The sequence below is a fragment of the Dipodomys merriami genome, unplaced genomic scaffold (genome assembly GCF_024711535.1).
Source record: "Dipodomys merriami isolate MVZ:Mamm:240054 unplaced genomic scaffold, mDipMer1.0.p SCAF_2, whole genome shotgun sequence".
NCBI lineage: Eukaryota > Metazoa > Chordata > Mammalia > Rodentia > Heteromyidae > Dipodomys > Dipodomys merriami.
The window spans coordinates 82,791,587-82,863,675 of NW_027203381.1; the positions used below are offsets into that span (position 1 = coordinate 82,791,587).

The window sequence follows — 72,089 nt, forward strand, 5'->3', positions numbered from 1 at the left end:
AAACTAAAATTGTGTTCCTAATTTTTCTCTATACCATTAAAGATCCACAAGGAAGCAGATGGCCTGATTCCCTGACCCAAAATATGAAGAAAGAAAGGAAGAGAGAAAGGACAGAGTAGAAGGCAGCAGGTCCAGGATGGAGACAGGTCAGAATCTGATTCTCTTCCTTCTTCAAGTCAGTGACCTATGACCTGCTCCTCTACAATTAAGCTTTGGTTCTTTCTGATCCCAGCTAAGAGCATTGTACCTAGAGCTGTGACTGTCATCAGGAGAGGAGTAGATGAGGATGGATTGAGAAAGTACTTCTTTTATTTTCTTCCCCCAAATGCACTGGCATAAAAATAACTGTAGGATAAAAAAGAGAAAATATGCACAGTGGTTTAAGGATAGATGAAAAGATTTTAAAGGAACAGTTAGTACACTCAAGAAACAATAGAGTAGAGAGACTATTCTTCTCTCCCTCTCTTCTTACTTATATTAGAATAACCTTTAAAAGTGAAAATGAAATATGGAAAAGTCCTGACATTTAAAACCAAGCTAGCATCTTATGCTTGCTAGAGAAATTGACATCATTAAAACTAAGTGGACAGGGAAGAGCTTTTCAATAGTCTGAATGTGTTTCTCAGGATAGCTGTGGGTAGACAAAGTGGGATATTCAGATTAAGCCCGGGAATATCAAGTTTCATCAGCAGACTGATTGGCAGCATGGAGAAAGGTCCTTATGGAGGAAGAACCAATGGGTGGAAGGAAAAGCAGGCTAGGCACCATGTGAGGACCCTTGTGACCTTGAATCCAGAGTCTTGGTCTCGTTAGCTCTGAAGTGAGAGGACCAACCTGTGAGGTCACCTCCACTTCTAATATTCTGACCCACGCAATGGGAAGAGGATGGTGTACTTCATTCACCAAGATTAGTCATGAAGAAAAAAAGAGAGATTACATAATTGATTCAAATTGCAAGCCAAAGATTTTATTTTTTACATTGGTATTGTAAAGGTGAGGTACAGAAGGATTACAGGTAGTGAGCATATTTCTTTTTCTATATCACCCCTTCCCTTACTCTCCCAGTCAAAGGCATTTTTTGAATGCTTAAAATATAACTATTTTGGGGCTGGGAAGGTGGCTCAGTGGTAAATTGCTTGCCTTGTACACACGAGGCCCTGGGTTTGATTCCTCAGTACCACATAGCAGAAAAAGCCAGAAGTGGTCCTGTGGCTCAGGTGGTAGAGTACTAGCCTTGAGCTGAAGAGCTGAGGGACAGCACCCAGGTCCAGAGTTCAGGCCCCACACTGATCAAAATAAAAAAAGAAGACAGTTTTATGTATAATATTATATATAGACATATACTGTCATTATTATATGATACAGAACATACAAAATGCTATTATACAATAGATAACTAAGTTCCTTATCGTTTTTCCATTTTTTTAAATTGTAAAGGTGATATACTGAGGGGTTACAGTGATGAGCACATTTCTTTTTGTACAGTGTCACTTCTTCCTTCATTTTCTCCCAGTTTTTTCCCTCCTGACCCAGGCCAGTGAGTCCTATGGCTCTGAGTATCCAGTTGCTAGTTTTTATCCATCCATCTAGCTCTGAGTTATTCTCCATTATGTATGATGGTGAATGATATGCTATCTACATCAAAGTCACCTAGAAATTTTCAACAGGATAAAAAAAGTATGTCCCTGAGATTCACCGTGCTTGCTATGCAGGGCCAGACATGGAAATCACAGCAGCTCACATGGCCAAAGCCTGTCCACTGTCTCCTAGCAGTGACATTCAAGTATGTTGGCTGATGGAGTTGTGAGAAAGTCCTTTGTAAGAGATGGCAAAGGTGTTACCTGTCCTAGATGAGTCATCTTACCTTAGTAGGTTCGAGTTTCCATTTGAAGAAATGAGATTAAGTACCCGATGGATTTATTATGAGGATGAGCAGCATCCAACCCAAACCGTGGCCATTATCACATGGTTTGTGCATACTTATCCCTACTGACTTTACAACCTTTTAAGGCTGCTTCTTAGAGAGTATATCATAATCTCACAGGAGGAGAATGGCTGCAGATGTCTCCCAGGTACTTTAATCCCTTGGTTCCTTTAAATGAGACCTTTTAATGAGGGCTGGGGTACAACCATCTATGAATGATTTCTTTCTTTAAAAAATATTTTTAAGCTGGGTGCCAGTAGCTCACACCTGTAATCCTAGCTACTCAGGAGGCTGAGATCTGAGGATCACAGTTCAAAGCCAGCCCAGGCAGGAAATTTGTGAGATTCTTGTCTCCAATAAACCACCAGACAACTGGAAGTGGCTCTGTGGCTCAAGTGGTAGAGCCCTAGCCTTGAGCTGAAGAGCTCAGGGACAGCTCCCAGGCCCAGAGTTCAAACTCCATGACCGAAGAAAAATTTTAATTGTTATTGTAAAAGTGATATCCACAGGGGCTACAAGTACATAAGTCAGGTAATGAGTATATTTCTTTTTGAACAGTGCCACCTATTTCCCTGTTTTCACCTAGTTTTTCCTTGTTCACCTTCCCCACAAGTTGTATAGTTTATTTTCAACATAGTGTCTAGTATCACTATTGTATTAGTTTACCCTTTGTCCCACAATTTCTGTGCTCCTCCTTACCCTCCCTAAAACAGATAAACTTACATATAAGACAAAAGGTACAGAAATCAAAAATGGGATAAAACAAACAAACAAACAAAAAACCTCAAAGCAAAGTAACAAAAAAAAGAACTTCTCTTGTTTCCATTGCTTAGTTTGACTATTTCTTTTTATTTATTTATGTATTTATTTATATTGTGAAAATACCATACAGAGGGGTTACAATTACATGGGCAAGGTAATGAGTACATTTCTTATCAAGCATTGTTGCCTCCTCCTTTGTTTCCCCTTCCCATGCCTTCCCATCCTCCCCCCCACCCAAAGGGGTAAAGTTCATTTTTCTTTTTCTTTTTTTTTTTGGGGGGGGGTCTGGTCGTGGGGCCTGAACTCTGGGCCTGGGCGCTGTCCCTCAGCTTGTCAGCTCAAGGCTAGCACTCTACTGCTTGAGCCACAGCGCCACCTCTGGCTTTTTTCTTTTTGCTTATGTGGTGCTGAGGAATCAAACCCAGGGCCTCATGCATGCAAGGCAAGCGCTCTACCACTGAGCTACCTTTCCAGCCCTAAAGTTTGTTTTTTGACATAACATCTTTGTACATCTCATTGTTGCAGTGGGTCCACCCGTATCCTATTTAAACAATTTCTTTTTTCCCTTCCTCTCCACAAATTATACCAACATCAAATACAGTGAAAACAGGGGTTATACTGTGGGGGAGGAACATACAAAGCAACAAAGAAATCATCTTATAAATATGTTAGAAACATTCGCAAGAAAGAAAAAACATATGAATCCTTATCTTGGGGTTCATTTCGCCTAACATCAACTTATCTGACTATTTCTTTTCTTTTCTTGTTTAGGGACTCGAACTTGGGACCTGATGCTTTTGCTCTGATGCTAGTTCTCAACCAACTGAGCCACACTGCTAACCTCACTCCATGAACTATTATCTCAGGGTAGACAATGCATTTAATATGCCAACATGACCTTTCAACTGGCTTTCAAACTACTACTTAAAACTATTTAAGATTCTTGCCAAAATGCCAATGATATACTTCACAGAAAAGACAAAAAGCACTTTAAAATTTGTAAGAAAACACAAAGCAAGTACACACACACACACACACACACACACACACACACACACCACACACACACACACACACACACACACACACACACACACACACACACACACACACACACACACACACACACACACACAAGAAGCCAAAATAGCCAAAGCTATTTTGGGCAAAAATAATACAGCAAATGGCCAGCTAAAGTGTCACATGCCTATGATCCTAGCTCTTCAGGAGATGGAAATCAGAAAGGTCGCTGTCAAGGCAAAAGTTTAGTAAGATCTCATCTCAATGTCATGCCTGTAATCTAAGTTATCTTGGAGGCCACAGGCAGGGTGACCAATCTGAGACCAGGCTATGGGAAAAACCACAAATCTTTATCTAAAAAATAATTAAAAGTTAAAAAAAATCAATTACACCAGGTGCCGGTGGCTCACACCTTTAATCCTAGCTACTAAGGAGGCTAAGATCTAAGGATTGTGGTTCAAAGCCAGCCCAGGCAGGAAACTCTGTGAGACTCTTATCTCCAATAAACCACTCAGAAAACCAGAAGTGATGCTGTGGCTCAAGTGGTAAAGCGCTGGCCTTCAGCTGAAGAGCTGAGGGATAGCACCCAGGCCCAGAGTTCAAGCCCCACAACTGACCAAAAAAAAAAAAAGTCAGCTAGGCTCTGGGCGTGGCTCAAGCACTGTTTAGTAAATGCAAGGTTCTGAATTCAAACCCAATAACCCATGATGACAGAAAGAAAAAAGAAAGGAGACACAGAAAGGAAAAATAAAGGCAGAAAGATAGAAAGGAAGGAAGGAAAAGAAAGAAGCACTATAGAGATTTACTCTAAACCTGCACTCATCAAAATATCCTAGTACTAGCCTAAATTCAGATGTATAGACAAGTGTAATGCAATAGGAGAGACTAGAATAAACCCAACATTTATAGTCAACTGAGGTGCTAAGACAGGAATTGAAGAAAAGGACAATCTTCAATAAATGTTGCTGGGAAAATTAGATGGCCACATATAAGAAACTAGTCTAGCTCCTACCTCTTATCAGTTAGAAAAATCAACTCAAATTGGATTAAAGATGTAGATGTAAAAGATCTGAGCGACAGATTTCATTATATTTTAGTATATGAACTTTAGTATTATTGTACAATTCAATGTATTATCATTTTCTTTTTTCTTTTTTTCTTTTTTTAAATGTTTTTTTATTGTGAAAATACTGTACAGAGGGGTTACAGTTACATGAGCAAGGTAATGAGTGCATTTCTTTTATTTTATTTTATTTTATTTTTTGTGAACACACTGTACAGAGGGGTTACAATTACATGGGCAGGATAATGCGTACATTTCTTATCAAGCATTGCAGCCTCCTCCTTTGTTTACCCTTCACATCCCTTCCCAGCCTCCCCCCCCCCAATCTCATTTTCTTTTTTCTTTTCTTTCTTTCTTTCTTCTTCTTCTTTTTTTTTTTTTTTGCCAGTCATGGGGCCTGAACTCTGGGCCTGGGCACTGTCCCTCAGCTCTTCAACTCAAGGCTAGCACTCTACCACTTGAGCCATAGCACCACATCTGGCTTTTTCTGCTTATGTGGTGCTGAAGAGTTGAACCCAGGGCCTCACGCATGCAAGGCAAGCACTCTACCACTGAGCCACCTTCCCGGCCCCTATCATTTTTTTCTTTTTTGTGTACTTTCTGACAAATAGATTTGTAAAATAAAATTCCATTGAGGAGTAAAACAAAAACCTGAATCTAATGAAAACAGGGAAATATTCAGGGTACTGGAATAAACAAGTGCTTTTTCTCTTTTTTTTTTCTCCCTTCTCCACACACACACATACACACACACACACACACACACACACACACACACACACACACACACACACACACACACACACACACACACACACACACAGATCCAGAATCACAGAAAACAAAAGTATACATAGCCTAATAGGCTCATACCAAACTAAAAGCTTCTGCACCGCAAAGGAAATAAATAATAAGACAAAAGCGACAACCTGCAGTAGAGGAAGAAATCCACAGAGCTCACAGAACTTGTCTCATTCTTTCTGCAGTCTTAAGGCCACACATATGTCCCTTCATAAAAGTCATAATGAAAGAAATAATTTTTCTCTTATACTTCAAATAGATTTCATAGCAGATCATATACTCACTTAAGAAATGCTTTTTAAATTGGCTTTTGAGTTTCTTGATCACCAAAAATATTACAGTGTTATCATATTAGCATCCCATCTGTTGGTAGTTTGGGGTTTGGGTTTATACATTTTCTTACAACAACAGTAGCACCTGCCACCCTGTCCTCTGGTTACCTAACTTGACTACCAACGTTTGCTGGCCCTGTTCAGAATTCACAAAATATTCCCAAAAGTTGGATAATTGACAGCAAAATATCTCTCAGCCTATCAATTCCTTCTTAAATACTTGGTGCAAACCTATTGTACCAAAGTCATGGTCATGAATTCGAATTTTCACAAGTGCAACAGATGAACATATTTAAATATAAAAGCTCAGATGGATCTACAAGAAAACACCAAGATTCTAACAAGGGGGAAATTACGAAGGAGAGAAACTTTGCAAAGCAGAGGAAAATACAACTAGTTAATAAACTCAGAGAAATGTCTGCAAGGTCACAGGTAACGGGAAAAAATATAAATTAAAACATAGCAATTCTTAATGTCAAATTCAAAGTTAAATTAATCATAAGATTTTTACACTAGTTTTTCAACTTTCTGTAAATCTAAAATTAGTTGCAAAAGCTAAATAAAAGAATGGATGCTATGTCCTGTTTCACTGATATGTTTATCAATCATCGTATGAATACCTCATAGAGACTTAATCTAAGGCCCCAACAATAGTCTCATGGATTTGTTTGTCTGAGCTGGCTCTAACAGGGAGTGTCATATCTCAGCCTCCTGGTTGGTAAGATTACAGACTTTAGCCATCTGGCTCTCATTATAGTAGTCTTGATGTCTGCTTTTTTTCTTCTTCATGATTTTCTTGGTTACTTCTGACATTTGGAATTTCCGTATGAATATGAAATTAGATTGTCAATTTACACAACATCACTGCTGAAATTTCCTAGTATTCTCAACAATGGGTCTATAGTTCATTGTGGAGAGAGTAATAACAAAAGAGAGGCACCGGCTGCCTTCCCAAACCTCTCAGATAATCCTCTGCTTGCCATCTTAAAGCAGAATTCCAGAGCAGTGCACTGAATGGATAGCAGACTTCGGAATTATAATATTTTTAATAGATTTTCTGCCATTCACATTGTAGATAACCAATTCTTTATTTTTATTTGGTTCTGAGGTTTGAACTCAGTTTCTCCAGCTTCTTCAGCTTGAGGCTTCAGGCTGGCACTATCTTTGACGTAAGCCATGCTTCCAGCAATGTGTTTTATTGGTTATTTTGGGGACAGAGTCTTTTTGGCTTTTCTGTCCAGGCTGGTCTTGATGATCCTCTGGATCCTGTCTCCCAAGTAACTCAGATCACAGGTGTGAGCTAGCAGCCCCTGGATGAGGGAAACCAACCTTGATTGGCAGGACATATCTCCCAAGGAAGGGATTCAAGACTAATGGCACATCAGAGGAGTGAACATGTTGATCCATGCAAATGAAAGCCCCACGTGAGTCATTAGTGTGGTATTCTACAGGCTCCCCTGGCCTGGCCCATCTCACCAGCCTCAGTTAGCTCTTCCCCTGCACCTTCTCCTCCCTGGACACTGTCCATTGTCCAGTTTTACTTTACCATGCATTGTTAATGTAGGATATTTACTCTGCTGTACCCCTCCTCAGGAAGTTTCTCCAAGTTCCCTTATAAGACATTTGTTCTTACTGATTCACATATTGTTAGATGATCTATTCTTCTCAATAGAATTTTATAGCTTCTCAGAAAGCCAGCACTTAGTAGGTACACGTGGTGTGTGTGTGTGTGTGTGTGTGTGTGTGTGTGTGTGTGTGTGTGTGTGTGTGTGTGTGTGTGTGTAGGTATGTGTGTGTAAAATAAGACCCAGTCCAATTTAGTCAACATGCCCTTCTCCATCCCCTTCAAGTTGCTTTCAATTGTTGTGTCTGCTTGCAGAAGCACAAGATTCCTATTGATGGATCATTATGGACAGTTTTCTTTCTTGTCCCTTAAAGCCAGTTACAGGCTGTGGTGATGATTATTGCATACACTCACCCAAACCTTGTCTAAAAGAATAACATGAATTTACAGAGAAATACTTACTCTTTCCCATGATTGGGGTCCAAGATTGCAAAGACAGGCTGCAAAGTAAAACAATAACAACCGCAAAAAAAAAGAAAAGCAAAAAAGAGAAAGAAAAAGACAAAACACAGTGACAGTGGGGCTGGGAAGGTGGCTCAGCGGTAGAGCGCTTGCCTTGCATGCCTGAGGCCCTGGGCTCGATTCCTCAGCACCACATTCCTCAGCGCTGTGGCTCAAGTGGTAGAGTGCCAGTCTTGAGTGAAGAGCTGAAGGACATCGCCCAAGCCCAGAGTTCAGGCCAGACTCAAAAACAAAACAAAACAAAACAAAACACAGTGACAGATCTTTTTAAACTTCTTGTTTATTCTACTTTGAGATGTTTATAATGTATCTTGTCAAAGTAATAGCACACCAATTAATGGGGAAAATGACAACTCATTTCCTATAAAATAATATAATACTTAGATACATCTTCTCAACAGTTTGTTCTTGTTTATATTTTGTCAAAAATATAGATTATCTGAAGTTCATATGTTATTATGTTATTATAAATTCTTTGGCATCCAAGTTCCCTTCAGATGCAACTTATTAGAAATATAAAGTATTATTGATATATATCTTTATTTTTCATGGAAATCAGATGCATTAATTGGGACACCACACATTCTGGCCTTAAAGCCAGACTTCAACAACTTCTAGATAAACTTTTATAACTGGTGGTATTTTCTCAAAGTAATTTAGTTTGAAAAGGTATTTAGAAACTTAATCAAGAGCCATATCCAGAGAATATTATTCTTTCTGACCAGTTGTATCTTCAGAAAGATATTATTAGACATTCTGGTAACATTTTTAAATTATACTATTAAAATTTTCATCACAAAAGAAACAAAGTTTATGGCAATTGGATATGAACAGATTTTGACCTAATCAGCCCAAAGTTCATTTCCCACAACTATAATTAAAGCTATGATACCTTACAGAGAGATTACTTCATGGTAAAAATTACAGTTTTATTTGGAATTGAACATCATCAGATAGATACTTCATTCAGTCATTTCATTTGTAACATAATCTATATGAGCAAGAATTTGTAGAGAAGTATAATTGTGAAATAATTAGATTACACAAAAATAGATTGAGAAAATATATGAAATTGACTTTTAAGGCATTGGTCTTTTTTTAATAACATTTTCTCAATCCTGTTAATTTGAAGTTATATTTTGAGTAAGGGTAAATATGGAACATGTAAAAATATGAAGATTTTGTTCAATGGTAAGCTAAAAAGCATACTAATGTAAACAAAGTAATTTGATTTTAAAATATGATTTTGTCATTTTGATTTAAATTTATGTATTTTTAAAGTTATTTTAAGTAGTTGTACAAAGGAATGCCATATAGCAAAGCAGTTTGTGAATGCAATGCATTCAACAGTTATTTATAAAGGCAGATGGTGATCTAACCATCACTGTTTTTGCAGACCAATTTAAAAATCATTTTTCTATCTTAATATGAGATGTATTAGATCAGGTAATCAAAGTTAGGTCCAGAAAGAGAAGAGTGAGGTTTTGGAAGTAAAACCAAGGTTAAAGAAAATGCAGAAAATCAAGGTAATTGCATGAGAAATGTAGTTCTTATTTAGAAACTCTATACTGTTGTTGTTTTTCCCTGTTATTTTCTCACAAATTCTCTGCTTGAAAAAATGTGAAATTTGTACATAATTAACATATTACAGATAGTTCAATGAACTCTGTATGAAATAATTTCTGGCTATACAAATGAAAAGAAATAGCTTTCTACTGCCCTTAGTCTGATTAAAGTCAAAATAATTACATTTTCAAATGAACAAGGTTGACCATTAAAACCTACTCTCTGATTTCTATCTCAAAAAGAGCTTGGTACTTTTTACTACATTCTTTTAAACAGAGTTACATTCCAACAAGCTAATGTGGTCACAGCACACCATGTATACTGACTAAATAGAAAATTTAAATACCCAAATCATATGAAATGAGAAAAATACAAGGTAGGAATTGTTCTGGACTGTGAAGCAGTAAAATGTAGGTACTCTGTATTAAATCCATTATTTTCTTTGTAATTATTAGGTTCACTTTTTGATTAAAGAGGTCATAAGAAAACTATCATAAGCTACGGTGGCTTGAAGAAGAGAAAGTCTTTAACCAAATCTGTTATATGAACTTAGGTATGAAGTTATTTAACACAATTCCATTGTTTACAACCAAGTTGACGTCATTTTCATTCTTTTTTTCTAGTCTTTTTTCACTTTCTTTTTTCTGTTTCTGTCTCTGTGTCTCTGTGTTTCTGTGTCTGTCTTTCTTGCCATCTCTCTCCCTCTTCCTCCTTCCCCCCTCACACACACATACTCCTCTATTTCTCCTTTTGCTTTATTTTGTTATTTTTTTTTAATGATTATTAGCTATTCCTGGTTGGAACAAGAGACAATAGCAACAGCCACTTACTCAAAGGTAAAGTTGGATTCCATTTAAGCTTAAAAACTGAAATTTATAGGGAGAGATGTGTCCATCATCCAACTATTGACCCATTGAGCCTGCTGCCAAGTGAATTTTCTAGGCTGAAAGGTAAGACAAAACAGCTTTGTCCTGCTAAGGTAGGAGGAGGGGACAGAGGAATAATTAATTAACTTATTATTTAATTCAGAAAGTATCCATCCTAAGTCCTCTACAGGACTGGCATTGGGGTAGACATGAAGGATATAAAGTTAACAAAACAACTCATAGACTATGTCCCCCCCCAAGGAAAAAGAGTTATTAACTAAATATATGGTATTATAAGTATGAAAGTATGGATGGTTATAAGCTCTATGAAAAGAGAGTGGTGCAGTCAGCTCTGGGCTTTCCAAATGGTGGTGGTTTAATGACTAATTTGCTTATTTAGTAGACATAATTGATATTTCCTGCTACCTTCAGAACACAGCTGCATTAATAATTCAGATATTCTGTAGTAAATCCATCATTGTCTTGTAATTGTTAGGCTCACTTTTTGATTGAAGAGGTCATAAGAACCCACCATAAGCAACAACAGCATTTAACGAGGATTCTATTGTCTGCTCCTTTATCATCCTCGTGTTCCTTTGTTTTATTTTCTTCATTAGCAATTTCCCCTTTTAATATATTCTACTACTACTATTATTATTACTAATTTATCCATTAAAATGTAAGCCCATATTTCATTAGGGCACGAATGTGTTATCTGTTATTTAGTTACTATTTGGCTACAACAAGAATTAACGTCAGTAAAAAAATGTCCATGTATCTACTGAAGGATAAATAATCTAGGCTTCAAGGAGACATCCAGCTATTTCAGAGCACAGTAATAGTCTACTGATCTGATTATATCAGCACTTATGACACAGACAAATTCCATTCTGCGTTTCTTTAGAAGCATTTATACATGGATCCTCATTCTACTATCATACCACTATATTTCTTAGATACTTTTTCTTCCTCTGTTCCCTTCTGCCTTTTCAATTCCAGACCCACTGCCACATTAGCAGTTTCCTCAGTAATCACAAGAGTTTTTAAAAAAATGGAATCTAACAGCTCCAGTGAGTTAGCATCAGACCGTGGATTGACAAAACTCTTAAGAGAAATTATATTATAGTTATAGGCCAGCAGTCATGGTCATTTCTGGTACAAAAATTGCCTGTCAATTCTCTCAGCAGCAGCAGGTGGACAAAATGGGGAACCAAAGAGGAAAAGAGTCTTCTACAATACACTAGACAACTCTGTGGACTAAAAAGGAAACCCTCAGATCTTTTAATTTACATCTGTGTGCAAGTTCTTAGCATATACCTTAAAAAATAGACTGCTGGCTAAACACTTGTCAAATGTAAGATCCTTGACCTTTAAATATCCTGGCCAGGAAACAAGAAATTAAGAATCTATACAATCTGCAACAAGTAGTTTGACTTCACTCAAGTTTTATTTTGGAAATGAAATTGAATTTCAATATAGAGCAAACAGAAGGGCTTTTCTTTCTCTCTTGTGTTTATCAGGTTGTCGGAAAGATGTCAAAGCTCTTTGCTTTGAATGAAGCATATCCTGGAGAGACCTCAGAAGACCCTTGAGAGTTCCTGGGGTGACAGGATTCAGTGTCTCAGGTCTGATGGCTGCACCACAGTGCCTTTCTAAATTCTCTTGGAGGTAAATAAAAATAAAAGGAAAATGTCAAACCAACAGCTGCCCGGCATGATGGGTCAGGGACAATAGTTCAGAACTGGTGCAAATATATATATTTTTGGCAGGTATTTTTTGCTGGCCCTACTCAGGGAAAAACTGTTTCTAATACACCAAAGTATAGTTAAATGCTTTGTACCATCTCTCACTTTCTTTTGGAACATGATAAATACATCATACACCAACTGTTCAGTGACAAGGCACATTCACAGCACAACAAAAAGGATAAAATAATATTAAGCACAATTTAGTCCCTAGGAATTTTCTATCACATCCAACAGATGTTTATATTGTTTGGTGTGCTTATTTTTTCCATATCTAGAGAGGAAAGCAAAAAGCTATTATAAACAAACCATAATCCAATTACTAAAGCCCAGATACCCACAGAAATGATTTAATGTGAATGTATTCAGTTTTTGAGAGATGAGACTCATCTCAAATTTCAGGAAATCCTTTTTTTTCACCTTTTAAAAAACATCTATTTTTTTCTGATGCAACAGGAGGTATTCTGCATTATTATTATTATTATTACTATTGCCAGTCATGGGTCTTCAACTCAGGGTATGAGCACAGACTGTGGGCTCTGAGTTATGTGCTCAAGGCTAGCACTCTACCACTTGAGCTACAATTCTACTTTGGGCTTCTTCTTGCTGGGTAATTAGAGATAACTGTCTCACAGACATTCCTGCTCTGGCTGTCTTCAAACCTTGGTCCTCAGATCTCAGCCTTCTGAGTGGCTGATTACAGGTGTGAGCTACCAGTGCCCATCATTGTCCTCGACCTCCTCGTCTTCTTCCTCATCATCCTCTTCCTCTTCCTCCTCCTCTTCCTCCTCCTCTTCCTCCTCCTCCCTTCATCAGGCTCACCAAGGCAAATTTTACTTCTGCACAGAAAGGTGTGCTATCAGCCAAAAATCTGGCAAGTAAGCACACAGAGCAGGCAGTCCAGTCCAATATTTATCTCTAAAGTATCAGGTTCTCTCCCCCTCTACTCAGATTGGTTGAACTCAGGTTCACATTCTTTAGCGATTGGCTGGTTTGAATAGAGTGAGGTATATTTACATAGGGTGATTCCAATCGATTGCTTTGCAGGGCAATACGCAATTGAATGTATTACTTAATACATTTAACCTGTTAAGAAAGACAATTACAGAGAATTCAATTTTAAATTAGGATGCTAAATTTAACATTTATCTCAATGGACTAACAGGTAAATGTCCAAAAGAGCCTTCTTAACCCTGTCTTTGTCTTTGAGTCCTAGAATTCTATTCCCATTTTCCTCCTGGTTTTCATGTCTAAGTTTTCTGGTGCACTGAATACCCTTCATTGGGATTTCTCAATCCCTCTTACCAGAGATTTTCTACACTAAATCCCCGGTACTGATGATTTCCTGTACAGCAAAATCTGGAGATGTCTTGCCAGCTAAGAAGATGTTTGGTGGAGGAACATGTCTCCCTTAGGCAAACAAGGCTCAGGAATAACTCTGCGACATGGAAAGATCCCGGATCAGCGCTCAAATTGTTATAAATAAGCTCTCCAAGAAACACTGGAGTTACAAAAATGAAGAAATGCCTCAGTAAGGCAACATTTATTTTTGAGCAGAAAGGTGCACCATCAGCCAAAGATCTGGCAAACAAGCACATCCGTATTATTTTTTAAGTAAAACTTTATTTTGTCAAAGTCCTTGCAAAGTACAGTCTAAGAGTAGGTCTTTGCTGGTGACATAGAAGCAAACAAGCATCATTAAGCGAAAAGCCTGTGCAAATTGCTTTTTCTGTCCTTCTATGTTATGAAACATTCTTTCATAATTAGGTAAGCTTTTAATTCTCCTGATTAGAGAACAACATTACACAAATTGAAAGGAAGTAGATGAGATAGTAACACGTGTGAATTGGATGAATTATCTGCTGATGATGAGCGATTACCAGTTTTTTTCATCTTTGTCGGACCAATTATCTTTATTTGTTTAATTATCCTGGATAGAAAATGAGGCCAATAAAATTTTCTAGACATAAAATTACATCAGTTCAGTGCCACCACTACTGAAAAACAGTAGCCAAGTAAAATACTCAGGACATGATGTCAACACTTAAAGTCAATTATATTATATTGTTCTGTGAATATTTAATGTGCTCCCTGTTAGAGCCATCTGAGCCTTGGTGAATCCAGGGCAATCATTAATCAAAAGTCCCGAGAGTGCTCATGTCCAATGTTTTTTACTTTGTCTCCTCAGGGCCATAAATTCCTAAGAAAAGAAACCAGCAATCATATCAGAGATAAATGCAACTGTCCTGACTGTCACTGATGAAGGACATTTTGTCTTTATGTCCCTTGACTTAATGGGGACATAATGGATGGGTCTGTACTGCATATGTAACTTCTTGAGGGCAAAGATTGTGAATACTGTGGCTAAGATAAAAGTGACCACAACTTCTGAGGAGAGAACAGGACAGGAGATGTGGTTCAGTGATAGAACTCTTATTTATCAAACACAAGATCTTGAGTTCAAACTTTAGTACTGCCCCTCCAAATATTATAATAATAAGAGGAAGAAGGAGGAGGAGGACCAGGAGGAAGAGGAGGAGGAGGAGAAGGAAGAGGAGAAGGAGAAGGAGGAGGAGGAAAAGGAGAAAGAGGAGGAGGAAGAGGAGAAGGAGGAGGAGGAGAAGAGAAGAAGAAGAAGAAGAAGAAGAAGAAGAAGAAGAAGAAGAAGAAGAAGAAGAAGAAGAAGAAGAAGAAGAAGAAGAAGAAGAAGAAGAAGAAGAAGAAGAAGAAGAAGAAGAAGAAGAAGAAGAAGAAGAAGAAGAAGAAGAAGAAGAAGAAGAAGAAGAAGAAGAAGAAGAAGAAGAAGAAGAAGAAGAAAGAAGAAGAAGAAGAAGAAGAAACAACAAAGGTGGATGGTGTGAAAATGAAAAGGAGAACAAACAAAAAGATTAGAAGTTACATGCAAGTAGAAAATTATAGATAGAAATGAAGTGAGGAATTACTACACATGATCTTACAAGATGGGCCAGATGATGTACGTTTTGCAATTTAACAGTGTTATTTGGTTTTCTTTTCTTTTTTCTTTGTCCCAGTCCTGGGGCTTGAATTCTTGGCCTGGATAATGTCACTGAGCTTCTATACCACTTGAGTTCTATACCACTTGAGCCACAGCTCCACTTCTGGCTTTAAAAAAAATAGTTTATTGGAGATAAGATCCTAAAGACTTTCCTATCCAAGCTGGCTTCGAATTGTGATCCTCAGATCTCAGCCTCCTAAGTAGCTAGGATTACTAGCTACTTAGCTAGTGAGGCACCCTTGCCTGACTAGCATTATGTTTTCTTAAGCCAAAATCTCAGCATGGGGGCTGGGATATCTGGCCTTTAGGGACTTGGGCTAGTTTTGTGAAAACCAGGCTAAAATATGATGGATGAGCCCAGTGTTGGGGTAAGTCCTCTGTGCTGCCTGGACTTGACAGTCTACTGTGCTAATTTTGGTACTGTAGGACAGCCAGGCTGTTTGCAGTGTCTGCTTTCTTGAACAATGATACATGAACATTCTCATAAAGTCTCCTTGTTACACAGAGTAGGAACTTAAAAAGCACTTTATAAAACTACTTCACAGGCGTCTTTAATTTTGAGTAGATGATATTTGTTGTGAGGACTGTCTTGTATAATGTGTGGTATTTAGCAACATTCTTAGATGCCCATGTTCCACCACATGTTTTATTTTTAGGCACAAAATGTCTCAGAATATGAACAAATATCTCTGGGGAAAGAGGGAGAAGGGATGCATAAGGGAAAGGGCAAAATTGCCCTCAGTTGTTAACCACTGATCTAGAAAATTGACAAGATGAAGAATTAAGTTTAACATTATTCATTTTTTCCTTTATCAAAACTTCATTAGTTGATCCCATTTGGTTTTTTTCATATTTATACATATTTTCTTTTTTATCTTTTTAATCTTTTTTACTGTAAAAATACTGTACAGAGAGATTACAATTACATGAACAAGGTAATGAGTATATTTCTTATCAAGCATTGTTGCCTCCTCCTTTGTTTCCCGTTACCATCCCTTCCCATTCTGCCCCTCATTTTATCATTAAGGAATGTGTCTACATAACTCTGACTCTGTGATGGTTGTTGAATCTTAGGTCATGGCTTAAAGCATGAACAACAATATTTATAAATATCTCATTGTTCTTATAAATAGTATCTTATAACAACCTTTTATCCAAATCCAAAATTTCAGTTCTTCTCAAGCCCCCCACCCAGTTTTTTTTTTTTTTAAATCATGTCATACTAAGGTAAATGGAGAAAGATGGCTTCAAGTCAGAAGGTACTGATGTGCAGGGCTGAATAAGATCTTGCATATTTATGCATGAGCTAGGCAGAACTATGTTCTTCTGATATACATGTCTGTAGTTTATTTTTTTTAATTACCAGAGATGGAGTCATGTGAATTTTTTATTGGTCTGGCCTCACACCATGATCCTCCCTCTAAATTGGATTATAACATGAGCCACCTGTCCTGGTATTATGTGCACTATTCTTGGTAAACTAGCTAGACTAATTCTCTGTTAAAAAAAGAAGAGCTTCAGTCATAGGAGTCAACTATTTTATCATGTCTATATATACAAAAACAATGGAAGGGCTGGGAAGGTGGCTCTGTGGTAAAGCACTTCTTGCCTTGCATGCATGAGGCCCTGGGTTCTATTCCTCAGCACCACATAAGCAGAAAAAAAAGCTGGAAGTGGTTCTGTGGCTCAAGTGGTAGAGTGCTAGCCTTGAGCTGAAGAGCTGAGGGACAGCACCCAGGCCCAGAGTTCAGGCCCACGACCAACCCTCCCCCCCCCCAAAAAAAAACCAACAAAGTGCCAGTAAATCTTTTCAGTCTAGCCTACTAATATTGTAAGCATTTACATTAAGTGAAAATACCGAAGTATCAATTATAGTACCAGATCAGAAAAGATAGCCTTGGGTTATTATCAGAAGGGATAGAAACAGTTTTTAACAATCTTCTTTTCCAATGACACATCCAAGGACAAATTTATATTAATGAAGAGAACTGAACAAGGTGGTGACAGTTATGAATATTCACACAGGTTTCCTCCTTGCATAAGAAACAAGATTGGTATTCTTGTTACTGTTCTCAATTTAACACCTCAAATCAGACGACTTGAATTGGCTTTATGGTGCAGAGAGTTCTCCCTATCCTGGAACTTCAGGACCATGTGAACATAGCTTCATCTCCATTAGAATCCTTTCGTTAATTGTGAAGACTCATTTTCCTTCAGGCCAGGCTTAGGCACTACAATACTAATAAAACATGAAAACAGGCCTAAGATTTCACTTTATTTGAAGAAATGGAATAAAATGTGAATAGAATTTTACTTCTTAGCATCTATGGCATTAATCTTCTGTACACTCATTTTGAAAATGAAGACTTTATTATTGTCACCAAAACTGACCCCCACAAGGAAGAATGTCAACAAGCACTGGTAAAACATTTCTTTGTTAAGGCAATGACAGGTCTAGAAACTTGTGGCACCAGTGGCAGAGGGTAATTTCCCTGGTTACTTACAGGAAGCTGTTTACCCTCCTCCCTTCCAGCTAAAATCTGACTCTTTCACTTTGCTCTTCTTTTTCTCAGACTTGAGCTGTGTAGGCCATGTTGTTTCCATCTATCCTGAACCCTTGTCTTCCATGGCCTGCTGAGGTTGGGTGAATTAGATTAGATTGATAGCAACTAGGTTAGTGACCATCAAGAAAATAGTATTGTCCTCTATAACTTGATAGTAATGTTAGAGAAAGCTTGAAGTATAAATTACCAAAAGGTTGTCTGAAAATACATACAGTTATCTTACCAAATATTTTCTTCGAAGTGCTTATTTTCTCCCTAAAACAGTCTTGCTATGTAGTTAGTCCAAGCTGGCCTTAAACATGAGATCCTACTGCCTCAGCCACCCAAGTGCTGAGATTACAGGCATGAACTACTGTAAATAAGAGGAGCCTCTAGTTGCTCTAACTTAATGCTTGGAGAAAATTTTCTGATGTGTCATAGATGAAGAGAGAAGAGAGCCTAGTTGTGGTATACTTGGCTCTTACATGGAGAAGATAGAGTTACATATCAAGAGAAATTGAAGGATGTCAGCAAACCAGTTAGGCCAGTTTGCCTTCTCCCAAACCCTAGGGAGGGTCTTGGGTTTGCCATAATCCAGGCCAGCCCTCTTATAAGCCATATAAGCCACCACCTAGGGGAGAGCCGTGGGCCCTGTCATGTCTCAGTCTAACTCTACCTTTCTGAGACTACCACCCAGGAGAGGGTATGACCTGTTTCAAACAAATCAATCATAAGCTCAGGTCAGTCTGCCATCCTGTGGCCACTGCCCTGGATAAGGTCTGGGCTGATTCAAACATACTGATCATAATCTGCCAGACTGCCTAAAGGGAAGAGAGAAAGGTGGTGGAGGAGAGGGTCAACATAAAGCAACAGCCCAAGACCACGTAGTGGGACAACTAGTTTCTGAGTTCCTCTGAGCATAATTCTGAGTGGCCTTTATATTCTTTTTATTTTTTATTTTTTATTGTGAAAATACTGTACAAAGGGGTTACAATTACATGAGCAAGGTAATGGGTACATTTCTTTTTTTTTATTGTGAAAATACTGTACAGAAGGGTTACAATTACATGGGCAAGATAATGAGTACATTTCTTATCAAGCATTGTTGCCTCCTTTATTTCCCCTTTCTATCCCTACCTATCTACACCTTCCCCTCCCCCGCCTCCCCCCCTGCCAAAGTTGTAAAGTTCATTTTTTTGACATAAAATCTTGTATATCTCATTGTTGCAATGGCTCCATCTGTATCCCTATTTAACAATTTCTTTTTTCCCTTCCCCTCCACAAATTATACCAACATCAAATACAGTGAAAACAGGGGTTATACCATGAGGGAGGGACATACAAAGCAACAAAGAAATCATCTTATAAATATGTTAGAAACAATAGCAGGAAAGGAAAACCATTTGAGTCCTTATCTTAGTCCCCGCCTAATATCAATCTGACTGTTTCTGCTTGTCTCAGACATATACTAGTTATTGCAAATAAGGGAAACCATGGGACCTATGTTTCTTTGGGCCTGGCTTACTTCACTTAATATAATTTTTTCCAAGTCTTTCCATTTCCTAACAAATGGGGCAATGTCATTCTTTCTGATGGAGGCATAAGGGAATCCTACTGCATTGTTGGTGGGAGTGTAAACTTGTTCAACCACTTTGGAAAGTAGTATAGAGGTTCCTCAAAAGACTCCACATAGAGCTCCTCTGTGACCCAGCAATCCCACTTTGGGGCATTTACCCAAACTAAAGCTACCGGCACAACTATGTTTATTGCAGCATTATTTACCATAGCTAATATATGGAACCAACCCAGATGCCCCTCAGTAGATGGATGGATCAAGAAAATGTGGTATACATATTTTCTTTTTATTAAGTAAATTCTTTAAAACTGTGCTAATCATTCCTGTTTTATTTCAACACTACCAAAGAACAGGAACCCACTAAGCTGTTTGTTCAGCATACAGAAGATCATAATCTTCTGGCTTTAGTGATGAGTGTTCCCAGCACAGGATCTGGGGCTTATATGTTGTCTTCACTTCCACAGGGTGATGAATTGATCTAGAATCTCGATCTATAGTCAAGGTGATCAGTTCCATTATTTTTCCACCACTAGCATAGATAGTAGTGCTCTGCTTGTTCTTCCTAGTATCAAGAGCTCTTTAAGGATTGAGCATGTGCTGCTACAAGATGAACAAATCAGGAGCTGTGAAGCAAGTGGGAATTCATCTGACCCATAGACTAAAAAGTTCTCTCTCAGGCAGTGGCTTTCAGTACACAAAGAAAGGAAGGTTCTGGAAGTAGCACAGAAGAAGAAAACTGAATTCTAAACAGTTCTGCTCTAAATATCAAAAACTCTAGCTATATCTCTTCTCTCTGATAAGGTCTAGTGCCCTGAGACATTGTGGGAAGAGTTTAGTTTATAAGCTAACCACCAGTACATGGGTGAGAATCTACATGGCAACTTTCCCACTACTCAGAACAACTAGAACATTTCACCAACAAGGTTACAAGTGGTTAATGCTTGCAACAAACAATTTGGCCTCAGGTGCATAAATCTCAATGGAGAAATATAGGAAATATGAAAATAAAATATGAAATAAAATAAAATATAAAATAAAAATTTCATTTCATATAAATGAAAACATTTTAATTCTTATATGAAAAATATTTCTTCTTTGATTTTTCATATATTTTTATAAAAATATTTCATATAGGTAATAAATGAAAAATCAAAACATTACATCATCTCCAAAGGTCAGCAACACCATAATAACAGATACGTAGGATAGAGAAGAGGAAGAAAGCCCAAAGAACTCAAAAGTATGTCTACAAGGGCATAATCAACAAAATGAAAGAGAATAGGTATGAAAGGATGCCTAAATTTAAACATGGTCTATATAAATAACTGAAGGAACTTAAAGAAAATACAAATAAATTGCTGATTAAACTTAGGGAAACAATGCTAATTAAGAAAGAGAAAAAAAATTCAACTGGAAAAGCTCAATCAATGGAAAAGCTCAGGAACTCAAATAAAAAATTCAGTGGTCGCTTCAGTCAAGTGAGCCAAATTTGGAGGAAAAAAAAACCCGAGCTTGTAGGCAAGGTAAGTATAATACAGCAATCAGATGAAGAAACAGAAAAAAAAAGTTCAAAAGTATGAATGTAACATGCAACTACTGATATGATATTAAAAGACAAAGCCCATGTGTCATGGGCATAGAAGAAGGAAAAGAGGTAAAAGTCAAAAGAGAAACATTACCAAATTTTGAGAGACAGACATTTAGATAGAGGAGGCACTTAGAACACTCAACAAACGAGATGAAAAAGATCTACCTCAAAATATAGTAAAGCTAAAACATTGAATGTATAGAACAGAAAGATATTGAAAACTACAATAGAGAAGTGATAAGTTAAATATTATGGCAAGCCACAGAATGACATCAAATTTCTCAACAGAACCTCAAAAGCTAGTCAGACATGAAGAATGTATTTTAAGTCTTAAAACTTCCAATCTAGATTACAGTAATCAGCAAAGCTATCAGAAATAAAAACCATCCACAGTAAATAAAAACTAAAGCAATTCACAATTACTAAGCCAGCACTACAGAAGATACTTAGAAGAATCCTAATATAACTCTTTAATATAACTTTTAAATATAATTTTAAGTGTTAATAGTTTCAATTCTCCAACTAAAAGAGATAGCTAAGAAGGTCAGATTGTAGACCATGATCCAATCATTTGTTGTCCATAGGAAATACATCTCATTGATGAGGACAAAAATAGCTTGCAGTGAAAGGACAGAAAATATTTTCCAAGCATGGAAACAAGAGAAGTAGGCATACTAGCAAGTATGTGATAACACAAACTTTTAAACAAAATTAGTCGGAAGGGACACAGAAGATCACATCATAATAATAAAGGGAACAATCCATCAAGAGGAGATATCAATTATAAATGTTTATACACAGAATGCTGGCAACAGTATCAGGACAAAAAAGCACAAGTATTATTTGGTGACTTCATTGTGCACTCATACATATAGCTTTCATCCAGAAAATATTAATGGGAAAATGTTATAACTAATGGCAATCCAGAGAGAGTGTAGCTAACAGTTATCCACAAAATAGTCCACCCAGCAGCAGCAGCAGCAGAATACATATTTTTATCAAAAACAATGGAATTTTCTCCCCAGTGGGTTATATTTGAAGATATAAAGTATGTCTCTCAACTACAATAACATAGAAATTACCACCTGTGTTTTATCAATGGAATAAAACTTGAAATCAACAGAAAAAAGAAAGTCACAGAAAAATTCAAATACATGGAAACTCAAGAATACACTGCTGAATGATGAGTGGATCATTAAAGAAATAAGTGGGGGAAGAATTTTAAAAATCCTAGAATAAAACGAAAATGAAAAAGACGCAGCAGAACCTTTGGGACCTACAATGTCAGTGCTAAAAGGAAAGCTTATTTGCTATATAAATCCCACATTATTAAGTCAGAGATATCTCAAGTAAATTATCAGTTATGTACCTTAAGCTCTTAGACAAGCAAGAACAAGCCAAATACCTTCATACTAGGTAGAAATAAATATTTATGATCGGGAAAACTAAATAACAAAAAAAAAGAAAATTATAGGACAATCTCCTGGATAAAGATGGATAAAATGTTTCTCAATAAAATATTTTCAGAAATAATTCAAAAGCACATTGAGCACATAGAGCATAGTCTAGTTGATTTTTTTCCCCAGAAATTTAAGGATGACTCAGCATATATAAATCAATAAATGTGATACAGTGTAAGCTCTGAAAAAATTAAAACGAGAATACCTCAACACAATAACTTCTTAGTACTACACTCTGATGCTTCCTAGACCTTTTGATAGGAGATTTCTTCTAATTATAAAGTGTTCACACAGGTGAAAGAGGAAAGGTGTTTTTTTCAATCACTAGCTTCTATTTTTGTTCACCATATTCCTGAACATGTTTACACTTTAAAAATTATTTATTTCCTTGCAGAGTATCAGTGGCTCATGCCTATAATCCTAGCTACTCAGGAGGCTGAGCCCTGAGGATCACTGTTCACAGACAGCCAGGGTAGGAAAGTCTATGAAACACTTATATCTAATAAACTATTAAAAAATCAGAAGTGGAACTTTGGCTCCAGTGGTAAGTGCTAACTTTGAGCTCTGAATTTAAGCTCCAGAATTAGAATCCCTCAAAAAATTTTATTTCCATATCAGGTATTCTTGTGAACATCTGAATTTGTTATTAAACAATCAGCAAATATAACTTTATTTAAATTACTTAGACATTTTAACTGAATTTCTATAACTTATTATAATGCTATAAGATTTAGTACACATGGACATAATCTATAGAGAGGCAAACCATCATTCTAGCAAGACGTGGTCAGATTATCATTCTGCTTTGCCATTCTGTATCATGTGAGGCTCTTTTTTCTTTTTTCTTTATTTTTGGTGGTACTAGGATCTCATACATCCTAGGCAGGCACTAACATGAGCTCTCGTCTTGACCAAAGCATTGCCATTGAACTAGATCACAGTCTAGTTAGTGTACAGGTTCTCTCTTAGCACGGATCAACCCAAATAGTCTGATGGGATCATCATGAATATTTTCTTCTATTGGCTGGCTTTCTGGTGAAAAAGCATCTACCAAGTCGGTTCTCAAAACACTGGCATCCCTCCCAGGTAATTGCTCATCTGTATCCGTGTCTGTTAAGTCGATGTTCTGTTTCCTGGGCTTCCTACGTTTCCCCCTGTAGCTGTGATTAAGTGAGGCGTAGCACATCTGTGATTCAGCAGCTACCTAAAGAAGAAAGATATGTTAATTTTCCATTGTTAGCCTGTAAGGTTTTATGGTTTCTGGAAAATTCCATGGTCTGTGAAAAACAAGTGGCTTATTTTTCATTTGTCAAAATGACAGAATGAAATTCAACAGTGAATTCTAGAATTTTGAGTTGAAAAAATGTTTAAGGGAAACTTTGATTGTTATTTCCTTCCCCCCAACCCCCTCCAGCTAGTCCTGAGGCTTAAACTTAGAGAACGACTTGGGTGCTGTCCCTGAACTTTTTTTTTCCCTCAAGGCTAGAACTCTACCACTTGAGTGACAGTTCTATTTTTGACTTTTTGGTGGTTAACTTGGAAATAAGAGTCTCATAGGCTTTCCTGCCCAGGCTGACTTCAAACCATCATCCTCAGATCTCAGCCTACTGAGTAGCTTGGATTAAAGGTGTGAACCATCAGTGCCCAGCTTTTCATTGCCTTTTTGTATTCAATATATACATAATTATTTTTTATTTGAGTCTGTATTTTCATCTCAGGTACTTCTTACTGTATACTCTTATCAATGACTGGAATAAAAAAGTCGAAGGACAACAAACATGAATAAAAGGAAGTTACAAATCACAGTTCTACTACCTAATAGTTGGTCGTTTTAGTCATAAATGGCTCCATTGTCCCCTACAGTTTTAAGCTTTAGAAGTATAACGATAACACTCGCCACTTACCTGACTGCCATTTAAAACTTCCATCATCATTACTACTATTCCTCCACATACAAACATATTCCTGAAAGCTGTGTAATTCACTGTTCACTGTACATATTTTGTGCTCTCATCAGCTATGGTTTAGCCAAAACAGGAAAGATGCCAGTGAAATTTGAAAAGCACTCATACCACTAACAAGTGGAAGCCTTTTGTCTGTCTAGTCCCTTGTTCTATAGTTCTTTTTTTTGATCACCTTCCATTCTTTCTTTAGTAAAGTTTTCCATAACTGATTCTGGAGAGTGTCAATTACCAGGCTGTACCATACGGGAAGCAAGACTAAGCAGGAGATCTATACTAGACCAAAGTCACCCTTACCCTGGTAACAAGAGTGGCTTGGGAAAGGGGATATAATTTCATCAGAGACAATTAGATGACATTTATGATTGATTCATACACTTAAAAAATATACTCCCCCTTAGGTTGAGTTTTACTGAAATGATCTGTTGATAATAGAGAAGGGACTCAGTACACCTGGTAAGGAGAAAAAAAGAGCTCATCCATATTCAATCATCTCAAAACCCAAATATATTTTCACATCTCTACATCACAGCAGGCAATATTTTCCCTTTTATGCCAAAGAAAGCATTCTGAATAATACATGGTTGGTCAACTTTATCAAATGCTGCAAAGTCCTGAGAAACCTAAGTCCTGAGAAAGACTGTTAAGTATACATTTAAGAGTCACTTAGACTTCCTTAGAGCTGTGGTTGTTGAGATATGGTGGAAGACATAAAGCTAGGGGTTAAGGAACAAATATCTATGGAAAGAAAAGGAAACAAAGAGGATAGTAAGAGCTAGTTTAGAAATAAGAGAGAAAAACGGGTTCAAATTGGTTTTTGTTAGTTGTTTTAAATATTGAGGACATTTGCACATATCATTAGCCAAATAGTGATAATTCACTAAAGGAAAAATGAAAATTAGAGGAAAAATACTATTTGCTTTTTACTATTCTTAAGTAGTTGTACAAAAGAGTTTCAATTCAACATGTCAGTTTATGAGTACATGCATTTTGAATGGAAAATTAAATAATTGATGTGGTAAGATACAGAGAGATGTGAAGATTCTAAGTAAACGTACTGGTTTAAAAAGAAGAGAGGATGCTTCTGATATAGGAATGAAGAGACTGACCAGAGATTTGGAAATAAAAATAAAATAAATTAACTCACACTTGTTACCTTCAAATCTTATAGGCTATGGTAACTCTTGTAGACTGATTTTAGTACTAGTTTTTCTTATTAACTCATTGTGATTTACTGAGTTGATTGTTAATAGTAACTGACAAAATGAAATTAGGGTTTTTGAACTACACACATCATTTTGAATTGATTTTGTTTTGCTAATACCAAATGTTTTGTTAATTCTTTATGTTAATAATCTCTTACGCTTTTTGTGATTGACCGGTGCAGCAAAGCATTATAGTAGCAAACTGTGTAGATCATGATTATTCTAATAAAATGAAATTGAACAAATATAAAGATATTACTTCTAATGTGCAAAACTAACTTCATAAAGAGAATGTAGTAGAATAAAGACTAATTTTTCTGGATACTGGCTTTGAATATATCACTTATAAAACAGAAGACTTAAGAGCATTATATAGATTTGCATAATTTCCACTTGAGTAAAAACCAGATGCACTTCAAACAATGCTGTCATATATAATTCTGTGTATTGAGTCATAATTTATACTCAGAATTCTTATGACTTCTATAGCTACGTAACTGGTATAAATCTCTGCATGTCATTCGGTGTGATTACATTTCAACCATTTTTTTAGAAATTTTCTTTTATTACCATGGATTTAGCAGATTCTATTATATCATGCCAGTTTTCATACTTTTAATCAAAAGCATATTTTACAATGAACCAAATATCAAAGACAACTTCATATTTTGCTCAGATCTCTCCACATCTTGCTATCTTAATAAAAAAATTTCAAGAAGTCCAATTTCTTATGGGATTCATATAAAGAAAAGGGGAGAAGTTCCACTCTAAGAACAATTTCATGATGGGAGCCATTGTAGGAGAGGGAATGCTGTCTATAAGACATGACTAAGTTGGGATTCTGATGCCTTACTTTGTACCTGATTGCTCCAAGTGACAATTTTACAAAAATAAAAACATTACAAACTTTTGTGAAACAGGAAGAATAATGTTGCCTCCCTGATAGGAATCTTAGAAGATCATATAGGTAAATAAACCATATAAGATCTGAAAGGCAACAATTGCTTAGGAGATGATGTCTTTGTTACTTTGTCAGTCATGAGAAGATACAAGAACAGACAAGATTTGGAAAGAATAGAATGACTTTTAAAATGTACAATTCTGTAGGAATTGTAAACTAAAGTGTGTGTGTGTATGTGTGTGTGTGTGTGTGTGTGTGTGTGTGTGTGTGAGAGAGAGAGAGAGAGAGAGAGAGAGAGAGAGAGAGAGAGAGAGAGAGAGAGAGAGTGACAGAGACAGAAACTTGGTTCTTACAGATGAGAGAGTTTTGCTATGTAGCCTATGCTGTCCTTGAATTCCTAATCCTGCTGGTTTACAATCCCAAGTGCTGGGATTTCAGGTATGTGCCATCATACCAGACTAGGCTAAGAACTCTGAATGGTCTTTAATAAGGTTATTGTTATAGCTAATGTAGTTGAAATGATTGTGGTAGTAATGGAGAAATTAAATTACCCATTCTTGAGTTTTTTACACTTCTGGTTAATCTTTTATACTGTCTATCCTTATACAAGCTGTGTATATATTTTACAATTTCATACCATAATAAGACTTGTATTAAAATTTGTATTCATTTGCCTTTTAAAATAGAGGTATGGGGCTGGGAAGGTGGCTCAGTGCTAGAGTGCTTGCCTTGCATGCCTGAGGCCCTGGGTTCAATTCCTCAGCACCACATAAGAAAAAAGCCTGAAGTGGCGCTGTGGCTCAAGTGGTAGAGCACTAGCCTTGAGCTGAAGAGCTGAGGAACAGTGCCCAGGCCCAGAGTTCAGAACCCACAACCGGACCCCCCAAAAAATAAAATAAAATAAAATAGAGGTATGATGTTGTATATACACCTATGTTATCTTCAGTTAAAACTCTCTCCCCTCCCCCTCTTTCTCTCTCCTTCCTTTCCTTTCTATCATTCACAATGTGAATATGAGCATTATACAAGTGTCAGCATAACTCTTCCTTCCTTCCTTCCTTCCTTCCTTCCTTCCTTCCTTCCTTCCTTCCTTCCTTCCTTTCTTTCTTTCTTTCTTTCTTTCTTTCTTTCTTTCTTTCTTTCTTTCTTTCTTTCCTTTCTTTGTTTCACAAACAAAAGTATTGATCTGAAAGAAAAAAAGCTTAATTATGTAGGAATAATTAAACTCTCCCTTCAAATTTATTGTTTTTCTACCTATACATAACTTTGACTGAGTGTGGATTGAGTATGTTTCACATGTCTCTGAGTTACCCCATACTTCAGGTCCAGAACTTGACATTTCATTCAGGCTATAAATTTCTCATGCCCATGTACTTTGCCATAGGCCAAACTTCAGTTTTGATACAGAAACATGCACTTACCTGTGCAGGTGGGGTGGCTTCTTTCATGTCATTTACAGATCTTTGTGGTCGGGCTTTCATTTGTTCATAACAATTTTCATCCATTGGTTCTTGGAAGTGGAAAAGTTGGTGATTTACAAAGGAAAAGTTAAAGAGACTGGCATGAATAAAAAGACATGATCCAAACAACACTAAGCTGTAAATATGAAGCCCTCAAGAACTTAACCTGTGATTGGTGGAGATGCATGGACGTTCAAGAAGTACAAAGTCTGGGAAGGGAGGTGAAGGGTAAACAAAGGAGGAGGTTGCAATGCTTGGTAAGAAATGTATGCATTATCCTGCCCATGTAATTGTAGCCCCTCTGTACAGTATGTTCTCAAATAAAATAAAATAAAATTAAAAAAAAAAGAAGTACAAAGTGTTACCTGCAGATCAGTGAAAATTTTGCTACGTAGTTTTAATGATATGACAAAAAGAAATTCTTAGGGTAAAGTTAATTATGATAATTTTATAGAGTTATGGAATAGTTTCAGCTCTTTTTTTGGAATTTAAATCTACAAAAGTTTATTTTGAGGATATAGACAACTTTTAAGACATAACTAGAAAAAATACCAAGATAAATCTCATTAAAAGATTAGTAGGCACCAGGTGCCCGTGGCTCATGCCTGTAATCCTAGCTACTGGGGGTGGGGGAGAGGGGAGGGCTGAAATCTGAGGATCACAGTTCTAAGCCAGCCCAGGCAGGAAAGTCTATGAGGGATGGTGCCCAAGCCCAGAGTTCAAGCCCCACGACTGACCCCCCCCCAAAATAGTAGGCAATCTTTTAAGTAATCGGACAGTCTCATGTTAAACTACTACTTAGAGTTTAAAGAAGGCCTATAAGTTAAGGAATTGCAGAATATGCATGGCATCAATTTGACAGAAAAGATATTTTTATCATACCAAAAGTACCTAATGATATTTCAACCCTTTCTGAAAAAGCAATACTGAGAAATGGATGATAGAGTGATATCATGCAAATCATGGTCCTGGAAAATCCACATTAGAAACACCTGTTAGTCAAGTAGCTAAATAAGAATCTAGAAAGTGACACCTGGCTTATTTATGTGGGAAAAACACACATATGGTAGACTTTCAGCCACCAGAATACTTAAGAATTAAACTTCGCAAATATTGTAGGTGGCCACCACAATTCTACAAAGGAAAGAGGAAAATGATTTTAATAATATATTCCTGATAAAAGTTTCTGACTCATTACACTACAGATAGAAGAAGATATTTTGTGATGGAAGGAAAGACAAAATGAAATAAAACTTGGAGCCCAAGAAAATTCCCAATTTTCTAAGTTTAGAAGGAGTCTATTCTGTCCTGATAGGCAGTCAGATGTACTTAGCACAGTCCAGAAAGCCTCTATGTTTGAGATGCAGATCAACAGGGACCCCACAGTGCCTGTCATGAGTGGAGGGAAGACTTTCAGTGAAAAGGTGACCACTTCTCTCATTGGATAAGATTAAGGTTGTTTCATTGGAGGAATTTGGAGTGTTTTGTTTTTAGGTTGAAAAGGTTCAAGGTATAAGGGATGTTGGAAATTAAAGAGCACTTGTTATATAAGGACGACAAAATAATTTTAAAACATACAATGATAATTTGCTGTTTACTCCTCACCTGCCATTAGTCTAGTCCCAGCTTCTCTACTTAAAGAGAATGATTTAAAACATAGAAAATTAAAGTGTATTGTTAGACTATTCGCTGTAGATTTGCTTTTATATACAGAGCACAAAGCAATGTTGCTGTGGGTCATTTTCTGTTCTAGAATAGCTTTATTTTGTAGAATTCTTTGTGTGTTAGAATTCATGGTGATAGAATCTTCCTGCATTCCTAATGTAATTAAATTGAAATAAAATGAATATGAAAAGACACGAGGTTGATTTACACAATATCACAATGCAGTTTACCATGCATGCCTTTAGAAACATATTCTATCTACTATATTGAACACATTTGAATTTATTATTTCCACTGTGAGTTTTAAATATGATTATGTTACAAAAAGAGTCACCTCAAATTCTTTGTGTAACTAAGTGGGATTTACTTAATTTATTGTCGATTCATTTAACATTTGGAAAAATAAACTTACCTGCAATGATACTATCCAAGTTACCATAAATTGGAGTGTCTTCGATATCATGTTCATCACTCCTATAACAAAGAGAAATAATTTTCTTTATTAGAGTTTATACATAATAAAGTTTCTTACTAATCACTGTTAGTCAACTAGTAAGTAGAAATTAAAGATTAGCTTCCCAGTTGAACTGAGTATTGAGTGAACTATTGATTATACTTATTTAGCCAAGTTAGGGTTAATTCATGCATGTGCTCAGGTGTGTGTGTGTGTGTACCTGTGTGTGTGTGTGTGTGTGTGTGTGTGTGTGTGTGTGTGTGAGTGTGAACTGAAAAAGTTGGAACATTCATTTTAAGGAATAATGATATTAGATCATTATTCAACATCATCATATCAGGTTCTATTAAAGTGCATTTTATATATTTGTTCATTTAGGCAGGCACGCCATCATTCCTGATTTACAGACAATTAATATGAGGCATATAGAGCTCACATAACTTGCTCAGGGTCACAAGATTACTAATAGGTAATTAGGATTTTAATCTATGTTGTCTATACTCTTACCCATGTATTTGTACTGACTCTTATACTGATGCCTAATATCACTTTAAATGACTTGTGAAACTGTTTTTCTCTAAGTAAGTTTCTATAAGTATCACACTTTTCTACTCTATCACATTCAGTGATAAGAAGGAAGCACAAGAGATTTTTCAGTAGAATAGAATTTTTATTTTGTAAACTCTAAAGTATTAAACTTGCTAAATAGTAAAACAAATGCAATATCTTTTATTTGAATTGTATATATGAGTTAAGTGTTTTAACTAATGATTTATTTCATTGTGTTAGACATTTTCACCAAATAATGTCAATTGATTTCTTCAGTATTACAGCTAATATAGTCCAAGGGACATTTCCCCATTATGCTTGTTTTATCTTATTGTGTGACATTTGCATGTTTATGATCTGTAAAGCTGTTGGTGAAATGGTCATGAGTGCATTTGCTTTCTGTGGCAATAAAGATTTCTGTGCCTCAAAAACAACAATAACAACAACAACAACAACTCCATAGGTGTTTCCTATGGAGACCCAGGCTGTGAGAAGCAGTACTATGATTGATTGCTTATTGCATCAGATTCTGGATTAGTGTTTTACATACCTAATATGGAAAGTTAATGGAAATTCTGGAAAAATGGTGTTATCACTCTCCACTTAATGGAGGGGAAGACTGGTATTCAAATAAATTGTTTGTTTCTTAGTTGCATGTGTAATATGAACACTAATTATATGTGAAAACTTTCTTCATACCAGGGCTCATACACCTCTCGGGATGATCTTATGACATGCACATGGTTACTCCTACAGTACTTATACAGAATTTACAAACTCAAATGTTAAATTGTCCAAAGACAACCAAGTGCTGGGATTGAGATGCAAATTTGGTCTTACGGTTCTGTTTGTCCACATCATGAGAAAGTAACGAACAGGTAATATAATTCAAAGGCTGGAGGGAAACAGCTTAGAATGTTATGGTAGGACCATAGCTTTGTGTATCTGTAGTCAAGAGAACTGGCAAAGAATACGTAGCTATTTGTTCCTGCTATTTTATTGGATTTCCTTCCAGCTTTATATGTATAAAGTTACTATTACAATAGGCACCCCTCCATTGTCACTAAACTGTCATCCTATCAGGCTGGGAACAGAGAAAGTAATAAGTAGTGAGAATGCATTTTATAAAGTAGTATCAGCTGCTTTGACTTGCAGATTATATGTCACTGACAGCTGGAAGGAACTGCATCAAAAGAAAAAGAAACTCATGGCACAACACCGACATTACGCTGCTGCTTCTTAAAGAAAATAGAATCCACATAGTAAGTAGTATCCTTAAAAAATAACAGTTCAAATGCCACCTACATGAAATGGTTTGAAAGTCCAGATGCTGGCTCATATGTCATTTATATGATGATCAAGAAACTCATCTGTAATCTTTCTTTCCATCCAGTGAGTCAGTGCAGCTCAGTATTGGGATATGGTACCATCCCAGCTCACGGTTCTCTCCCTCCTCCACCCCCAGCCCCGCCCCGATAGGCACAGAATACGCTAGCAAAAGGTGAAGACTTTTTAATAATACAGCCCATCCATTTTCCAAGCCCACATAGATAGCAGACACAACCTACAAATGATAAATCATGTCTAAAAAATGAATATTGTTTCATTCGCTATGAACGAAAATAAGATGTGATTTATAATGCAGTGCCCTGTGTCCACAGGCAAGTCTCAAATGATTAATCATCCCAAATAAACTGTGATTCAGGAGCAGTTGCCTAACCAAAAAAAAATTAATATTTTTACTTAGCAATGCCAAATAGCTTCAGCTTATTTCAGATTTGTAATAAACTGCAACCACAAATGTTTGACAGTGTTTTACCTGGAAGAGGACAGTAGTTATTCTTTAAAATAACTTAATTACCTGAAAGCTAGAGGCTAGTGTTCCTCTGAATTTTGAGGCCATATCAGATTTTCATTCTCTAAGTAGGTTGGAAGTGGTCCTTGAACTAATAATTATTGATATTCCAACATTTAAAAATACATTAATATTTCTTACTATTGTCCAAATTCTTTGTGCTTTCATTGAGATTTTTATCTAGCTCCCATTTAAATTTTTTTGGGGGAGGGTCTGGTCATGGGGCCTGAACTCTGGGCCTGGGCGCTGTCCCTCATCTCTTCAGTTCAAGGCTAGTGCTCCACCACTTGAGCCACAGCGCCACTTCCAGCTTTTTTCTTTTTGCTTATGTGGTGCTGAGGAATCGAACCCAGGGCCTCATGGATGCAAGGCAAGCGCTTTACCACTGAGCCACCTTCCCAGCCCCAATTTAAATTTTTTCCTAACTTCCATTTTATTGTTGTGAAATACTTTTTAGTTACTTAGCTTCTGTGCAAGTGGGACACAAGCAGGTGAGCCTTGATGAATCCTCGTATACGGTATTTGAGGATTTTGTGTAAGTGACAGACTCACTCCATGCAGCTCATTTTATGTCTTCCTCTTCTCTTTTAGTAAGCTCAGGCAAGTTTTAAATGTGCAGCCCAAGATACAGCAGCATAAGGGTTCAAACTTCTATGTCTAGTCATTAATATAGTGGTGATCTTTGCTAGGTTCCATGGAGAGGGAGTTTGCCCTTTGTTAACTAGTGAACTTGTTACACAATGGTCTTGAAAAATACCACTTTGGTACTTTCTACTATTTCTACTATTAAAAGTATTAATTCATTTTAATTAATCAATTAATGGTTATTTATTGTTATTTAGCTATTAGTTTTAACTAATTTCTAGTAGTAAAAGTATTAATACTTTTTAGCAAATTTTTAGAACTTTTAGTATTTTAGTACTGTGAGTGATTTGTTGTTGATTAAATGTTACATAAGAAGCCAGGCTCTTTTCTACATTTGGCATGCAGTTAGGAGTCTTTTTGCATTGAAATGAGAATTTGGCCAATTTTCTTGTTCAATATCTTTCATCCTAATACACAAATCATCAACCAGATATTTACTAAATGATGAAATTATAAGACTTCTATTATAAATCTTTTTTTCTTTTTCTTTTTTCAGATAGGTTCTCACTCTCTCAGGCTTGCCTTCACCTTATGATCTTCCTGCTTCAGCCTTCTGGGTGTTGCTATTACAGGTTTATGCCACCATACAGAGGGTGATTTACATCTTAATTGCCCTTCAAATGACAAGTATCAAATCAATCATTGAATATATTACCTTCTGTTGTGTAGCTATACAGGTTTTTCTTTGTCCCATTTCTTGGAACAAACAAGAGATTATAATATGAACAAAAGGATGTTCATGTCAAAAAGGATATGTCAGGCTAAAGAATTTAAGTGATTTGAATTGTAACAAGCTAATGAGTTCAAAGTTAAGAATAGCCACACAATCAATAATCTTGTGTGTGAAGGCATCTATCTGCAGCCTAGATCCTGAATCTGCTAGAGGTTCTGTAATATAGAAGCCTTTTTTGTGTATGCCAGTCCTGGAGCTTGAACTCAAGGCATGGATACTGTCTCTGAGCTTTTTTGCTCAAAGCTAGCTCTCAGCCACTTGAGCCACAGCTCCACTTCAAGGTTTTGATGTTTAATCAATACCAGCTCCTGTTGGTATTGAACCTTAGTCCTCGGTTCTCAGCCTCCTGAGTATCTAGGATTACAGCTGTGAGCCACCAGCACCTGGCATAGAAAATAATTTTTAAAAGATCATTTAGAGGCGAGATAGGCTTACCTTATCCAATTAGAAACAACCTTTGCTTTGCAAAGATCTTTCAGCCTTACCATCCTGAAGAGGTCTCTAGGAAACTCCTTTTATTTTTATTTCTTTTTTTTTTTCTAAAATAGAATCCCCAGTAGAATGTACACATCTGGGTCAGAATATACCATCCTAAACTAATACTACTTTCCTATGATGCATGACAAAAAAACCCAAAAATTATTTTAAACTTCTCGTAGTAAATTATCATAAGGCTAAAGATTAGTTCAGTGGCAAAGCACTTGACTAGTATGTTTGAGACCCTGGGTTAAATCTCTAGCACCACAAAAATAGAAAAGAACAAAGGAATCAAAGTATCATGTAGATTGATTGTATTAAAGAGAATCTATAACCAAAATGTTATTTTAGAGTATTGATTCATCACATTTCCCTACTGAATGGCAATCACAAAAAAAATTGTTATGTGTGTGTGTATACACAATGTGTACATTGTTTTCTGAGTCAGTTTCCCTGTGTAGCCAAAGCTGGACTCATTATGGAACTCAATCTGGTCTTAAATTTGTGATATGCATGGCTCATTCTGCCCAGATTACAGGTATTTACCACTATGCATGGCAATGTATCTCAAATTTTGTGAGGTGCTAGTAGATTTTATTTTCTCCTGTAGATTCTGATGTACAGTCCAATTTTATATAAAAACAGATTATTTTTGTAGGTCGTGAACTCTGGAATTGAATGCTGTCCCTCAGCTCTTCAGCTCAAGGCTAGCACTCTACCACTTGAGCCACTGCACCACTTCTGGTTTTCTGAGTGGTTTATTGGAGATAAGAGTCTCACGGACTTTCTTGCCCTGGCTGGCTTAGGACCGGGATCTTCAGATCTCAGCCTCTTGAGTAGCTAGGATTACAGGTGTGAGCATCCAGTTTTACATTTCATTTTTAAACTTCCAATCTGAATCATAATCTGGGATACCTACTTCTGAAATGAGAATTCTACGTTAATTCTACATGCCTGGTTAATATCTCATTTTATCTTCACGTAATCCTTTCTTTGACTTGGGATATATTAATAAGAAAGGTGAATAATAATATTATAGTTTTTTTCTTCAGATGAGAGTAAAAGTTTATTTGATTTGAACAAAAATGCAACATCCCTGAGCCAATGCTATAAGCAATATAGCATTTGTTGTTCTCCATTACTTGTTGGATTTTCTAAGATCTGATTTGATTTTAACATACCTTGGAATGAAGTCATCAGAGTAGCCATAACTTTTATCTGAAAGATATATAAATATACAAATTAAGGGAAGCTTTGGCATACATTGTTGAGAATTCTACAGAATGTAGTAATGGGAGAGAGGTGGGCAAATGGAGAAGAGGAAGAAGGGGAAATATAGTTATAATAATCAATTGTACATGTGTGAAAATTCAACAGGGAAACGAGACTAGTTGAGGAAGGGGGTAGAGAGGGAGAAGAATGGAGGGAGTGACTGATCCATAAATCATATGATGAAACAACCTTGTAAAAGAAATTGATGCTAATTGAAAGAAGACTGCAAATAAGAACAAAGAATGACATTGCTTCAAAATAGAAGACAATAGATATGGAATAAAAACATTTTCCCAACCTGACTGATATTTTGAAAAGATAATATGGACATTACAAGTAAAAGTGCTTGAAACATTGAAGGTTTGTGCCTAGAAAGAGTGTTCATAAAAATATATATTAAAAAATATATATTAAAAAAGAGTGTTCATATAACATAAAAGAATAACTCTGAAAAGGGAAATAGAGAATAGCTGGATACAAGAACAACAAACAAGAGGAGGGAAAGACCACAAAGCTTTGTGCACAAAATGCAATAAAAACAGCAGTATAAAGGATACAGTGTAATATAACAACACTATGCTCAGATGGAAAGAAGGGGCCTAAAATATAGTGGGAAAAAGGTAAGTAATGAGCAAAGGACATTATTCCATTAAGACTAACTATATTGAAAGGGGACTTAAAAAGTTCAAGGGCACCATATTCCATGCTATTCTTAGAATTTTAAAATGTGTAATCTGGAGCTGGGCCATCAGTGCTTGGGTGATTTCAGTTTTACAGTTCTTGTATGAAGGTTAATAGACTGATCTCTTTAGATGGGGAGTAGTAATGAAAAGTTCAGAGGTTAGAGCTAAGAATGAAGGGCAACAATCTCAGGCTCCTGAAAAAAGCTTGCTCTGTCATGAGGATTTGGACGTTTATATAAAAATAAGTGGCATATTTCAATACTGCCTAGTTATCTCAATGATACTAACAAAATTTAAAAGCCTGTGCTGTATAACTAGTACATATATCTAGGACAAACAGAAAAGGTCAAACGCTATGTACATATGACCATATAAGATGATGCTAAGAGAAATGAACCCCAAGATAGGGACAAAAGAGGTTTTATCTTTCTTGCTGTTGTTTCTAATGTATTTATAATGTACTATGTGATTTTTTTTGTTTCTTTTGTATGTACTTCCCCCATGGTACAACCCCTGTTTTCACTGTATTTGATTCCAGTGCCCTGCATCTTGTATATGCATTTTTCTAATTTGGGGGGGGGGAAGGGAAACAAGAAAAAGCTGAAATAAAGATACAGGTTGTTCCATTGTAACAATGAGATGTACAAGACACTATGTTGAAAACGAACTTTACAACCTTGGGGTGCGGGGACAGAGGAGGTGGGGAGGGAAGGGATAGTAGGAGAAAAACAAAGGAGGAGGTAACAATGCTCAATAGGAATTGTACCTTACTCATGTAACTGTAACCCATCTGTACAGTATCTTTACAATAAAAAGTCTATACAAAAAAATCCTGTACTACAAAGCAGTCGAGTGTGCAAGATGGTGTGTGTAGGAGGAGCTAGGTGAGTTTTCCTTATCCTGACCTGTGATTCAGTGCAAAACTTGTGGTCAGGTTGATAGCAGGGAGGATGTGATGCATTTGCTTTTATGCTTTCACCTTTTATGCTTTCACCCTTCTGTGCACAGTACATTGTAGCAAGAAATAACAGTCTATAACTTAAACTCCATAATAGAATCTTTCAGATTCATGTTCATGCAAAATCGGAGAAAATATGTCATCGTTTTCTGGTGAATAGGAGCTATCCCAATAGGACTTTGATATATGTACAAAATCATGTACTCCTTTATCCTTATATCAGAGCAGAAGAGTTAGATAAATAATATTCTCTGGATTTAAAGGAGGAAACAGCAAATCCATCTCTATCAGAAAAAGAAATAGATATAATCCTCCCAAAGAACAGATTTGAACAAAGAATCACATAGAAATAAAAGGTGTATTTGAGAAGGAAGAGGAAAATACATTTCAAAGCCTCTACTTAGCGCTACAGAAAACATCAAGAAAGGGCTTATCTTGTCTATCTGATTTAATGGATAGATACTACATTGCTGCTAGATGGAGATTTTCATTTGTAAGCTATTTAATACAGTAACAAAACGTATTCACTGGCTGTTGGTCAAGGTGGAGTCATACCTTGCAAGTTTCTTAGCCACAAGAGTAGCACAATGATGTAAACAGAAAGTTCTGTGAGGCCATGTACAGGAGCAGTGCATTCACAGACCAAATGGTAGTAAAGCTGGCTGATTAAAGAATCTCTGCTAGTTGCTCTGTGTAGGAGAAACAGAGCAGAGGGAGCCCTCAAGGCCAGAAGGAAATGAACTGCTAATCCCAAATCTACCTGGAATCTCCGGATAAGAACAATAGTACTTTTTATTCATCTTAAGTAGAAAGGATGGTGCAGTTTATTACTTGAACATGAAGAGGTTATCAAGAGGGGTTGGGGCAGATGAAAAACAGGAGAGTGGGAAGAGAACAAAAATATTGGTGGAGCATTGATAAACCAGGGTTAATTTGGGGTGTGTTAATTTACAAAGGACAAGATCTGGGTTAGTGGGATCCACCAGAGGGGATTCATGGCTGCTTACATTCCTGTGATCAGCTAATGCTTTGCTCAAATTTCATAGAAAACTATAGAAAGTCAAAATGGACTTGAATATGATTTACACAAACACAGTTACTGCTAAAACTTAGTTATTGTACAGATTTGTTAACTAATATAGAGATAGGGACAGGAAATGAAGGAAGAGCTGCAGAGGACCAGAAGGTAGGAGCAACCACAGAGCCAGAAGAACTGCTATTCACAAAAATGAGGAAAGGGCTGGGAACATGGCTCAGTGGTAGAGTGCTTGCCTTGCATGCATGAGGCCCTGGGTTCGATTCCTAAGCACCACATAAGCAAAAAGAAAAAAGCCGGAAGTGGTGCTGTGGCTCAAGTAGTAGAGTGCTAGCCTTGAGCTGAAGAGCTGAGGGACAGTGCCCAGGCCCAGAGTTCAGCCCCCACGACTGGACCCCCTCCCCCCCCAAAAAAAACAAAAACAAAAAAAATGAGGAAATACTGGTAGAATAACATAAGGCCATAAGTACCCTTAAGTAATCATTTGTGGAAAGAGGGAAGGAAGTACCAGGGGCACTAGATATGGTCATGTGACTTATACCAGGCCAACAAACAAATATCAATATGCAACCTACAAATATCAGTACACTAAAACAGATGTATGTAGGTCTGTGTGTGTGTGTGTATATTAGAAGAACCTTATGGCCTAAGTACAGGATCTGCTAGTTGAATATTAAAAGCAGAGTCCTAACTTACACCAAGATGGCTTTAAAAGTTATGCTGTTTTTTAAAAAAATTGAGATAACTGAGAAAGATTTGAAGAACTATATCACAATTTTAAAATGTTTCCTTTTCTCACCACATTCCTTCTAAGGTGGTGTAACAAGGGGTGGCATGCCGGGGAAAGAAGGGCTGGAACAAGTGTAAAACAAGTATAAAATCCAACCTAAAAAATAACAAAAAAGTACTACATTTCTCTGTATAGGAACAATATGGTATGGCTGTAAATACTTAACATGTCAACATACAAATTACCAAAATCAAGCACTATAAAACCTGTGCCATTGAGGTGTGTAAGATTCATATTGCCAAGTACTTCTGTGACAAAAGCAGCAGGTAAGTAACCTTAGACTGAGTCTGATCTTCACTGTGTTGATAGGGTTACTTGGAGTCTGTACCTGAATCTAAATAATTCTATCCTCCTCCCCCCCAACCACCAAAGTTGTAAAGTTCGATTACGACATAACGACTTGTACATCTCATTGTTGCAATGGATTGGGTGGAGGTGGGGGTGGGGGCGGGGGCGGGGGAGGATGGGAAGGGATGGGAAGGGGAAACAAAGGAGGAGGCTATAATGCTTGATAAGAAATATACTCATTATCTTGCCCATGTAATTGTAACCCCTCTGTACAGTATTTTCACAATAAATAAAAAGAAGGAAAAATGAAAAAAAATAAGTAATTCTATGTGATTTCCAGGGCTTGGAAATGACTCTGTAGGCTCATTTGACATTGGTCAAATTTTCTAGAGCAAGTTTAAGTTAGACACTCGGACTCACACTGCAAACATTATGTAACATTGTGAATTCATTAGAGGCTAACTGCATATAAAGGCTGGGTCAGCTGATGCATTGCACACACTTGGAATCATGGCACCTTCTGATAAAGGCCAATTCCTGTCTATTCTATTGAAGAGGAAAAGTTGGCAGTATCAGTCTTCCTGGTCTTTCTTCCTACACCCTGGGAGTGTTAGTTCACAAGTGTTCTAGTTGTCTATTGCTTTTCTTTTTCTTTTTCTTTTTATTGTGAAGATACTGTACAGAGGGGTTACAATTATATGAGCAAGATAATGAGTACATTTCTTATGAAGCATTGTAGCCTCCTCCTTTGTTTCCCCTTCCCATCCCTTCCTATCCTTCCCCTGCCCTCCCACCCCAACCTCTTCCCCCCCACCAAAGTTGTAAAGTTTCTTTTCGACATTACCACTTGTATATCTCATTGTTGCGATGGATCCACCTGTATCTCTAGTTAAACGATTTTTTTCCCTTCCCTTCTACAAATTATACCAACATCAAATACAGTGAAAGCAGGGGTTGCTTATACTGTGGGGGAGGGACATACAAAGCAACAAAGAAATAATCTTTTAAATGTGTTAGAAACAATCGCACGAAAGAAAAAAAACATTTGAATACATATCTTAGGGTTCATTTCCCTAACATCAACTTATCTGATCTTTTCTGCTTGATTCAGACATATACCAGTTATTGCAAATAAGGGAAATCATCGGAACCTATGTTTCTTTGGGCCTGGCTTACTTTACTTAATATAATTTTTTCCAAACCTTTCCATTTCCTAACAAATGGGGCAATGTCATTCTTTCTGATGGAGGCATAGAATTCCATTGTGTATATATACAATATTTTCTTGATCCATTCATCTACTGAGGCCCCCATAAACAGGCAGAAGTTGCAATCCTGATATCAGATAAAATAGACTTAAAATTAAGAAGAGATAAAGAAGGTTGCTACATGCTAATTAAAGGATCTCTCCTTCAGGAGGCTATAACAATTCTAAATATCTATTCGCCAAACAACAGAGCACCCAAATTCATCCAAGAGACACTACTTTCCCTCAAATCCCACATAGATCCAAAGACATCAATTGTTGGGGACTTTAACACACCACTTTCCCCACTAGATAGATCAACTCGGCAAAAACTCAACAGAGAAACTGCAGATCTAAACAACTGCGTAGATCAACTAGATTTAACAGACATCTACTGAATATTTCACCCAGCAGCATCAGAATACACGTTTTTCTCGCAGCACATAGAACATTTTCCAAAATAGACCATATTTTAGGCCACAAAGCAAACTTGTCCAAATTCAGAAACATTGAAGATATACCTTGCATTATTTCAGACCACAAGGGAATAAAATTAGAACTCAACACCAAAAGCCACCAAAGAAAGTCCGGTAACACATGGAGGCTGAACAACACACTGCTGAATCACGAGTGGGTCATGGAAGAGATTAGAAAGGAAATTCAAATGTTCATGATATTCAACAAAAATGAGCACACAAATTACCAGCTCCTCTGGGACACAGCAAAGGCAGTACTCAGAGGCAAGTTTATAGCTCTGAGTTCCTACATCAACAAATTGGAGAGATCTGAAATCAACAATTTAATGAGACATCTGAGCCTCCTTGAAAAAGAGCAGCAAGATAAACCCCAATCCAGTAGACAGAAAGAAATAATTAAAATTAAATCAGAATTAAACGAATTAGAATAAAAAAAAACATAGAAAGAATCAACAAAACAAAGTGTTGGTTCTTCGAAAAAATTAACAAAATTGACAGACCCTTAGCAAATCTTATCAGAAAAAGAAGAAACACACCCAAATAAATAAACTCAGAGATGAGAATGGAAACATCACCACAGAAACAACCAAGATTCAGAACATTATAAGGGAATAGTTCTCAAAACTAGCAAAAATTGACATGCCGAAACTAAACCAAGATGAGTTAAACCATCTTAACAGGCCCATATCAAGCATTGAAATAGAAACAGCAATAAGAGACCTCCCATCTAAGAAAAGTCCAGGACCAGATGGTTTTACAGCGGAATTCTACAAGGCCTTCAAAGCAGAGCTCACACCAATTGTCTATTGCTTTTCCAGGCTTCTTCTACGCTGCTCCTGCCTGTGACAGTGCAGATGGGTCCTGAGAAAGTTGAGTAGTTTGAGTGGAGCCTTGAGGAGCTGCTCTTCACTGTTCTTACCATGCAGCAAGGGAGAACCTTCATGTCCATAGGTACTCCAACATAGATTGTGATTTTATGGTTAGTTCAGTTGGGGAAGGATGATCCCTTCCGAGTATGTACCCTAAGTCAGAGTTAAAGCTGAATTTGGGGATATTTTCTATTTCAGAGAAGTTTCAGAATAAAAAGAAAGCACCAAATAGATTTCTACAGACAAAAAAGTAACCTTTTAGAGGACATTTATAAAATTGTCTACTTCAGTAGATTTTTACAATGACTTTATAGTACCCACCCAAGCAGGTACTATATAACTATTTGTCAAAATGCCTTACCTTGTCGCTGCTTTTCTATGTAGTGGGAAATATTGAAGGTCAGTGATATAATCAGAGCCAATCCCAAGAGGGCTAAAAGTCCCCAGAAAAAGAAGGGGCATCCAGAGTTTCCTGCAAACAATAATAGATACCCCTATGATATATTAATGATGCCATATTAGTTTTGTTCACAAAACCATTGAAATTATTTATAATGATGGACAAAAGGCTCCGGGAAAATTCATTAACATTGACAACCAAAGGTGTCTTGAAAATTTCAAAGTAAGTGTTGGTGATGTCCTTAAATTTAGTACAGGCAAAAGGAAGCAAGAGGTTTTTTGTTTGTTTGTTTGTTTGGTGGTTCTGGTTTTACATTTTTGGTGTTGATAAAATGAAAATTAATTCAATCTGGGTAATAAAATATGGCCAGTGGTGACTACAAAAATAGTTCAAAAGTTTAAAAAGAATTCTTATTATCAAGACTCATATCCTACTAAACTTTCCCATTCACCTCATTTTTAGTCCAAAATTATATGTAATTTCCTTATTTGCAGAAAACTACCAGTTCTCTTCCACTGATCCTAGTAGTGTGAATCACAGTAACACAATTTGTTAGGACTGATCACAAAGAGTTTTTCTGATATATTTAGAGCTCCATTAATGGACAAGAAAGAATTCATATTGCTTCTTTTTCCCCCAAGGCCTCTCTAGTTTCATTTCAGAAACATAAAAAGGAGCTTATGGGCTTTTATCTGTTAGTTGAACTTGACAATTCAGTTATTTCTACAGAAATGTGATTACTAAGATATTAGCTTGATTACAGATACCTTAGTACCCCTATCATCATATGACCACATTATATGCTGACCCCAGAAAAGTAACTAGTAATCCAATATTATATCTTCATATATTCAACCAATATATAATAACATCCTGGATCAGATTTATGTCCTATACTAGAAAATTAAAGATTTGAAAAAAAAGGAAACAGAAGCAAAACCTTTGCTCTCAAAAACTCAAGAACATCTAAGTTGGGACTTAGATGTTAAGCACATAAGTAGGATTGCAGGAGGCAAATAGCTTGAAAATAACTGAAACAGAGATCATAATTCTTCATGTCCAGTCCCAATTCTCTCATTAAATGAGGCATATGGTGCTAATTAGTCCATTCTTACTATTGAACTTAGTGTATTGAGGGATTCTTTATTATGTTAGTACATTATTTTAATGGCTGCCTAGAGCTTTACAGAGTTGTTATAATAATTCTAGCCATTTGTCTAAAATAGACATGCTAATTTTTTAAAAAAAGTAATAATGCAGAAAACACTACTGGATACTTCATGCTCAGCTTTATCTATTCATGAAGTTCCTAAGAATAGAACTGTTGTATCAAATGCTAGATTGAGAATATTTAAGACAAGTGTTAAGAAACAGATGGCTCCCTACCCTCTTGTCTTCTCCTTCCCACACTGATATTATCTTTTCCACCTGGTTAATTCAACTGTAACTGTGCTAAAGGAAACCAACAAACTGGCTCCCTTGTCAGCTAGGATTGAGTTTTCCTCTCTTCACAGGACAGAAATAAAAGAATGATCTGTTATTAGAGATTCTTGCTCTTTTATTCTTTTATTTATTTACTTGTTACTTAATTTGTTTATATTAATTATACAAAGGGGTTTTGTTGCAATATTCCAATACATGTATATAATATACTTTGATATACCATTCAAACATCTGTGAGCTATCTAAATGCAGTTCTAAATTTATCCACATAATAAGACAATTTGAGGGCTCACACTATAAATTCTACTGAAGTATATCTCAGCTATTATGTCAAGTTATTCAGTCAGCCAGGCCTAGGCACACTCTTCCTCAACACTCACTATGTGTGATGACATGTAAATTGATTTTAATTGCTATGAAAAGGCCAGATGTCTTCCTGTTGCTGTTGTGATGAGCTCATGTATTGTGAATGAAAAATTCAGTGACACTAACCCCACAGAAGAAATCCCTTCTGCAGTGAATAATACATGGCAGTACAAAGTGACCTCTTGTGGTTTTTGCTGGATTATCACTTTATTACACATATGATAAACAAATAAAATGTTATCTGACTGCTTATATTATCAGAAAGACTTCTGCTCAACAATGGGACATAAGTAATTAAATTTTGGTGGAGTCAAAAGTTATATGCAGAATTTTGACTGAAGGGAGGGGTCAGTAGTCCTAACATCAACTTCCAAACTTTTCCATGTTTATTTTGAACATATTTATTAGCATTTATGAATTTTATAATCGGGCTTCATTGTGATGATTTCCATATATGCCTACAATGTACCCTGATCAAATTCATATACTTTTTCTTTTTCTTTTCATATCCTTTTTCTCTGTCCATTGTTCTCTGCTTCACTTCTTTAAAAATTTCAACTAGTCTCATTTTCTGTTTTCATGTGTATATAAAGTACTCCAGCGATGTTTCAAAAACCTCCTCCACCCTCTCTGTCCACTCTTCCCCCTTCTGCCAGAACCTACCTCATCAAAAGAACCTGTTTTACTCTCCTGTTATTCATTTTATACTTTGTATTAATTGTACAAAGGGGTTTCATTATGCATCAATATATTATATTTAATCCACCTATTTTACTATTCTCTCTTTCCCCATAACCACATTTAGAAATCGTCATAAGAAGAGGCATAGGATTCAATTATGCTAGCAATATTGTTTACTCTTCCATCAGTAATTTCTCACAGTGGTTTATATCTGCAACCACAATACCCTGCAACATTCTGCTGTATGAACTTTCCACAGCTTACTTAAGCAATCTTTCTTATTAAATACTTAAGTGGCTTCTATGTTTTAATTAGTATAAGCAAATGTCTCAATATTATGATGAATCTTCCATAGCTAAACTAGACAGAAGCCTTAATTTTTAGGTTAATGTTTTTGAAAAGAAATGACTGGATCCAAGACTATACAGAACTTAAAAAACCTTGATCAATATCTTACTATTCAAGGTTTTAAAGATTAAAAACTGTTTTTGTTGGCTGGGAATGTGGCTTAGTGGTAGAGTGCTTGCCTATCATGCATGAAGCCCTGGTTCAATTCCTCAGTACCACAGAAATAGAAAGAGCCAGAAGTGGTGCTGTGGCTGAAATGGTAGAGTGCTAGCCTTGGGCAAAAGAAGCTCAGGGACAGTGCCCAGACCCTGAGTTCAAGCCCCAGGACTGGCAAATAAAAAAGTATTTTTTAAAGTTTTAATACATTACATCTTCTCAGGTTAGTCTGGCTCTGTTCCAAATTCATTCAGTTGCTACTGGCTTTAATATTTATTCTGAGCTCAGTTAATTTGTACTATCGTAAAGTCTACTCCTGACCAACCTACACCTTCTCATACTACACTAAGCTCAAATGCTCTCCTCCATGGCTTCTGGAGAAAGTTGTCCCTTTTAGTTTTTCCTGTAACTTATGACAGAGGTTGTTCTGAAGAATGTGACTGTTTATTATCTCTTTTTGGAACATAGAGGACATCATATTTTTCTTTCCTCATCAAAAATTATTTTCAGCAAACACTACTTTAGAGTTGCTGACAATCTTTTGGGAGTTGTCTGCCTACCAATTATCTGCCAGGCACCAATCATTTTGGAAGCACTTGCTGTTTTCCGTAGATCCCACCCCACTTGTCAAGGCCCGATATCTCTATATCTTTGCCACTTTGCCATTTTCTACAGCAGTTAGATGTTTGTACACACACAGAAATGGTTGTGCTTTGAGTTAATGAAATATATTCCAAAAAATCAAACTTCAAGGAAGCAGAAAGCTCTAGCCTTATTTTTAAAATTATACTAAATCTAACTATGAATCATACTATCATTTTACAAAATTATTTTCTAAATGATGTTTCACTTTCTCCATTCCAATTAAAGAGATCATGGAAGTAGCTTATAGCTCATTAATAGCTATAATAGATATATAATAGATATAGATATAATTTTGTCCTCAGCTACTAAGAAACTACAAAGCACTTTATACTAAAAGCTTTAAGGAAACCCCTAATAATTGTCCTGAATATGTCAGTGATGCTAAGGTAAGAATTCAAAACACTCTGCCCATTCTTTCAGGGCTCTGCTTCATCATTTACTTAAATAGTAAATTGTTTCACATATGCAATAGGAGACCTTTTGAAGTATAAGCATTATCTAACTGGAAAATGGTTTAGACATAGTAGGTGTAGGTAAGCATGACCATCAATTTTGTTTTATTTTGTTTTATTTTTGCTGAACTCTGGCCCTGCGTGCTGTCCCTGAGCCTCTTTGTGATCAAGGCTAGTGCTCTACCATTTGATCCGCAGCACCGCTTCTGGATTATTCTGAGTGGTATATTGGAGATAAGAGTCTCATGGACTTTTCCTGCTTTCTGTGATTCTCAGACCTCAGCCTTCTGAGTAGCTAGGATTACAGGCATGAGCCACTGGCACCTAGCTTTGCTGTGATTTTAGGAATCTGTAAAATCTAGTATTTCTGTTTTCTGAGAATTTTTCCTTAGTAATATGATCTAAGCTTTAAGTAAAAGAATTTCCATGTAGAAGCATCATGACATTGTTGATATTTTCAAACTTTTTTGATTATGAACAATAAATCCTCTATTTTGAAAAAACAGATTCAGAAGAATATATACAAATTCTCTCTCTCTCTTTCTCTTTCTCTTTCTCTCTCTCTCTCTCTCTCTCTCTCTCTCTCTCTCTCTCTCTCTCTCTCTCTCTCTCTCTCTCTCTCTCTCTCTCTCTCTCTCTCTCTCTCTCTTTCTTTCTCTCTCTCTGTCCCCTTTGCCTATAATTCTCCATTTTCAGCATAAACATCTCTACATCCCTATGGGTCTCTACTTAATATAGAGTACATCTTATAATATTAGGTGCACAGCACACTTGGGACTATTTTTCCCCCAAAGAGCAATATTTAACTTCATTATCTATGAATAATAATTATATTCATTTATATAGTTTTTACCAATTTAAAAGTAACTCCCATGCAATTTGTATTTGGCTATTTATCTGCTAAAAAGCCAAAGGCCTTGAGAAATTACTAGTAAAGCAATGGGAATGATTTTCATTAGGCAAATCATGATTTAAGTTTCTCTCCAGCTTTCAACCACCAGAGGCTAATAGTGGTGCATTTAATTATAAGGCCTCTGACTTTCTGAAAACCAGCAGTATTTGGCAGGTACTATGTTCAGAGTTCACAGTTGCAGGTACTCTGGAAAGAAACCCAACTAAACAAGTATAATGGCTTTCTGCTGGCAGTTTTGATTCATACAGAAGCCTTTATTTAAACAATTAATAAGTAAAATAATAAATATAGTGCTTTACTTGCTTCAAACTACAGACTATCATTGACCAAGACAAGCATATGCATTTATAGTACATAGTCTCTTTTAATGGCCTCCTTTGGCTTCTATACCATATCAAAGATATGAACAACTCTTTGTATTCCATGAGTGTGAATATTTAATTTAGGTACCAAGAGGTTAAAGAAAAAGATTAATAATACAATCATCATAGATGTGTGTGTGTGTGTGTGTGTGTGTGTGTGTGCACGTGCGTGTGCGTGTATGTGTGCACAGTGGTCCTGGGCCTTTAACTCAGTGCCTGGGTGCTGTCCCTGAGCTTTATTTGCTTGAGTCAGCTCCAGTTCTGGGGTTTTTTTGGTGGTTAATTGGAGATACGAGTCACATGAACTTTCCTACCTGCCCTGGCTTTGAACCACAATCCTCAGATCTCAGCCTTTTGAGTAGCTAGGACTCATACATTTTTCTTTTATAATAGTTTTTACTATCGCATGGTTTGGGGCATGGTACACCATCACTATTCCAATACTTTCAACTACCATTGATGAGCACAGCACTGTCACCAATAAAAGGTGTTAGAACAACATAGATTATCATAGGAGGGCCCTCTCATCGTAGTTCTAGGATTTCAAGTAAATAACATTGATTGCTGTAAAATCCACAGCCCATTGACTTGAAATGAATGGTCTCCTACAAGACACAGTACTTGAGATGTGAATGGTATGGTTTTCACTACAGGCTGTGATAGAAACAAGAAAAAGAGCAGTGCTGGCTCCTCAGTGTCTATTTTTAAACAAAATGAGAGGTTGGAGTTCCTGTCTTTATCTTTGTGGCTCGAAGGCCTCCTTTTTCTAATACATCAGGATGCCTCCATTAATACCTACTGAGTCTAACCAAAGAGACCAGACAGAAGGGAGTAAGCAAGGGGGAAACAAAATTTAAGAATAAGTTAAGATTTCTCCTAGGTTATACTCCTTGTTGCTGTTGCAATAAAACTTTACTCTGAATTTCTTAAATTCAGAAATCCTATTGTGATTGACATGCCACCAAAAGGCCAACTATAGATGAACCTTTTTTTTGATCTGTATTTAGTTGCACTCTTTTATACATCTACTTACTGTTTCTTCTTAGAGAGGCACCTTGGAAAGACTTTCTGATGAGAGAACAGCTGTGTGAATCTTTCATCCCTCCAAATACTTAACTATGTTCTATTTGAACTTCTATTTGATTTCTCAATTTTCTTTTAATTTTTAATTTAAATGTGCTAGGTTTACTGTGACTCAGTGCCTCTGATCTGTAATGCTAGCTACACGGGAGTCAGAGATTCAGAAGATCACAGTTCAAGGCCGGCTTTAGAAAAGTTTATGGAACCCCATCTCAGCCAATAAAAGCAGAACATAAGGTGTATTCCTGTTATCCCAGGTATTTGAAAGTGTAAATAGGTGGACAACTTTCCTAGTCAGTCCAGGAAAAAAATTGAGACCTTATTTTAAAAAATAATGAACACAAAAAGGAGTCTGGCTCAAGTGGTAGAGTACCTACCCAGAAAGCATAGGCACTGAGTTCAAACCCCAGTACCACACAAAACAGAGATAATAAAATGAACATTTCAAAATGCATGGAAAATTATCCAATGAGATAAGCAAATTGTGAGCATATGCCTATCAGCGCTGTGACCTTGATGCAACAATATTTCCTAGATTGACTTTTCTTGAAAATCACTGCTGAAATGTTGTCTTTGGCCAATTTTTAACTTAATAACACCTGAGTTTAAAATGTAATTCATAAATTAATCCTATCTAGTCTCTAAAACAAGGATTGCAGGGAAAAACTGGGAGAGCGTGAGGGAAGAGGTGACATTGCCCCAAAATAAATGAACTCATAGCTGGGCACCCATGTCTCATGCCTATAATCCTAGCTACTCAGGCTGAGGCCAGAAGATTGTAGTTGGAAGCCAACCCAGGCAGAGAAGTCCACGAAACTCTTATCTTCAGTAAACTACTCAGAAAAAGTCAGAAGTGGCACTCTGGCTCAAGTAGTAGAGTGCTAGCCTTGAGCACAAATTGGCTCAGGGACAGCACTCAGGCCGAGTTCAAGTCCCAGGACCAGCAAAAGAAAAAAAGAAATGTACTCATTACCTGACTTCTGTAACTGAAACCCTTCTATATATCACCTTTATAATAACAATTTAAAAAGTATAACTCTTCTCAAAGGAAAACAGAACTGGATAAAAACATGAGAAACCTCTTAAAAATGTCTAAACTGAATGGTGAATCGTTTAAATTAGGAATTGTTCTCAGAGTTTCATTAGCTCATACTGATTTTATATGATAGTAGAAACAGTAGGAATTATAACACCAACATATTTACTGATGGTATCATGACAACAGAAACAAAGGCAGGGGAAAAAAGGAAAAATATGGGACTTGTCATTTCATATACTTTCTACAAATAACCATGCTGTGTGTTTAAATTTATTATCTTTTTTATTTTGCCTATTTAAATATTCAAACTTACCATCTATTTCTTTTCTTTCATATTGAATTTGTCTTTGTTTTGTTTTGGCTTCTAAGATTTCTGAGGCTTTGAGGTCAAAATCTTTATATTTGCAAGTTGTCTGTAGAACTGTTTTTTGTTTGTTTTTTTTAAAGTTTTTTATTGTGAAAATACCATATAGAGGGGTTACAATTACACGAGCAAGGTAATGAGTACATTTCTTATCAAGCATTGTTGCCTCCTCCTTTGTTTTTCTCCTACCACCCCTGCCCTCCCATCTCCAAGACTACACTCCCCCCCACCTCTACCCCCTCCCAACCCCCCCCAAAGTTTTAAAGTTCGTTTTTCGTTCTTCGACATATGACATAGCATCTTGCACCTCTCATTGTTGCAATGGAGAAGTTTAGTTTTATCCTGTCTCTCCTAAATGTAGAGTGGATTACTTCTGCCATTGCCCCTGGCCTTCTCACCCCGCCCAAACTCCCTATCATCCTCAGCTCACTGCAGTTGCACATGGTACTGCTGGGCCTGTTTCTTGCAGGAGACTAGCAAAACAGAGGCTAGCTTTTTGTAATTTGCTAACATATGAACTTAAGAGAGAAATGTGAAAATTATATATTGGCTTACTTTCCTTCTGTGATTTATAAATCAATTGACTTTTAAGATTCATAAAACAAAATACTGATAAGCAAATTCAGAGAAATTAAAACACATGGTATCTTTACCCCATAACTACCTCTGTATAAATTAATGTTCAATTATTATCAGCACAATAATTAGGCAAAAGATACAATCAGGCAACTCACGAATTCAGGAATTTTAGGCAGTGTAAAAAACCCCTGCAGAATATGTTCAATGCTCAACCACACTATGTCAATTAATGTGTATTCAACAATGTTGAATTTATGAAATAGTTGAAATGAGACTAGTCTGTTGACAAGCAAATTATAATGAAACTGAATTGGCATCAGTCTTGGAAAGACAATTTGGTAATAGTGAGACTTCGTAATACCATATTCTGTAATTGCAGTCCTAGCTCTTTCCTCCAAATAAGCCTTAATACAAAAACAGCTATAGAGTTGTTCATTTTTCTGTCATTTAGAACATTAAAACCCTGGATAAAACATAATTATCTAGCAATAAGAGAATGACTAAGTAAATTGTAATTAACACAATAGAGACCATGTTGTGCATTTATTTAAAATGATTAGGCAGAAGTTATAATCAAAAAGGAAATGGCTGTGTTATAATGTTACTAAAGAAGCTGGGTGCATGGTTTTATCTACATTATTATTTCAGTTATGCAAAGCAAGCTGTGTGGAATGCCTAGAAACAAAAATTGGGGAAAATGGGACAAAGCATTTTGCATTTTTAAGGTGATGGAAAAATATATATGATATTTTTCTTTTATATATCTCAAAATTCTATTCTACATGATGTGAATTTTTTACAACAAAGACATATTTGTTAAAGCAAGAGGGATACAGGAGGAATGAGACAGCAACTTAGATTCATAAAAGAAAATTGGTATAGGTCTAACCCTTTCCAGAACTCTTGTTCTAGCCCAAGCAGCTGGATTTTCACCTGTTTTTTGCTAAGTCAGTTGAATTGACTCCTGAGAATTGGATTGAGTTTCAGGAAGACATTACAGCACCTAATTTCTAAAAAATCAGAATACAGTTATTTCCCAGCTACTTTATATATAAACTAATGAAAGAAGAACATGCACAGTCAACAAACAATTCTTTAATAATCACAAGGACTTGAAACGGCATAGCTGCTAATGAACTTAACAAATACAAAAAGCTTTATGTTATCAAACACCATTCACGTTTTTTTTCTTTCATGAAGAAATACTTACACCCCCTAAAGTATTTCAAAATACTTTCTAATTATTCTAAAAGTTACTCATATTTAAAAAATAATTGCGTTATTTATTTTCCAAATTGTTTTGAAACTAAATAAGTGAACTTTAAGGCATAGAAATAGAACACAAACATTAAAAATGCCACTTACCTGACATGCTTTTTCCTCCCCAGAATACTTGTTAGGTAGCCATAAATCAAAAGGTTGAACTCAGAATTCTCACAACCAATTTTTTTTCTAAGTAGTTTCTCTGCTATGTTAGAAGCAACATGGAACTAAAACTTAGCTTTATAAGTGCCTCAGGTTTCTCTCTCTCTCTCTCTCTCTCTCTCTCTCTCTCTCTCTCTCTCTCTCTCTCTCTCTCTCTCTCTCTCTCTCTCTCTCTCTCTCTCTCATATTTCTTAAAAACTTTTTGTGTGTACTTTGTTCAGTTACAAACAGGAAATGTGGTGATGTACGCTTCTAGAGTTTAGATCAGAAACTAGTAGACTTGAATTGTGTTACATGGGAAGAAAAATCCCCCAGAGTATCTGTACTCGTGCATTTGAATTTTTACCAATACCTGAGTCAGATTTAAAAATTGATAATGAAATCAAAATCTGAAACCATTCATAGGTTTGCAGACAATCCAGGTATCTTTTTTCACAAGCAAATTCACATGGAAATAAAATAAAATATATGAAACCAGTGAATTACTAATTAGAATCCTCTGGGTGTGCTTAGCTATTTGTTATTTTATTTGAGATGTGATGGAGGGAAGAGAATTAATACTTTCTATATTTTACTTAGTATCAGATATCCATCAGATATTTATTATACCACCAAAAGTTTAGATACCTCCCTTATTTCCTACCAACCTTTATTCCTGCCAGCATGATACTTCCTTCAAGCTAAAGCCACCTGGGAAACAGACCTTACCACTACACTGGATGTTACCTTGCGTAAGTGTGTTAGAATTAGTTAAAATCCTGAGCCCTACTGAATCACGATATTTGGGATAGAGTTCTAGAATATACATTTTAATAAGTATCCTTGGTTTCTGTAATTGACAAAGAGACAAAGGGAAAGTTATTTCCAATGACTCGTCATGAAAACATCCTTATTCTCTAACAATTTTAATTGACACAAAATATTTGTACATATTTATGGGCACAGTATAATTTAATACACATGAAAAATGGATGATAAAACTAGGATAATTAGCATTTTTATCTCCTTCAAGAGTTATCATTTTTATGTGCTGGAAAATTTTGAACTCTTTTTTCCTAGTTGTTTTGAATTACATCATAAATAGTAGACTTTAGTCACCTACGGGGCTATAGAATGTAAAATTAATCCCATTTATCCAAATGTGTTTTGGCTTTCATTATCTAGCCTGTCTCTTTCTTTCTTCTCTTTTGTCCTTCCTAGCCTCTAGTGACCACTATTCTTATTTATATTTCTATGAAATTAATTTTTCTAGTTTCCTTTTTTGTTGTCATTTTCATCTCCTGAAGTTCATTTATCTCCTGAAGCTAATTTATATGACCAGAGGCACATAGGCATTTTGTCTTTGTGTTCCTCCTCTAAAAGTATATTCCTTTGGTCTCACTGTGTGTGAAAGCCTAGAGTCCTCTAACTTTTCAAGTTTCTAAAAATGAGTGAGAACGTGTGATATTCATCTTTTTGTACCTAATTTGTTTTAATGTGATGTCTTGCAGTTCCATTAATGTTGCCGGAAATGGCAAGATCATTTCTTCCTAAACTTTATATTTTATGCAATCCTGGGCTTGAACTTAGGACTGGGGTGCTGTCCTTTAGCTTTTTCACTTAAAGCTGGTTTTCTCTCACTTGAGCCACAACTCTACTTTGGGGCTTTTTGGTAGTTAATTTGGAGATGAAAGTCTCATGGACTTTCCTGCCCAGGCTGGCTTCAAACTGAAATCCTCAGATTTGTGTCCTTTGAGTAGCTAGGACTAGGCATTATTTACCATTCCTTGACAAGATTTCATCTCTTAATATATGGAAAGCATGCATTTTGAAGCCAGGCATTAATAGCTCTTCCCGTAATTCTATAGTTAATTTGAAGATTTAGCATGGAAGGTTGGTGAAGGAAATGACTTTTATGTCAGTATGGGGAGAAAAGGCTGAGACTCCATCTCAGTGGAAGAAGATGAGGATGGTGATGTAGTATATGGCTGTCATTCCAGCTATAATGGAAATCTAAAATAATTTGATAGTATCATTTGCCTGGGCAGGAAGTGGGATTCTATTTCAAAAATAACCAGTACAAAAATAGGCTGGAGATCTAGTACAAGTTTTATTTATTTTTATTTTTGTTTTATTTTTAGCATGAGTTTCAGAATGCTTATTAGCAAGCACTTGGCCCTCAGTTCAAATCCCAGTACTGCCCAAAATGAAAAGAAAACATACATCTTATATTCATGTACCACATGTTCTTTATTCATCTATCAGTGGACATTTTACCTAATTCTATATAATTGGTATATAAGTAATTAGCATGTTGCTTTGAGAAATTTAAACATATGAGATAGAATTCTTTTATCGATGAAAGTGGCTAAATACTAGCAGACTTTTTTGCACATCATTCATTTCTTCTCAAAATACACCTTGTGAATAATTGAATAAGTCTATATCAGATACCACAAAATTCGCTTGAATACTTTTTTTTTTGGTAGGTTGTGAAGCTTGAACTCAGGCCTGGCCACTGTCCTTGAGCTCTTTTTGCTCAAGTCTAGCAGTCTACTACTTTGAGCCACAGCACCACTTACGGTTCTCTGGAACTAAGAATCTCATGGACTTTCCTTTCCCAGGTGGCTTTGAACCATGATCCTCAGATGTCAGCCTCATGAGTAGCTAGGATTATAGATGTGAGCCACCAGCACCAGGTGGTGTACTTCTTCAAAATTCTTGGTCTTAAGAAACTCTTAGACAACAACTGCTTCTAAAACAAATAAGGGTGAAGAAGAAAAGTATATATTATTTTGACTTGTGTAGACATAACATACCTTCAAGTTCCCATAATTCCAATAATGTTGCTGCAAATGACAAGATTTTACTTTTTTAATGGTTGAAAAGCATAAGGTGTACCCATGTCTACATTTTATTTATGTTTTCATCTTTTAATGAATATTTTGCCCCACTCCAAATCACTGGTTATTTTAAATATAAAATAATATTTTAGAGGATACTTTTTTATATACAACACATATAAGAATTATACATACTCATTATTAAAACTAGTTATAGTAATTCTTACAAAAATGGAAAACAGTCTTTTTTTAAAATTTAATTTAATTTTATTTGTGAACATACTGTACAGAGGGGTTACAATTACATGGGCAGGATAATGTGCACATTTCCTACCAAGCATTGCAGCCTCCTCCTTTGGTTTACCCTTCACATCCCTTCCCAACCTCCCCTCTCCCCCCCCCAATCCCAATCCTTCTCCTTTCCCCCCCCCCCCACCGACGTTGTAAAACTCGTTTTGGACATGACAACTTGTACTTCTCCTTGTTGCAACAGGTCCACCTGTATCCTTAAACAACTGGTTTTTCCCCCTCTCCTCCACAAGTTACACTGACATCAAATATAGTGAAAGCAGGGGTTATACTGTGGGGGAGGGACATACAAAGCAACAAAGAGATAATCTTATAAATGCGTTAGAAACACATGCATGAAAGAAAAAAAACATTAAAATGCATATCTAAGGGTTCATTTTCCTGACATCACATTATCTGACCTTTTCCACTTGACTCATACATATACTAGATATTGCAAATAAGGGAAACCATGGGACCTATGTTTCTTTGGGACTGGCTTACTTCACTTAATATAATTTTTTCCAAGCCTTTCCATTTCCTAACAAATGGGGCAATGTCATTCTTTCTGATGGAGGCATAGAATTCCATTGTGTATATATACCACATTTTCTTGATCCATTCATCTACTGAGGGGCATCTGGGTTGGTTCCATATCTTAGCTATAGTAAATAATGCTGCAGTAAACATTGTTGTGCTGGTAGCTTTAGTGTGGTCTTGTTTGTAAACATTTGGGTAAATGCCCAAAAGTGGGATTGCTGGGTCATAGGGGAGCTCTATGTGAAGTCTTTTGAGGAACCTCCATACTGCTTTCCAAAGTGGTTGAACAAGTTTACATTCCCACCAACAATGAAGTAAGGTTCCTTTCTGTCCACATCCCCTCCAGCATCTGTTGTTGTTAGAGTTCTTGATTTTTGCCATTCTAACTGGGGTGAGGTGATATCTCAATGTTGTTTTGATTTGCATTTCTTTTATGGCTAGGGATGTTGAACATTTCTTCATGTGTCTATTGGCCATCCTTCTTTCTTCTTCAGACAAGTTTCTCTTTAAGTCTTTCGCCCACTTATTTATTGGGCAGTTGTTTCTTTGAGGATTTGTTGTTGGGGAGTTTAATTTTTTGAGTTCCAAGTATATTTTAGATATGCGACCCTTGTCCGTTGTATGGCTAGTAAAGATCTTCTCCCAATCGGTGGGCTTTCTATTGATCTTGCTAGCTATGTCATTTGCCCTGCAGAAGCTCTGCAACTTTATGCAATCCCATTTGTCCAACCTTTCTTTGATTTGTTGTGTTTCCGGTCTCTATTCAAAAAATTTCGGCCTGAGCCAAGGAGACCTAGGGTTTCTCCTATTCCATCCGAAAACAGTCTTTTTTTTTTTTTTTGTCAGATCCTTTTCTAGACTTATTGACCAGAGAACTTATTGTTCAGCATCGAGTCATTAGCAGAGTGATGAGTTCTAAAAGCAGGGCTAGGAAGGTGGCTCAGTGGTAGAGCGCTTGCCTTGCATGCTTGAGGCCCTGGGTTCGATTCTTTAGCACCACAAAAGCAAAAAGAAAAAAATCCAGAAGTGGCGCTGTGGCTCAAATGGTAGAGTGCTAGCTTTGAGCTGAAGAGCTGAGGGACAGCGCCCAGGTCCAGAGTTCAGGTCCCACGACCGGACCCAAAAAATAAAAAAATTAAAAATAAATAAATAAATAAAAGCAGTCTGGATGCCCATAGGGCAAAACTTCAAAGAATAGCAGTGTCAGGTTCATTTTAAAGCCAGAGCACAACTGAAAGTTCAAAGTTTATTTCTTAGAATTAGATGTGACACAGGGATGGAAACTTCTGAAGAGTAGAATCCAAGCAGACATCCTAGGAAGTTTGAATACCCAAGATATAAGGAATGGCCCTGTTGGCCAGGTGGCCCTGAGAGGGTAAATGGAAAGAGAGAAGGCCTGGGATCACCAGGCCTGGGATCATCCTTCTTTAGGTTACCTAACTAAGGATGTATAACATGGGCACAGCAGATAGGTATCTACTTACCAACTAACACATGCAGAGGACATTTAAATAGCAAGAGGCTCAGGACTGGACTCTATCAACTTATTAGAGAATAAAGGAAAAAAGAAGAAGATGCCCTTGTTCTGGATAAGTCATAAAGTTAATTCCTAGTAATAATAATAGTATTCACAAGCTGAATTTGAATGCAGAGAAGGCCAAATTCTGCAAGAATGACTTAAGAAAAATTTTAGACCCGTTTTCATGGTTACCCCAAGAAACATGGCTCTTAGGAAAGCCCTCCTCCCAGACGAGACCCAAAGCAAACCTACTGGCCTCAAAGAGCCAATAGGTAATTAGATTGTTAATATACAATCTGAAAGTATGATTGAGATTGCCAAAATGGCAAAAATTTAGGCTAAGAAATCCAAGGCATGTCACAATTTTCAATTATTATAATATTGTTGAAAAATTATTTGCATTTTAATGTTTGTCATTCCATAAATTTAGATTATAATGAGATATAACAAGACTGCCCAAAGTCACCGAGAAAAGTTGTGCCTATGCATTAGATCGATCCATAGATGTTTGAAATTTGCAAGGAAAAAATATAGCTGTTTATTAAAAGATGGATGTCTGAGCACAAAGAGACATTAGCAGAATATTAAAAAGCTTCTGGATATGTTTGTTATGAAATATACTAGTGAGTGCATTCAAAGATTTGAATAATGGCTTTGTGAGCCATATTCAAATAATACATAAACATGAGGCCGCTATACTTCTTAATGAGATGGGTTATCAAAATCAAGTTTACAAGATAGCTAAGCTAAGCAGAAATGCCCTGGCAAGCTTGAAATATATTGGGACTGTTGTATTATAGTTTGTTGGTCAGTCATGGGGCTTGAACTCAGGCCCAGGTACTGTTTTTGAGGTCTTTTTGTCAAGTCTAGCATTCTACTACTTTGAGCCACAGAACCACTTCCAGTGTTCCGGTTGTTAACTGGAAATAAAAGTCTCATGGATCAAGTCCCACGACTGACCAAAAAAAAAAAAGTCTCATGAACTTTCTTGTCCTGGCTGGCTTTGAACCAGAAAATAAAACATGTAACATAATGGAAGCTGACATTCAAAGTTCTACACTCAGAAAAATAAGTTACCCAATGTAGAAGAGGCCAAATTTTGAAGTCTATTTTCATGGTCATCTATCATTTTAATCATTAATCTTTACTAGTAACATATACATCTATGTATGAACTCCAAAGAGTTCGAATAAAATTCAAAATGTTGATATTTAGGTTTCTTTATTGGTCAAAGTATTTCTAGTAAAGTACATTCTGAATAAAAGATGTTTCTTCATTTTTTATTTGTTATTTATTTTATGTTTTATTTATCTTAGTTTATTTTTGTTGGTCTCTGAGCTCTTTATGCTCAAGGTCAGTACTCTATGGCTTTAAGCCACAGCTCCACTTCTGTTTTTCTGGTAGTTAATAGGAGAGAAGGTTCTCACAGATTTCCCTGCCTGGGCTGGCTTTAAATTGCTATCCTCAGATCTCAGCCTCCGGAATAAGTAGGATTATAGGAATGAGCCACTAGCACTCAGCTTGCTTCTTTATTTTAAATGCAGTTTAGGATACCTTTGTTTCATGGAAACAAACCTTACGTCTCTGTGTACTTGTATTGTGTTCAAGCTTTCTCTATTCATGCTAGAATTAGTACCAAGTAAGCAAATAACTTCATGACAGGAAGAGCGAACCCTATACTTCCATGTATACTGTTTAAGATGTGGCATTACATTTGCAGAGTTATATTTTTAAAGTTGTAGAGTTACAGTTGCACCTGATTAGACCACAATGATGATTCGTATTTGCACTGAATTTAGACAAAGGTCTTCCAGAAAATAGAATTCATTGGATGGAAAAGAAAAAAAAAACAGAACAGCCAAAAGCAAGAGCACAATATATGGATCTGGAGTAAGGGTCTTGGGTTCTTTTTACTACCTTTGTTATTCTTCACAGAACTAGAATTCTCAAAAAACCAAACATTCAAACAAACTAGAGGATAATAAAAATTCAGAAACAATAGAAGAGAAGGCCTAATAGTGATATGGAATATCCAGGTTTTCTGGATAATGATTTGTCCCATTACACTGATTTCTATATGACATGCTAAAGGGACACATAGCAAAGCTATGAGAAATTTTTTTCTTATTTGGAATACAACTGAGTCGAACAATGTAAAACAAATTTATTTACTGTAGGACTTCTCATAGCTTAAGTTAGCTGATATGCAGTTTCTGAACCCAAGTGTATATAAAACTATTTCAGAATACTATTGCACAAAAGTAACATCCCTTTATTTTGGATCATTTTGCAGGACTACAATTCTAAAGTATAAATTCTAGGGAACATTAGTACATTCCATTCAACTGGCTGTTAATGACTGACTTCCTCCCACAGTTAGGGATTGGCTTACTTGACAGTATAATATCAGCTTTACCACCTGAATATGAAGCTTCACTGTTAGATATGGATTTCTTTTTTAAAAAAAAATGATGAAAAAGGCCTTGGGACAGGTTAACAAAATGAGCAACTTCAGAACAGCTTATTTTGTGAATTTAGTCCTATATTACCCTCCTCCAAATAAGATATGAAGTAGATTGTATTTTGATTAAAATAAGAGAGAACTGGGGCTCAACTATTCTAGTTCAGGAATTCTAGCTAGAGGACTCTGAGAACTAGGAACGTACAACAGAAGTAGGCACGACAGTTAGGTGTGGTCTGGAAACAATGCAAGCACTCATATGACTGAGTTAAATGGAAAGACTATTTACAAAGGTATAGCACTCACCAGGGAAAATGAAGCACTTCTGGGTTTACAATAGTGGGAGCCAATGACCATGCATAACTTAAAAGCATCAAAGGAATGTTAGAGACTGGACCCCAGTGAGATAAATACCTTGAGAGTGGGCATCCTAAAAGGACGCGTGGAGTTTAGTAATAGACAACACAACTGTTGTCAAGCTATAACCAGATAAGAAGGGAGCTGTGGGAAAAACAATTTTGTTCTTTCCCCCACCCATTTCCTTCATTGGCCAACCCAGCAGTTGGAGGGCAAGGCAGCCCTGATGGTGTGGCCCATAGAAGTCAGCCTCCATGACTCCTAACACGGGGAGGAAGAGAGGACAAGCCTATGAGTAGGGAGTTCAGCCATTGAACTTCATTTTAGACAGGAGCTATCTGTGCTGCCAGATACCAACTGCATAATTTTATCAATAGATCCACCACCCAAGGAACAATAGGGGAAATAAGTGCACTGTATTTTGAGATTTTTAACCAAATTCAGCAGAGAAATTTTATTGATTCTCCAATTAATAACTAAAATGGCTTAAGTAATATGATGCAGGTTCTACATTAAAGATTAAAAAATAAAATATAACCACAGATTGTATAAAAAGGATGGGAAGAAGGATATGATAAAGGAAAATTTCCCACAGCTCAGGAAAGATATGATTTTTTTTTTGCCAGTTATAGGGCTTGAATTCAAGACCTTTGTGCTGTCCCTGAGGCTCTTTGTGCTCAAGGCTAGCACTCTACCACTTGAGCCACAGTGCCACTCCTGGCTTTTTCTAAGTAGTTTATTGGAGATAAGAGTCTCACAGACTTTTCTGCCTGGGCTGGCTTTGAAGCCTGAGCCTCAGATCTCAGCTTTCTAACTAGCTAGGATTATAGGCATGAGCCCCTGGCACCCTACTAAGATATGAATTTTTTAAACAAAAGTTTAAAAGGGAATTAGGAAATAATGTTCATATGTCCAAAGATGAATAATTATTTATCATTAATATAATCTAAATTAAGAGCATGTGAGATTTTACACTCTTCCCGTAGTTGTTTTCTAAAGTCTAAGATTACATCAAATTGAAAGTTTAGCATAAAGTGTCAACATGCCAATGCTAAGAAGCACACTACAAAAAAACAAACAGGAGCAATAACAACAAAAACAATCTAATCAACCTGCCTCAAAAGCATCAGGGTCAAGAACAACAAAGAAATGTCACTTTAGTGTTCCTGATTAAAGCAGAGTAAGGAGACATGAAAAGCAAAGGTAAAGTGTGATACTGTAGAGATACATTAGTTTAAATATTCCTCAAAAATAGAAGCACAAGAGAAATATACCTGGTAAATAAATATTGAGAAATTTTGCTAGTAGCAGAACTTAGTTCACAGGGTGAAAACAGGCAAGTCTGTCAGGTTGGTAGGGATAACACAAGATTATATTCAGAGCTACTGGAAGAACTGGTGATAAATTATTGTGAGTGAATGAAAAGACTGAATGAGTGCAGATGCACGTGCACTCAGATGTCTGCTTTCCTTTTTCTCCCCTGAATTTATTGAAATTTAGAAGATTATCTAAAACAACAATTGTAAGGGAATTGTTTAGCTTGTATATGGTTATCAAAGACTTGGCAACTCTTATCTCAGTAACCAATAGATTTGCTGAGGTAACCAGTAGAAATATAGAAACCTGCTAACTCACAGGACCTGCTTGACGCATAAAGGCCTCTCCACATAACCACAGAAAATGCAAGTTATTTTCCAACATACATGGAAGAATCTCTAACATGGAATCTGCGGTAGTCCATAAAGCAAGTCTTCAAAAAGTTAAAAGGACTTAAACAATACCTTTTTGTAAAATTGATATGGAATTAAATTATAAGTTAATGATAGGTATTTGGGAAATCTTCAAATAAATTGAACTTAAATGGGAGACTTCTAAACAATATTAGTTAAAGAAGAAATCATTGAAGAAACTTCAAAATATTTTAAATGGAAATAAAGATACAGCATTAAAAATAAATAAGATGTGGGCCAAAGCAATGCTCAGAGGGAAATACATAGCATAAAATAGCCAGGCCTAGTGATGTGCAGTCTAGAGAGACTGAAGTAGGAGCACTACTTGAGCACAGGAGTTACTAGATAGCCAGGGAACGGAAGCAAAATTCTGTCTCTAAATAAACTTATTAATAATTCTTATCAAAAATTAACTAGCCAGGCAATGGTGGCTCAAGCTTGAAATCCTAGCTACTCAGGAGGCTGAGATCTGAGGATCTTGATTCAAAGCCAGCCTGAGCAGAGAAGTCTGTGAGACTATCTCCAATTAACTACAAGAAAACCAGAAGTAGAGATGTGGCTCAAAGTGGTACAGTGCTAGCTTTGAGCAAGTTTGCTCAGGGACACTGCCCAGGTCTGAGTTCAAGCCCCATGACAAAAAAAAATAACTAAAATGATTATGTAATAAAGGAAGACAATTAAAAACTTTAAATTGATAAGCAAGAAGGATGAAGTAAAGCTCATAGCAGAAAGATGAAAATGAAAAGATCAGAGAAGAAAACAGAAGGAAAAATCAGTGAACACAAAAGCTTACTTTGTTTGTAAGGTCTAAAGAAATTGATAAGCACTAAGTAAAACCTCTATAAAAATTAAAATATTTACAAGGAAATATTATGAACAACTTTATACCTACAAAACTAGAACATATTAATTAGATAAAAAGATACCAATGATCAGATCTAGAAGTAATAGAAAATCTTAAAAGCCTATACAAAGTGAAACACTTAATCTAGCAATTAAATATAAAGGAAGAGGGAGATTTCTGAGAGATTTTCTACTTCATAAAATTCAGTATTATTACAAACTTTTACAAATGCATGTATATCCTGCATTACTTATGTGATTAAAAAAATATTTTCTCTGGTATCCATTAGTTGTTCATAGTTCAGTTTAACAATCAGCCAATGAGACATGTTAGTTTTCTATTTGATTTTAAGAAGTCATACAGGGAACAAGCTAGTCCATGTATGGCTGCCAATAGGCGTCACATCGCTCTGGTTGTATTCTATCATGCAATGCTCCCATCGTTCTGCTTCATAGGACATGTGTGACCATAAGAAATGAAGCTGTGGTTGTCTCTACTTTTTGGGTGACCATCACCTTGGCATTCTCTTATGCTTTGATTCCTTCCCAGTCACAGGTCCTCTCAGGTTTATATGACCAGTCTAGGGGAAGGTGGGCTGACTGTACCTCGTGAATGGTAATTATTCATTATGAAGTCTCAATAAGGAGATACAGTGTTTGGTGCCATACCTGCTCCTTGGCCAGATCCTCTTTCCATATAGATCTGCTTTGAATTTCCTGAATGTTTCTCCACTATCATTGCAGATTATACTGAATAGGGGTGAAATCTACAGGCTGTCTTGAGACTAAACAAAAGATCAAGAAATAACCACAAACTGGTTCTAAAATCTAGACATAGCCAAGTACCTATGGCTTATTCCTGTAATGTTATTTACTCAGGAGGTTGAATGGAAAGGATTGAGATTCAAGGCCAACTTGGACATACACAGTAGACCTCTCTCCATCAATAGATGGGTACAATGGTATGTGCTTGCTACCACGGCTGCATGACAGGATAAGGAGATGATCATAGTTTCAGGGGAGTCAAGTCAGAACAGTTTATAAATTTCCATCTTAATAGAAGAAACTAATATGGTGATATATGCCTGTCATGTCAACTATGATAGGAAGTGTCAAATATGGAAACGATGGCCCAGGTAAGCAACCTAGGAAAAGTAATATCTTGTCTCAAAAATAGTGAGCACAAAAAAGAGTTGGAGGCATGGCTTAGTGGTGGAGTAGCTACTCTGTAAGCATGAGTTCAAATCAAAATATTGACAAAAAGAAGTCTGGACAAGTATACACTTGTCAAGGCTAATAATAGCCACATAACAATGTGTAACAGTAAAACTGGTTTTCTTTCTATATTTAAATTTTTACTTCTTTGTTATTTTCCAATTTATACTAGTTAATTTTATATTTCAAAATGCAATGTTTCTTCAAAAAACAATTCTTTATAAATAAAATCAAGTGTTCATACAATCGGGGAAATGAACAGTTGGCACAGATGGTGAATGTTTATCACACTTGCTAATGCTGAAATGACACAGAATTTCACAGAATTACATTTTAACTTTAATCTTGCTTTGTTTTGGAGGCAGAGTCTCCCTGGGTAGTCCAAGCTACCATCTTGCTACGTCCATTTCCAGAGTGCTAGGATGATAGGAGCATTGATACTGCACTTGGATATATTTTAGCTTTAGTCTTAATTTTTTTTACTTTGATCAAATTTACATCTCTATTTCTCTTTCTTGTCTGCATAGTTCTCTTTTGAACCAACTTTTAATGGGTTTTATAACTAGATTTTCATATATACATATAAACTACTTTGGTCATTATCATCCCTCCATCATCTTCTTCTAATTTCTACCAAAAAGTTGATAGGAGGAACTTATAAGTCAATGCAATGATTCACTAATAATATTCTAGCACTTGGGAAATGGAGATAGGAGGATCTCAAATTTGAGACTAGATTGGTGGGCTACATAGAGAGACTCTGCCCCCACCTCCATCATTAGGTTCATCAATATTCAAATTTATTTGTCCTTATTTAAACTAAAAGTTTAGATAATTTGAATCATTTATTAAAATAGGGGTTGCAAGAGTATTAAGATAGTCTTTCCTATAAATTATTGTTAACAGACATTGTTAGAGGTTAAATTGCTGTAAGAAAATACCTTTAACTATATGAAACAAGGAACAGTAGGTTTGAGTAAAGACTGATGGTTTTACAAAGATTTGATCTAGTAAGTACTGTGCTGATGGCTTTTACTGTGATAGTTAAATGCTGCTTTGAGCATGTGGCATTATATCCTCCTTGATTGTGCTATTATCTGATGGATAATTAAACACATGAAGATGAAATTAATACCTGATAGGATGGTAATAAAATGAGCCTTAGCCTTAGATGAGGCCCTGTTTTAAAATTAACCTTTTTCTGAGTGCATAATTATTAAATATATACTGTAAAACGAAGAAATTTCAGTTTAAAAAGTTCGTACTTTGGCTATGGTATTATATTACTAATATAGTCTCTTTTGTTGTTCCCATATTAGGGCTTGAACCCAAGGCCTGGATGCTGTCCTTCAGCTTTTTCACTCAAGGCTGACACTCTACCTCATGAGCCACAGCTCCACTTCTGGCTTCTCTTTTAAAAATTAATTTACTTTATTGTTATTACAGAGGTGATATACAGAGGGGTTACATTTACATACATCAGGTAACAAGTACATTTCCTTTCATACAGTGTCATCCTTTCCCTCATTCTATCCCATTGACTTTTTTTTAAATGTCAAAATCCCATATAAACTTTTAAAATCAAAACAGAGCAAGGAACATTCTTTGAGCACACTTAACTTCCTGATCTCTTTTGTAATGAGTTAGCTTCACCAGGAAAGAGAACTAGACAGTTTGGCACACAGGAATCTTGATAAGGACATATGTATGTAAGGATCAATATCCATGGGAGGCAGCAAGATGGGGCAGAGGGAGAAGTCTAGCTGTGGTGGTCTCCACAGAAGCTTCAGGTGGCCAATAGCTGTGAAGATAGATGAGCTTCAAAGCAACTGTGATATGCTGCAGGGAGGAGGGAGAGGAGAGGTGGGGCGGGGAAGGTAAGTGGAGAAGGAAGAGAAAAAGTAGTTCAGGGGAATAGTTGCTCTAGGAAGGGCCCATGCCCTTGGTGAAGTGATTCTCTTTAGCAATCCTGAAGGGACCTGGAAGCTTGAAGACTGTCTTCAAGCAATTCTCTCAGCAGCTAAGTAATCAATCTTAGTCTATAATTACTGAAAGGGGACATGGGCAGTCCATTACAGTGTTTGTTACATTTGAAAATAATAAATGAGGTCTACTAAGCTTGTCTTGTACTGGATGGAGTCTTTATAGCAGCTAGCATTAGTTGTGTAGTCACGATCCAACTTCAGATGGTCTCATTTGTTTGAGGCAATGATGTACCTAGCCCACTTAAACACACAGGCATAGACACATACGTGTTTAACTCAATTAGGAGAATCCCATTCCCTTATTTTCTAGAGTTTCTCTCTGCCCTCTTATCCTGTGAAGAACTTAGATATATACTCTAGATAGCCTAGTTCCAGACAATAAAATTCATGGAAATGTTTTGCTATAGAGATTTTGAAGACTGTTTTTATTATTAAAAGGAGATGAAGATAGCAATCTCTTACCCTCCCTGATTCCTTCTTCATGTAGCTTGAACACAGATATAGTACTTAAGAGTTTCAGCAGCCTTCTTGCTGAAGATCAAGAGAAATTCCCTGACATTGTTTAGCTATTGAATAAAGTTATAATACTCTAGGCTTCCTTCTCATTAAGGGAAATGAGTCCTAATTGTTTGACAAGTTAAAATCGAATGTTCTGTTGTCAGTAGCAAAGCATAATTCAAACTAAACCTAGAATTATAAAATAGAATGATGACTCCATTAACAATTTTGTTAAAATAGATAGCTGACATCTGTGTGTATATTTTGAATAAGCTTAAAAACATCCCAAATTGGGCCCTTCTTAAAGGTTTCAAGTTGCATATAAGTATTCATGGTGTTAATGACCAGTGCTAAGATGTTCTTCCACCAATAATCATATTTAAACATTTCAGAAAAAATATCTGCACCTTAAATGCATTTGCTATTATTTGGACTGCTTAATCCATAGTTCTGTAGATTATTTCTGAATAATTTCCTAGTTCTGAGATTATTTTCCCAATCAGAGTTCTGAGGTAAGTAAAAAGAGCAACAAATGCCCTTGTTTTCATATGCCAAAGATGGATGACTCAAGCAAGAAAGTAGCTTTGAAACACTGACATGTTGATCTGAGTTTTAGGATGTGGTTGATGTGCCACAGGGAAAGTGCATAACAGTGTATTTGCAGCATTGTTTTCTGGTCATAACTAACATCCTGTGCCTCTCTGTAGCAGTTTTTTTTATCTGCCTGCAATCAGTCTCTCTTCATTACTGTGCTAGCATGTGCAGAGACAGAGTGGAAGTGTACAACTTCCTACACTGGAGACGTCTTCCACTTTGACACAGAGAGTGGTGACTGTCAACAGTTTAACAGTGGTCTGATTTGCACTTGGTGAACAGTCTCCTAACCTTTGTACTATGCATCAGAGTCTGCCCACAGGTGCTTTGGAATGCCCCTTGATTATTCTGGTGTGAATGATGAGATGATAGTCTTGTTTTTGTCTTTAACCTGCTTTTTTTAAACTTGTGCTTTTATGCAAGTATTCTACTGCAAGGTAACATAAGATGTCTTTTCAAATATTATCTTTTTCAAATACTATCTTTCCAAAACTCCAGGTCATCTCATTCATCTTCATGTGAAATGATCGATTCATTTGCATGGTCTCTCTGCTGTCCCCTAGAGGCCAAGCATGGTTATTCCTTGCCCTGATCACTGTAAATAGCCTTTCTACTTCCACACAGTTTCAAGAATAATGCTTTAACTACAAAATTAGGTCAAGTCACTCTTTATAATGGAGGTTCTCAATAGATTTACAGTAAGCTAAGAATAAACTCTCAGCTTCTTACTATCCCTTAAAGCTGTCTATGGTCTGTATCCCAATCAGTTTTCTAATCGCAACACTTAGCCCTCCAGGAAGTCTAGCCCTCCAGGAAGACAGATCCTTGTCTATTTTTCCATATTGCTATCCCAGTATCCAGAAAGGAGCTGCACATAGTAAATGCTCACAACATATTGATTTAACAAAATAAATATTGTAACCAATTTAATGAAAGGCATTCAATCATTACTTTCATCTCCAATATAAGTTTCCATAGGAAATAGTGTTCTCACTTAGAAACAATGTAGAACAAGTGCAAGAATAACAATGCTAAAAAAAAAAAGAATAACAATGCTATGATTTCAGTTCCTAAAACTAGTCAAGTTGCACAATAGCCAAGATATGGAAACAACCCAGATACCCCACTATAGATGAATAGATCCAAAAATTGTGGTACCTATATACAATGGAATATTATGCAGCCATTAGAAAGGACAAACAATGGCATTCACAGGGAAATGGATGGAACTACAACAAATCATTTAGAACAAGGTAAGCCAAGAGCAGACAGACAAATGGCACATGGTCTCACTGATATGTGGATGTTAAATCCAAAATGCAAGGAGATATGACAAAGTAAACAGGACTCAAGAAACAAAGAACTTCTACTCAATTTGTCATATCATTTCTAAATGCCTCCATGTTCTTGATGACAAATATGGAATATATATATATATATATATATATATATATATATATATATGTACACATCTGAAGGGAGCTAGGAGGAGGGCACAGAATCAAAGGGAAACGGGGAAATATACAACAGAGGGGCCCATCAGCTGCACTGGACATTGATAAAAACGAACTAAGCAACTCAAGGGCATCTATAGGAGGGAGGGAATGAGAGGGAAAGAGGGAACAGCTTACACTAAGCAAAAGGAAAGAAACAACCATATCACCTAATGTAGAAGAAATAGTTGTATTGTCAAAGCTTATAGAAAACACAAACATTACAGACCATGATAATGACAATTTTCCTTGTGAAAGTTAAAATGTGTTTGTGATTTTAACTATCACTATCTCACAATACTGTGAAATTTATGTAATCACTTAATCTCAGTAAAAATTATTTAAAAAACTAGTCAAATTGCCCAATGTATTCATTTATGTATCCATTTATTCATTCACAAATGTATATGAACTGCCCATTCTAAAAGCATGGGACAAAGACTGATTTAATAGGACTGTGCATTTGCCAGAAGTATGATTAATCGTATCTTAATGTAACTATGAAAGTATTGCCAGTATTATCTGTGAGATTTCAGATAGCAAAGGGATGTCATTCTGAGGTTTTCCCACAACCCAACACTCTACTTATCCAGAACCACTGCCTCACAGGCACAGCAAGAATGCTGCTGCTAGCCCCAATACAAAAGCAGCCAACCTGGTCCTCTCCACCCCAGTGAGAGATAAGACTTAACTGAAGCATTATGTAAGGAAAGGAATGAGGCTGGAGCTACTTTGGTGATTGTGCTGATTCTCTACAGCAGAGTGTGGAAAAGGAATTACTCTAGTCATATGTTGTCATGAGAGGTATGGGAGAGTTTGGGATAGCCTCCTAACATTCTCAAATTTCTTCTATCCTCAACTTTTTTTTCTTTGTCCTCTTGGGCTTGAACTCTGGGGCCTGTACCCTGAGATTTTTCGCTCAAGCTAACATTCTACAGATTTGAGCCACAGCACCACTTCCACTTCCGGTTTTCTGGTGGTTAATTGGAGATAAGAGTCTCAGAGACTTCCCTGTCCTGCCTGGCTTTGAACCATGATTCTGTAACTCCTAAGTAGCTAGGATTACAGGGGAGAGCCACTGGTACCTAGCTTCTGCTTAGCTTTTAATGGGTAAAAGAGGAGATGTTATCTTGCGGTAGTTTGGGTTTACAGGTTATGGAGCACATTCCAAGAAGTAGATACAGGGTATCAGCATATAATAAAGATTAGGCAAGCTAAAGAATAGGCATTCATTTATTTCATCTTTGGACCAGGAGCACTCAAAATCCTATGTCTTGGCTAAAACACAGGATAAAGCAGACTCTTATACCAGCAGTTTTCTACTTGCATTAGACTTCCTTCTTACACATCCCCAATCCTACTTCCTACCAGTCATAGCTCGGAGCTTTATGGTCCCCACGTGATTATAAGCCTGGTCAACTATGGAAAAGGGGAGGGTTTCTCATAGGAGGCTGTTGGAGCTTGGTGATATTGAACTTGAATGAGACTGTAGTAGAGGGTATTGGACAATGCAGCCACAAGTTTTATGGAGTCAGACAAAATAGCCTCTAAGAGCTAAGGACAGTGATTCCTTAAAAAGCAGAGCAAAGCTGGGTATGATAGTGCATGCTTTTAATTTCAGAGGTGGAGGCCGGAGCATTGCACAATAGACAAGTCTTAACAAACACAGAAGGAAAAAATGATATAGTTTTCCTACCTTGCCAAATGCTATTTTAAGTTGCTGGGTAAACTCCCCATTCTTCTACCTGCCACTCTAAGCTATTTGGTAAATTCTCTTAGGTCAGAGTCTTAGTTTTTTTCACCCACATCACATTCAAACTGCCTAGCTCATATTCTCTTAAATACATAAATGAACAGCAGGTGCCATTTGAAAGACGTGTTTTCCCAAGTATTCAATATGTAGCGAATATAATCAAAGCACTTACATCACTTTTGAGATATTTTTCTTCTTGTATATATGGCTAAGTTTGCAACACAGTGTTGGAAGACATATTTAAAAGCTTTTGGTGCTTCCTGATGAAACTGTCTGGTAATTATCTTGTTTGAAATGGTAAATGATGCTTAGCAAAGTGTAATCTCATTAACCTAAAATTGAAGTAAGTTTCACAACAAGTGCAACATGAACTTTCCTACCACTCTGTGTCTACCACTGAGCATTAACGGGTATAATTTCCAAGGAAACTGTAGAAATCCTGTTGGTATGATCTCTTTCAGTTTAAGCCTGTTCTTATTGTGGGATATATTAAAGTTTTGTAAAAAAATATTTTGCTTACTGTAATTTTCATTCTTGACAAGTCTTCTTTTGCTAAGTTGATATAGTATTTGCACACATCCCTCCTATTTACCATCATCCTTCTTATATTAATGAAGCCCTTGTATTAGAAATGTCAAGACAAATTGCTGGCATTGGATGACTATACAGAGTTCAGTATTGCCCTGCTATTAGTAAAAGTGAAACTGTGTAGGGAACTATTTGGCTCAGAAATCCAGGTCCAGTTTGATACCAAAATGTTGACAGGTTGAAGCATTTAAAGCCATCCAGGCAAATAAAAAGGCAAATAAATCATTTGAGATCATGACCAAGGATAAATATTGATATTTTATATTTTATATAGGAACCAGCTTGTTATAGCTAAACGAAAAATGAGAACCTAAATTTGTCATGTAAGGAAGTATACAAAAGTGATTTTTCAATCTTTACATCCATGTATTGGAATATTTTAAGGAGTACTTATATTAACTTTTAGTGTTTAGTAGAACTCACAGAAAAGTCTTTAATTTCTTAAAAATAAAGGTAAGTAGGAAGCTGATGGCTCATACATGTAGTCCTAGCTATTCAGGAGGCTGAGACCTGAGGATTGCAGTTCAAAGCCAGCCTGGGCAGGAAAGTCCATGAGACAATAAAAAAAAGGTAACAAATAAAAGAAAACTACTCAGAAAAATCTAGAAGTAATGATGAGGCTCAAGTGGTAGAGCACTAGCTCTGAGCACAAAAAGGCACAGAGACAACACCCAGGCCCTAAATTTAAGCCCCAAGACTGGATATATATATACACATATATATATATGATGTATATAATATATATATATTATATACACACATATATATATGATGTATATAATATATATTTATGTATATATTGTATATATCGAGAGAGAGTGAGAAATAACTATTAGCTTAATATCCACTGAGCTATTAAATGGTTAAGATGAACTCAATATCGTTTATAAGTAAAGCACACAATCTACTTATAGACTTTATTAGGAATTTAAAATATCTGGATTTGTAGGAAAGTAAGTGTAAACTCCACAGAATTTGTACATTAAGGCCTATAAAATGAATTTTGCTAATTTCTTGGGGCAGAAAAAATTTCTTAAGCATTTTTCTGATTCACTATATAATGCCTTAAAAAGGTTCCATGATCACAGGAGGTATTCAATGTTGAGTTAGTAAGAGAATTAATGTTAAATCAAATTAGTAAACCCAGACAATCTTGTCCACATTTTACTCTTAAATATTATGAAGGACTTCAGCTTGCTATGCATTTTAAAAATTACATACCTCGGTTCATTTGTCATTTTCCTGTAGCACCTTGATTTTGAATTATCAATCAGTACAT

General features: G+C 36.3%; 1 protein-coding gene across 1 annotated transcript; it reads right to left on the reverse strand.

Annotated features, from left to right (window-relative positions):
• Positions 1–21,400: 21,400 nt before the first annotated feature.
• Positions 21,401–52,217, reverse strand: Trat1 (T cell receptor associated transmembrane adaptor 1). Its single transcript, XM_070028725.1, has 6 exons — positions 52,065–52,217; positions 42,233–42,343; positions 35,435–35,471; positions 29,953–30,014; positions 27,837–27,925; positions 21,401–23,552 (listed from the first exon to the last, which is right to left on the reverse strand). Exons 1-6 carry the CDS (start codon positions 52,069–52,071, stop codon positions 23,295–23,297), a joined length of 564 nt encoding a protein of 187 aa, XP_069884826.1. The 5' UTR covers positions 52,072–52,217; the 3' UTR covers positions 21,401–23,294.
• Positions 52,218–72,089: the final 19,872 nt, after the last annotated feature.

Bases quoted from the DNA above. Each gene is read 5' to 3' on its own strand.
- Trat1 (XM_070028725.1), bottom strand. The intron at 35,472-42,232 runs GTAAGGCATTTT...TATATCTTTCAG, and splicing joins CATAGAAAAGCAGCGACAAG to ATAAAAGTTATGGCTACTCT. The intron at 23,553-27,836 runs GTAAGTGCATGT...TTTCTTCTTTAG, and splicing joins AAGCCACCCCACCTGCACAG to GTAGCTGCTGAATCACAGAT.